Here is a 72089-nt window from a genome sequence, read left to right as displayed (position 1 = left end):
TTTACATGACATTTCTCACAAAGGAACAGTCATAAGGACAAATTCACATTCCAGTATCTGGGGGTGGCAGGAGAGTTTCACTGAAAAAGAATAGGGAAATTTGGGGGCAGATAGGACTGTTTATTTTTTGTTTGTTTTGTTTTGTTTTGTTTTTTTTTAGGACTGTTCTTTATTTTGGTTGTGTTGGTGGTTACATAATCCTATATGTTTGTCCAAACTCTCAGAACTGTACACTAGGACTTTCCTGGTGGCGCAGTGGTTAAGAATCTGCCTGCCAATGCAGGGACATGGGTTCGAGCCCTGGTCCAGGAAGATCCCACATGCCTTGGAGCAACTCAGCCAGTTCGCCACAACTACTGAGCCTTCATTCTAGAGCCCTCGTGCCACAACTACTGAAGCCCACACGCCTAGAGCCCATGCTCCACAACAAGAGAAGCCACTGCAATGAGAAGCCCGTGCACCGCAACAGAGAATGGCCCCGGGTTGGCCGCAACTAGAGAAAGCCTGTGCGCAGCAACAAAGACCCAATGCAGCCAATGAAAATAAATAAATAAATTTATTAAAAAGAGCTGAAATTGTTAGTGAATTAATTGGGTTAAATAAAATATAGTATAAATATTTCTTAAAAAAGAACTGTACACTAAAATATATGAAATTGGCTGCAGATAAATTATACTGAAGCTGGAAAAAAGGGAGAAATGACACGAAATTAGCGTAACTACATCTGTGTGCCAGCTCAACACACCAAGCTGGTCCTCACAGGCAGTTTAATTGCTTCCTCCTGAAGCAAGTGGAAGGAGCGCCTATGGCTATCCCCATAGGGCTTGTTCTGGGATCTCCAGGTCTCTGAAATTCTCTCCTTGTTTTCATTCATTAGCTTCTAAAAGCCCCAAGTAGTTCTTCTCTTTGACATCAATTTAGAAGGAACAGACTATATACAGAGCCTCTTCGGTAATTTATTTACTCACCTGAATGTGAACAACTGTTAGTACACATGCGGGCCTCCACAAAACCAAAGATTTTATGTGAGTCTGCGACCATCAACAGGGAAGACCCCCAAGATAAATATGATATTGAATGTAGTCAAATGATCACCCTTTCCTGACTTGTTTGATGAACCTTCTTTCGTTAGCTCTTCATGGTCACAATTCTGTGAATTATGCTGAGGTGTCACTAATATTGTCTATTTCACAAAGAAACCAAGCTTGGCAGAAGGTAAGTGACAGTGATAAGGGCACCTTTTGGTTAGTGCCACAGAGAGAACTTCTTCAACAGAATTTACACATTCTATCCTGGCAGAGTTTCAGACCAGATAAAAAGTCAGGATTTCCAGTACCTTTTTTCAAGAGACAGGTAAGTTTCTATATTCCATATACATTTTGAGTGAGAAGGCTAATATATGTAACACCAGTGATGAAACTGATACTATGAATTATTAGAGCTCAAAATAGAATGTCATAAACATTTTTCGGAAGGAAACTGAGAGTCAAATTACAAAATACTTCCATGAGCAGGAAGTTCAGGGATACTTATGAAACACTATGTTATATTTCTAAAGAGGATGGGCAAAGTCACGAGACAGACGATGTTCTGATTGAGTCGATGGTTATTTCATTTTGTTTACTATCTTCCCCTGTTACCCTAGGGGAAACTCACAAGAAAGGTTTGAATTGCCAGTTGTTTAGATTCCAGAAGGGTCCTTATGAGATTATGTAGATCTGTATCCCATTCACTGTTCTTTACTTCATAATCTCACCCTTTTCATGACATCTAGAAAAGTTGGCAGAGCAGTCATTCAGAGCATAGGTTGTGAAAGGAATTTAGATCTTGGATTTCCTTCACATTAGACGTGAACTTTAGGAAATAACTTCTCAAATTCTCAGTTTTATTACCTGCAAAGTATTGATAATAGTGCTAACTTTTAATGTGAGCATTCATTGAGACATATCTATAACTGAATATATAATTCTCTTACTAGAAATCATAGGACACAGCACATGCTGTAAATTGGTATAGGTTATTTTATCATGTTTGTCAGAAGTTTGTAAAAACAAATGCCTTTAGAGACTAGGAATGTATAGTGAAGTAGCAGCATGGCCAGAGAAAGATTTTGGAGAAAAGTAACTGCCAAAGAATAAATGTACTTCTAAAGGCTCCAAATTCCAATTAATTAGAAAATGAAAACATGGAGCTTGCCCCAGAACAGATGTTCAGGCTAGAATTAAACTCCTGGTCCATGATTTATCAATCCTTTATTTCTGTGATTCAGCTAAGGAATGAGAGTGAAATGAGTAAAAATGAGTTTTAAAGAAGAAAAATCCTTCAGATATGGAGCAGAAGGAAAATTAAGCAAGATAGACTGAATGTCCTTGAATTTTCATATGAAATGTCTGGTAGAAAGTGAGAAATCCTGGAGGGCACAGAAAAGGTTAAATGAACCTATGTGTGAGGAAAGGCAAATTGAGAAGTAAATGTACTGAACTTCAAACTCACCCACACCTTGAGGCCCTGCAAATCACCACCCACCTTTCCTAAGCCGAGATGGAGACCATCATTTCATCCTAATGATAACATAACAATTCATCAGGACTGTGCTAACACCCAAGCTGTGCTTCTAAAAAATGTATTATCTCATTTAGCTATTGTAATAATTGCTTTTGAAAGATCTTATTAACACCTTATTTTATAGACAGAGAAAATGAGGCTCAAAAATGTTATTTCAGGAATAATGTCTCCCAGGCATTAAATCGTGGGACTGCTTTTGCACGCGTATGTACCTCTTTCCAGAGTGCAAGCTCAAGCACTCAATGACACAGTTTCTCTTCAGAATTGCCTTTCTGGTTGTGCATGCCTCTTCCGCTGCTGTGCTAGTTTCCCACTATATCATACAGTTTATATATATATAAAATATATATTAGTTATAGATACATCTAATATATATTAGTTATATTAATTATATATACTATATGTGTATATATATTAGTTACTCCACTGTGCACCCACAAACATTGAGTTTGGTCTAGTGTATGCAATGAACAAATATTAATTTAGTTAAAATAAATTCAATTAAACTTCAGTTAAGAGCATGTGTCTTGGAAGTCACTCTGGCTGGGTCCAAAGCTTGACTCTGTCAGTTGATACTCATGTAAACTTGCTCAAAACACTTAACCTTTTATAGGTTTATTGAGAGGATGAAGCATGTTTAAACATATTAAACATAAATGTGTACTTGGAGTGAGCACTGTATAAATGTAAGCTATCGATGAACTCAAGTGATCTGATCTGGGAGACGTATTTATGGCAAATATGTGACCTTTGACAAATAATAACCTCTTTCTGCACCACAGTTTCTTCATTTGCACAAGTGGAAAGTTAGCCAAAGAAACTGTATGAATCTTTCAGCTTCAACAGTATGTAGCTATAAGATAATTTATTTACTAAGTTTTTTGTTCAAATTTATGCTTTTCGATCAGAGAATCATGAGAGTAATTTATTGCCATAATAAAAATGATAAAATAACAAGGTGTTTATATATTTAAATTTCAGTGCAAACTCTTTGCTGTTTAGCAGATGCTCCTTGCTTTCTCATTACTACAGAGAATTTTGAAATTCCTATGGAGAATAATACAGATGTGATGGATTTCATCCTGGTGGGTCTAACCAATGCCCCAGAACTTCAGATTCCCCTCTTTATTGTGTTCACCCTCATTTATCTCATCAGTGTTTTTGGAAACCTGGGGATGATCACGTTGATCCTGCTGGACTCCCGTCTCCACACCCCAATGTACTTTTTCATCGTTAATCTGTCTTTGGTAGACTTTGGCTACTCCTCAGCTGTCACACCTAAAGTAATGGCTGGGTTCCTTAGAGGAGACAAGGTCATCTCTTACAATGCATGTGCTGCTCAGATATACTTTTTTGCAGTCTTTGCTAGTGTGGAAAATTTCCTCTTAGCCTCAATGGCCTATGACCGCTATGCAGCAGTGTGCAAACCCCTACATTACACCAGCACCATGATGACAAGTGTGTGTGCACGTCTGGCCATAGGCTCTTATGTCTGTGGTTTCCTGAATGCTTCTGTCCATGTTGGGGGCACATTCAGCCTTTCTTTCTGTAAATCTCATATGGTCCATCACTTTTTCTGTGATATTCCAGCTGTCATGGATCTCTCTTGTTCTGATAAACACATTAGTGAGGCAATTCTTCTTTTAATTTCAAGTTTTAATGTCTTTTTCGCTCTTCTGGTAATATTGATTTCCTACCTTTTCATATTTATCACTATCTTGAAGATGCACTCAGCTAAGGGATATCAAAAAGGTTTGTCCACCTGTACTAGTCACCTCTCTGCAGTCTCCATCTTCTATGGGACAATTATCTTCATGTACTTACAGCCCAGCTCCAGTCATTCCATGGACACAGACAAAGTGGCATCTGTGTTCTATGCTATGGTCATCCCCATGCTGAACCCTATAGTCTACAGCCTGAGGAACAAAGAGGTTAAAAGTGCATTCAAGAAGGTCTTGGGGAAGGCAAAATTCTCTCTAGGATTTGGATTTTAATGTTGTATGATAATGCGCAATAATCTAGTTTCATTTCTCTCAGGTTATCCCATTCACTGTTTAGCCCTACAGTACATTTAATTCCTAAAATTATATCCACTCAAAAATCTGTTTTCTAGTAAAAATAAAATATATGTAGTACTTGAACTAAATGTGTCTCCAGTGAAGTATGAGATATTTGGGGTCCTGCTTCTTAAAAACCTTATGAATGGTCTTTGATTTATTCACTCAACACACAGGCATTTTCTCTACCATGTGCCAGTGCAAACATACATGTAAGTCAGTAGGACAAATAAGCCTATGAACAGAGATACATGTGGGCATTTGGGCATGTGGTCCCTTACACATGGCTATGGTCAATTTCAAGTGTAGGTAGTACAATAATTTAAGGTCATCTAAAGCTATTAGAATAAAAATTTATGTCTAATCTTATTTATTTCTTTAGTGGAATATCTGTTCTAAGAGTCTTAATTGGAGAAAAAGTTATGTAATTCTAAATGAATTCTGTGCTTTGTTGGTGCATTTCATTGAAAGACACATAAATATCACATTTAAATGAAGTTATATTTCTGTCTTGGCTGAGTCATTTTATGGAACCAAATGTTCACATTACAATTTTCAAAAGGATGAAAGAACTCAAATACAAGAAAAATGGAAGAAAATAAAAGTATTTTCAAGTTGTTATACATCAGCACAAACTTTCATAATGTTTAAAAAAATGCACTGAGAGTATCAATAACATTGAATATTGTTCTATCTGAAAATGCTCTGAAATGGTTAATGCTTCTCATTTGTTCATACTTGAGTTAGGTCATCTTTTTCACTCTCCAAGGCTTGTCCCCTACTGCATTCACACTGGTTTCCTTGCTATTTCTTGACAACTCCACATACATTTCTACCTTAGGACCTTTGTACTTGCTGCTCCCTCTGAATGGAATCTCCCTTACTTCACTCAGGGTGTCAAATATTATCCTACCACAGAGGCCTTCCCTGACCATCTTTATAAAATAGTCACTCTCTCCTACCCACATACACCAACTCCTCACCCTGAATTTTTCTTTATAGTCCTTATCACTCACCTACTGGTTTGTTAACTGTTTTTCCTAACTAGAATGTAATTTCCCTAAGAACAATGACTTTACCTCTCTTTCCTATCATGTGCTCCTCAGTATCTAAATGAGTATGTGTTTCATAGTAGATTTGCAATAAACAATTATCAAAAGTACCAATAAGTTTGAGTCTTTTTGTACCATATGTTAAATCTTTGAATCATTGATGGTTATATTACAGTTTACTCCCCTTAGTAAACTTGTAGATATACATCTAGAGCATTTTCAGAGTTACAGTTTATCTTCTGCTTTGCTGAAATCTTTTAATCTACATTCTAACTCAGTGCTTGCATGCCCCACTTTTGGCACAACGATTTCCTAGAAATCCTGTCAATGGGTAATGTCAGATCATCTCAATATGTCATGTAAAGTGGCAAGTAAACACCAAATAAATTCTATTGATAAATCATAAGTATATATTAATATGAGATTATATAAAAGTTTACTCTGATTTAATTTGGAAAATTACTTCATACATACTGATTATACACCTAACTGAAATGCATCAAAATGTCCGTATGGAATATAGACCAGAAAATATCTGTCAGTAATAAACATAACATGCATTCCATATCCTGGTGTAAAGAACAATCATTATGCATTTATTTGACTCTCAGGGAGCTCCATTCCATACTAAAGCTCTAATGGGAATGTGCACAAATGGCTCCTTTTTGTCTCTACTTAATTATTGACTTCAACATCTCAACATTTGTAAGGTCATGCTTGAATTTACTAAGATGACCATGCTTCTTGTGGGCAGTGTGTTATATCATAAGATCCACCTCTGTGTTTATAGTGATGCTTTTCTTGTTCACATTTAATTATTTAACTTTAGAATTATTTTAAAGTTAGAGCAAGTTGTTGTATAACAAAGGGAGTCCAACTCGAGGATGGAAGATACCTTAGAGGACTGGGGCGGGGAGGGTGGGGGGGACTCGAGGGGGAGACTCAAGGAAGGGAGGGAATATGGGGATATGTGTATAAAAACAGATGATTGAACCTGGTGTACCCCCCCCCCAAAAAATAAAAAAAAAAAAAAATAAATAAATAAAGCTCATTAAAAAAAATAAATAAAGTTAGAGCAAATTTCCAAAGATCATGTAGAATGTTCCCATGTGAACCTGTGTAGGTTGAATAGTGGCTCCCAAAATATCCACATTTGAGTCCTGGAACCTGTGAATGTTACCTTACGTAGCATAAAAAGGACTGTGCATTTGTGATTATGTTAAGAATTTAAGCCTGATCAATTACCTTGGATTATACATGTGGGTCCTAAAGGAAATCATATGTATCCTTGCAAGAAGTCAGAGAGAGATTGGACCACAGAGAGAAGAGGAGAAGGCAATGTGATCTTGGAGACAGAGATTTGAGTGATGCAGCCACAAGCCATGGAATGCCACCAGAAGATGGAAGGATGGATTTTATTCTACATCCTCCACAGGGATTAGGAGCCCTACCATCATCGCACTGATTTGGGCACAGTGAAACTGATTTTGGATCCCCGGCTTCTAGTACTGTGAGAGAATAAATTTCCGCGATTTTAAGCCACCAAGCTTTTGGTAACATGTAAGAGAAGACATAGGAAACAAATAAACCCTTGCCCAGATTCCCCTATGTTTTATATTATTAACTTATTAAAAAATTTAATAACAATTATATGCATTTGAGTGCAACATGATGTCTTGATATACCTACACACAGTGCAATGATTATTACAGTCAAGCTAATTAACATATCTCTCTTCTCACCTAATCACTTTTGGGTGTATGTATATTGTAGCACCATTCACAACAGCCAAGACATGGAAACCACCTAAGCATCTGTTGAAGGACGAATGGATAAAGAAATTGTGGGGGGAGGAGATCCAGGTGGCAGAGTAGGAGGATGCTGAGCTCACCTACCCCCACAAACACATAAAAAATACGTCTAAGTGTGGAGCAATTCTCACTGAAAACAAACTAGAGACTGATAGAAAGACTCTTATACAACCAAGGCTATAAAGAAAGATCTGCTGGGAGTGGGGCAGGAAGGGAAGAGAGGAATTAGCTCCGGACTTGCGCCCCTAGGAACGGACACAAAGAGGCAGGGAGATCCTCGATGGGGAGTGAGCAATTCCAAGCACATATTCAGCACCTAGGGCCCAACACTGGGAAGAGAAGTCCCCTTGGCTGGTTTGAAGACCAGTGGGACAGGCTAGGGAGCTGTAAGAAATGTAGAGTCCACTGGTGAAGAGCTCGCACACACTGGCATACCTCCTTTCTCCCCCTCCAAACAAGGAGGAAGAAGTAGACTGAGACTGGCTGGGACTCTGGCCAGTTTCCCTCAACCACCCTAGTGTGAGCCCAGACCCAGGCAAAGCACCCACTTGGCCTCTCTTGCTCCACTAGGGAGAAGACTGCTCTGCCAAGAAGAGTAAGCAGTAGCTGGGGACAGAGCCAGCTCGGACTGGGCACTCATTTGAATGGGGTGAGGCCAGACATTACTGGCGCTAGATAGAGGTCAGCACGGGCCCCTTCTCACACTGCGTGTCCGGTCTTTCCAGGCCGTAATGGACAGTATAGCCACTAAATGGGGAGAACTTGGATCACTGAATCACTGTACGGGTTCTCATAGAAAAACTAAATGAACAATATATGAGCAAGAAAAATCTCTATGGTTGAGTTATTTGAGTTTTGGAGTTTGCTTGTCCAACAGCTAGTATTATTTATACGAACAAATACATGGAGATTCCCATAAGACTGTCTGGGTGCTGTTGGTAGGAAGTGGAGGAATGTATGACAGGAAATACTGTGGAATGTCTAGAACGCAACTTAATTCCAGAAATATTTATTGGTTAATCCCTGCCCAGTTTGTAAAACATAATTAAAATGGCCTGTAGGAAAAACATTAGCACAGGAAAAATAAAAGCCCATTTTAACTAAATTTTCTGATCTAAGAAATCGCATTAAAATCCTCTGAGCTTTTCCTGGAGATAATAATTGTGTTAAATGAGTGCCGAATGAGCAAGAACTTTGCACAGTGCTGAACAGAGGTTAGTTGTTTAATAAATGTGTCCTTTCCCTTCTTTTCTTTTCCTTCCTCCTTCTGCCTCTTCCTTTTCTGTGTTGGCATCCTTCTCTGTTTATCCAAATACATTAGATACAGTAACATACCAATAAATTGCATATCATAGTATTAAATATTAATAAAATGTATTATATAAATAATTATATAATTTATATAAACATTAATATATTTAATATATACTTGTTATATCATATATATATATTTACACTAATGAGTGGTGCTCTACTATTTAATTGTGAGCTTTCTGAGGACAGAAGTGTTATCCCATCTAGGTTTGTATTCTTAGGATATAGTCCAGTGGTGGTCAAATTACCTAATAAGGGAAGGAAAATGAGAGGGACTGAGATGATTTCAATGTCTTGTGACAATGATACAGCAGTGTGTAAACCTCTACATTGTACCACCACTGTGACATACTTTTTTTGGTCATCTGGCCCCCATTGACTGCTAGGTCTGTGGGATGTCCTGAATGCTTCCATCCATAATGATTTGACCTTAAGTCTCTCCTTTTGTGTCCAATATGGTCCATCACATTTTCTGAGAAAGCAAGCAATCATGGCTCTCTCTTTCTCTCATGAACCTATTAGTGAGCTAGTTCTTGCTTTGTGGTGAGCTTCAAGATGATTTTTGTTTTTCTGGTTACCTTAATTTTCTATCTGTTCATAAACATCACCATTTTGAGTATATGCTTAGCCAAGAGATACCAGAACATCTTGTCCACCTGCACTGGCTACATTCCTGCAATCTCCATTCTATGGGACACTCATCTTGATGCACTTAGAGTTAATTTCTAGGAATTCTCTGGACACAGACAAGACAATATCGTCTGGTGTTAGTGTTTTAATTATTTAGGATCTAATTTAACCCTCTTAGATCTTCTTGGCACAGTGACTTATCTGTCAATACGCTTTATTTCCTGAAGTGATACCTTCATCTGTTCAAAATTATGTTTTCGGTTGAAGAGCAAACATGATAAACAGAAACGTAATAGTTTGATCATAAGAGCTTGCAGCAAGCTTAAGACATTTGGAGGCCTGCATTGAAAAGTCATTATTGAGACTTTCCTGGTGGTGCAGTGGGTAAGACTCTGCGCTCCCAGTGTAGGGGGTCCAGGTTCAATCCCTGGTCAGGGAACTTGATCCCATATGCATGCTGAAATTAAGAGTTCTCATGCCACAACTAAGGAGCCCATGTGCCACAACTAAGGAGCTGGTGGCTGCAACTAAAGAGCCCACCTACCGCAACTAAGACCCAGCACAACCACATAAATAAATAAATAAATAAATATTTTTAAAAGTCATTATTGATCACATTTGATTTATTGACTTGTTCAACGTGCATTTTCTCTACCACATGCCAATATAAACCCACATGCTAATAGGGCCCACACAAACCTGTGAAGAGAAGTAGCTGCTTGCAACCCTCCTGTGCACAAACACATAGCCATAGAAAATTTGTCAGTGAGGTAAATAAAATGTGGCTGCTTTGTGATAAACATTAAATCAATTGGGATATCAGAATATAAAGTTATGCTGACTCAATTATTTATTTATTTTTAATTTTAAGCTCTTTATTGGAATATAATTGCTTTACATTGTTGTGCCAGTTTTTGAGGTATACCAAAATGAATCACCTGTATTTATACATATATCTCCATATCCCCTCCCTCCTGCGACTCCCTCCCACCCTCCCTATCCTCGCCCTCTAAGTCATGACCCATCATCGAGTTGATCTCCCTATGTTATGCAGCAACTTCCTACCAGCTATCTATTTTACATTTGGTAGTGTATATATGTCAATGCTACTCTTTCACTTAATCCCACTTATTTATTTAATTGAAAAATTGTCCAGTGCAGAAGAAAGGTTTCTTCATTTTTCCATTTAAGGTATCTTTTTTTATTGGCACATTTTATGGAAAGCTACACAAGCATAGCACTTAAATAAGTTAATATTTCCAACTTGACTGAGTCATTTTGTAGAAACAGCATGTTCACAGGATAATTTTTCGAAAAGATAAAATGACCAGAGTAGAAGAAAACTGGAGAGATAATGGTGTTTTTTACATTCATTTGTATATGACTGCCAATGCCTCACACTGAGTGAAAATAAGGTACTGAGACTACAAAAATGAATTCAGTTTCTGCCTGTAATTGCTCTGAATTGTCCTTCATTCATTTATGCTTTAGTTAATTCGCACTGACTGTTATCACTCTTCCACTTCTGTCCACATTGTTCACGCTGATTTCCTTGTTATTCTTTGACAGCCCCAAGCAGGCCCCCACACAGGACCTTTGTACCTGCTGTTCCCTTACTTCCTTCAGGTCTCTCTTTAAATACAGGTATGTCTCTCCTTATGAAGTGGCCTCTTCCCTCCTCATGGACTCTTCCTCCTCACCCTACTTTATTGCACATAGTTCTTATTAACACCCATCTATTTTTGTTTACTCACCTGTTCATCTAAATCTACTGGCTAGAATGTAAACTCCCTGAGAGCTATAGTTTCATCTGCTCCGTTCACAACTCTATTCTTAGTACCTATTAGTGTCTCGCTCAAGATTCTCTTGCGAAATGAATGAACTTATTCATACTAGTACAAATATATCAATATGCTGAATCTTTGAAACCACTGATAATTATATCATCAATAGGTAATCCTTCTAAATATAATTTAGAGCATATCAAGAGACATGAGTAGTTTTCTATTTTGCTGAATATTTTTATCTACAATATCACTCAGTGCTTGCACTCCAACTTCTGGATGCGATGAACTTTCGGAATCCAAAGCATCCAATAGATCATCTGAAATCATCTTATACTTTTTCCTTAGGAATTATGTCTCATTAAGTGGCAAGTAACATCAAATAAATTCTATGAATAAATCATAAAAAGACATAAAAATAAGAAACTATTAAAAGTTTCATATTTGGTTCAATTTGGAAAATTACTTCATACATTGAATGTATAGTTAACTCCAATAATTCTAAACATCCATATTGAATGTAAACATTACCTATATTCAGTAAACTGATATGAAATACAATAATTATCATTCGATTTTTGTCCAGCAGTGATCTGTAATAACACACGGGTATGTGCACCTGTGTCTTCTCTTTCTACCCATATATAATTAGAGGCACTCAACGTCTCAAGATTTATAGAACTGTGCTTGAATGCCTCACGGTGGTTATGCTGATACTAGTGGAATAAATATCAGTTTATCCCACTAGTATCATATAATAGTGGGATACTAGTGAACATTCCCTCCGGCACTTAAGTCTATGGGAAGAGGAACGTTTCTCCTGCTAGAATCATTTTATTACTATTATTTTAAATACTTTTTAAATTTTAGAATATTCTAAATTAAAAAAAAATTTACAGAGGTATTGCTGACAGTTCCCACATATCCCTGACCCGATTTCCCCTGCTGTTAATATCTTTACCATGGTACCTTTGTCAAACTAAGACGTCAATGTTGGTGTGACTATTATCTAAACTTCAGATTTTACTTGGATTTTATAATCTTTTCCACTAACATTTTTTTCTCTTCCAGGACACAATTCAGGAACAACACTGAGTTGACGTCTCATGACTCCTTAGTTTCCTCTAGTCTATGACAGTTTCTCAGTCTTTCCTCATTTTTTGTACTCCTGAAGTTTTGGGGAGTACTAGTCAGATATTTTGTAAAGTCTTTCAATTTGCATTTTTTTGTGTCATTGTTAGATGAGGGTTATGGGTCTTAAGTGATGAATAAGAAGGTCCCTTTTCATTGTCTTATATCAGGGGCTACATGTAAACAACATGACTTGACACTGTGATACTAACTTCAATCACTTGCCCAAGATAATTTTGCCATGTTGTCCAGTGTAAAGCAACTTTCTCCCTTTTCTATTTTTTTTTTCTTGTAAGCAACTCACTAAGTCTACTTGATCCTCCAAGTTGTGGGGGACTAAGATTATGCTCAATAAATTATTTAGACTGCTTCTGAAGGGAAAAGTTTTCTCTTCTCCACCACTATGTATTTACTCAGTCACTTGTTTATATAATCATAGGGACACATATTTATTGTATACTTTGGATTATAATTCAATATTATGATTTTTTTCTCTCAAATTGTTCCAAGTTTGATCATTGGGAACTCTTTAATTTTTCTCCTATTTCCTTTTGACATGTCCCCTATCCTTCTACCTTTGAACACTTATTTATGTTAGAGTATTACAAGATACTCAGTTTCGTCTTGCATTTAGCCTGCTCAGCCCTCTGATTCTCTGCTCAAAGAATTAATTACTTATTTCTCCAAAGAGCTCTGCTTCAGTCTATTAGAGAATAATATTCAGAAAAAAGGTTCTAGGAGCTGGGTAGCTTTGTTGCTACTGGGGTGCTACTTCTAGGTGCTCTTGGAAGGTAAAACTAGGAAATTTACATGTATTCCAACAAAAGTGTACACCCAAATTTACGTTTCTTTCTATAGCTATCCATCTATATCTACATCAAAGTAAATATGAGTTCATACTGCTGTCTCTGACTCTGATTTGGTTCTTTCCAGCCTTCCCACTTACTTACCTGTGACTTTTCCTCTCTATTCCTAGGGGGGTTAATCATGAAATTGGATTTTGTCAAATAATTTTTCTGTAGCAATTGATATGATCACACTATTTTCTTTATTAGCATAATGAATCCAGCAATGTGGATTACATTGACTGATATTTAAATGTTGGATCAGCCTTGCATACATGGAATAAATCCCACTTAGTCATGGTATATAATTCTTTTTATACATTGCTGGATTTAGCTTGGTAATGTTTTGCTGAGGATTTTTGCATCTCTGTTCATGAGAATTATTGGTCTGTAGCTTTCCTTAGCTATAATGCATTTTTTCTGGTGTTAGTATTAGGGTACTTTCTATACTTATCTTGTTTTTTTTCTTTTTTCTTTTTGACACTTGCATGTAAAAGAACTATTATAAACTTGTATTTAAATATTGTTCAATTAGGAAACCAGAGAACAGATCCAAAAATACTTCTCATTCAGGGCTTTTATTTCTATTTTCTTTCCCAGATAATTGAGTTGGAATTCCTTTGCTGGAACAAAGTTGACCCAACACCAAGGGCAAAGTGTAAGTAGGCCAAGATAATGTGAGTAAGGAGAAACAAAAAAGCATGTCTGTTCCCCCCATATTTACTATATAAAATCTATAATATAAGATTCTTGACATTTAGCATATTACATCAAGAAGTCTGGTCACAGCCCCTTTGGGAGTTAAAGTCCAAGACAAGACAACTCAGGACATTGAGCAAAAGTGGTCGTGGTAATCTGCCTTTTCTGATAAGGTTTCCTCCTCCGTCACCACCCCTGCCTATCATGTAGCTGTGCTGGTATGTGGAGGAGAGTGGTGATCTTGGTGTACACGGTAGAAATCAACTCTGGCTAACGTAAGCAGAAATGGAGTTTATTGGAAGAATAATGGCGTGCTCACAAAACCAAGAAGAATGTTGGAAGATTAGGCTAAGAAAATCAGTGTTAAACAAAGGAAGCCAGAAGGCAGGAACCACAGGCAAGATAAAAACCCTGGACTATTTTGGTTAAGACAATTCCTCTGGCACATCCATCACCTCTGCCCCTGGACTCTACAGCCCCTGGACAAAACTACCTTTGTCCACCATCAACACAACTGAAGGACCTTTGCTAATGTCACATGCCGCAAGACCCACTATTAATAAATTCTAACTGTCCTAACTTCTCGTGTTATCTGGTGCATCCTTGTGAATGAGATGAGTTCTTTTGCTGTTGGCTGAGCTGTGAGCGTGGTAATTATAATGACAATAATGACAGCTCTCATCTATATAGTCCTAGAACATTGACATTATTCTTAGTGCTTTACATGTCAACTCACTTACTCCTCACAACAACTCCATGAATAGATACTATTATCATTCCCATTTTACTTATGAGCAAACTGAGACTTAGGGACATTAAATAACTTGCCCAAGTTCCAGGAAGTTTGGACAGAACCAGGATTTGCACTCATGCCATCCTCTAGAGTCTTCTGTAGAGGGACTCTTGAACATGGTATTGTATAGCTTTCCACCATGTTTCACATATTGGAGAATTATCAAAACTAGGAAGAGTTAGGGTAAAGGACTTCCAGAAAAATGTCATATGTTGGCTCCTGGTGGATATGTTATAATTTCCACATAGAAATATATCTGAATTTTTAGTTGTTGTTGAGTCTCAGAATCATTCAGCTTTGTCTATAACCCGGAGGGAAAATCAAGTATGCTACTGATGAATCCTTGCTTTCCAATTTCTTTTGTTACCTTAAGCAACTCATGTTTTGATTCTCCTCTGTCTTATATCTCAGTTTGTTAATTATTCACATATCCTCCCAACCCCACAACTATATGTTAGGGTCTTCGAAATTAACTCATGGTGAATTTCAAGGCCCCTAAAGGATAAATGATTTCTTTTAGACGTAAATGGACACTTTCAGAAATGAATGGAGGGTTTTTCATAAAAAAATTAAGACTTTGTTGTTGTTTTTTTATAGTGTGTGATGAGTTTAATATGTATCAGGCTGTTTTAAGAACTTTATAAGTATTAACATATATGCTCCTCATAACACCCATAAAAAGTAGGCGCTATCATCATCTCCATTTTATAAATGAGGGAACTGAAGTACAGAGAGGTCATGTAGTCTGTAACCTTCTTGATGTGAATTTAGGAAGTCATATTGCTGTGGGGTAACAGAGTTTAATTAATGTACCAGCATAGTATTCATTATCCCTCTCATGATTCCATACGATTCTTTTTTTTTTTAAAGCTCTTTATTGGAATATAATTGCTTTACACTCTTGTGCCAGCTTTTGAGGTACACCAAACTGAATCAGCTGTATTTATACATACATCCCCATATTCCCTCCCTCCCGCGTCTCCCTCCCACCCTCCGTATCCCAGCCCTCTAAGTCATCACCCATCATCGAGTTTATCTCTCTATGTGATGCAACAACTTCCCACTAGCATATGATTCTATCAGGAAAGTTAATGCCAAATCTCTTCTGAAGATGTCTGCAGTCTCAAAAGAAATCACACCAAGTGATGTAGATACATCATGTTATGCCTTCACAAATGATTATAGGTCTCTACAGACAGTTTAATTGCTTTTTCTCTAGGTGACTGGAGTGAGAGACTGTGGCTTCTCTCTTGGGTACCTCGTCCCCTGACAACTTCATGTATGCATAAATCCGTCTGGTTCCCATTCATTGGCCTCAAACATCCCAACATGACTCTGTTTGACATCATTTTAGAGGGACCAATCTGCATGTAAGGGCTTTTATCCTTTTATTGATCTTAATGTAATATTTCACTGGCATATTACTCTGAGCCTATAACAATGATCAGGGATAAAACCCCAAGCTAAAATGTCCAGGGTAAGTATGATGATTCCTTCTTGACATTGCTCAGTACTTTCTAGGGTGCATGCAAAGATGTCCTCCTATTTGTTCTCACAGCAGCATCCCTGTGTGACAGGTTTGAGAATATTTTATAATCTTCATCTAATGATTATCTTTTCCTTGTGTCTCCCTGCCTCTAGAGAACTTTAATCTTTGTGACCAGACATTAAGAAAAGAACCTCAATAAGACCTTTTATTTCTTTTTGAGTGGGATTAGCAATTTGAAGAGCAGAAGTTGTGTCACCTTCCTTGATGAGCAGAGTAAATTTCTAGCTCTGTTTTATGGTTTGTTTATATTGTGTATTATAATATTACAAGATGTGCTACATACACCTACAAAGGCAATGTCTTCCCATAGATTTTTTTGGAGCTGACTATCCCAACTTTTAATCCTGTCATGTTTCCAAGCTGTTTAGCTGGAGTCCAGATGTTTCAACAACCTCCAAGAATTAGGAAATGATTTTTCTCAAATGATAGAGGATAATATTTTTCTCATCACTTAAAATCCCTGTGCTTAGGACAGTACTTAGAAAATGATGGGCACTCAGTAAATGTCTGTTGTGGCAACGAGTGAACAAATAAATGAATAAGCAAGGAAATGAACAAATCACTAAATGAACTGTTTATTGAACACGTTATGGAGTACATGGTCCTGTGTTACCAAGGCAGTCTCACATGTAACTTTGCACAAAATTTTCAGAGGCTCTAGATCAAAGATTTTAGACTTTTTTGAACAAGAAATCCACAGGAAAAAAAGTATGATTTGCATTGTCACCCAGCACACCCACCCTCCTACACATATAGTAACATGGAGCCCTACTTATTTTTATTTGAAGTGCACCTTTACTTTCTGTGCTTTTCTGTCTTCTATCTATTAGTTTCAGGTGTACAACATAATGATTTGATATTTGAATACATTGTAAAATGACCACCAGAACAAGTCTAGTTAACATCTGTCACCATACAGAGTTACAAAAAATTTTTTCTTCTTGTGATGAGGGCTTTTAAAGCCACTCTCTTAGCAAGTTTCAAATATGCGATGTAGTATTACTAACTACAGTCACCATGCTGTACATTACATCCCCATGACTTATTTTGTAACTGTACGTTAGCACCCTTTAACCCTCTTCACCCATTTTACCCACCCTCCACCCCCCCACCTCTGACAAATACCCTTTCGTTCTCTGTATTCATCTTGTGATTTAAATATATTTCACCGTGTAAGATTGACCCTTGAACAACGTGAGGGTTAGGGGCACTGAACCTCAGTGCGGCAGAAAATTTGTATATAACGTTACAGTTGCCTCTCCATATCCGTGGTTCCATACCTACAAATTCAACCAACCACGGACTGTGTAGTACTGTAGTAAGTATTTACTGAAACAGGTCTTCATCATAGTGGACCTGTGCAGCTTAAACCCGTGCTGTTCAAGGGTCAACTGTATATTCTCAGGGGAATTTTAAGAAAGCTATCGGCATTAACTGCATTGAATACAATATAAAATATGTTGGGTAAGAGTATATATGTATATTTATTTTTTTATAAATCATGGAACTTTACTCCATCTAATCAGTGACAATAAAGGAGGGAAGAGAAGCACAGAAAACTGGGCCAAAGAGAAATTCAGAAGTAGGATGAGAATAGGCAAGTTCAAACATATCAATAATCACAATATGCAAGAATGATGTATCATCAATCAAGGGGAACTTGTGAGATTGAAATAAAACAAAAAAAAACAAAATCCAGCTCTGTACTGGTCACAAGCCATACAACTTAAGCTAAGGACATGAAAAGGCTGAAAGAAAGCATGGAAAAATAAATGCCAGGTAAATATTATTACAAATAAGCTGGACGAATTATGTTAAAATCAGATGAAAAGGATTTAAATACAAAAAGCATTAAGACGGAAAGAGAAGGCCAGATCATCATAACAAAATGTCCACATCTTCAAAAAGCTATGGCAATTCTAAACTTGAATGCACCTAATAAAGTAGCCTTGAAATTTATAAAGCAAAACTTGACAAAAACCAAAATGAGACAGTAACTTAGTATAATAGTAGGAAATTTCAAATTACTGCTCTCAATTATGGATACAGCCAACAGAACAAAATCAACCATTAAAGATTTTTTTAAATTAATTTATTTTTGGCTGTGTTGGGTCTTTGTTGCTGCACGCAGGCTTTCGCTAGTTGTGGCAAGCCGGGGCTACTTGGGTAAGAGTATATTAATGGAGAACACACTCTTATGCAAATATCAGTGAAATGCCTGAACATTCTGTCCCCCTTAGATCCTTCATCTAGAGTTTCATAGCAGTTATCACTGGAAATGTTGCTTAATCTCTCATTGGGAATTACTCTTTACAGAGCTAGCTTTATAAAGTAGTAGCAATCATTTCTTCACTAGCTCATTCATCCAACAAAAATTAACTGACTATGTGAAATGAGCCATGACTGTGTTAGGTGCATAGACGTAAAGATAAGTTGCGTAAGGCTTTTCCAAGTTTCAATCCAGTAGAGAATGGATGTATAAATATATAACTACAACAAAATTTCCCCAATAATTGTTAAGTAATTATTATATTCATCTTGTCATCATGAAATAAAATGACCTTTAGGGAATTTTGAAATCATGTTCAAACTATTAAGTAAAAAAGCTGAAATTTAAACATGGTGTCTGGTCCTAAAATCAAACTCTTTTTTAACTGCCTCACATTGATTTACAAATTATGGAATTATATAATCATTTAGTGCTGAGTTATATACTGAGTACATTGCATAATATGGGAAAAAATTAAGGCAGAATAATACATTGTTTATATTATGCATTGTTTATATTATTATTCAGGCTTGGATTCAGACTTTAAAGATTTGAATCTATATGGACTAAGACAACAGTGCCTGGTGTGAAAAGCAATAAGGTTACCATCATGTGGCTGATATTATCGTTATAGGGTTAAAAAGACATGTCCTACAGGGCACATTTACTATCAAACTGAAAAGATAAAACTTCAACATCCTTTAATATTTACACCTTAGCTCCTGCCATCTCTCAGCTTCCATATCTTCATCCGAACTCAGATTTCCTTTTCTTAACTTTCCCAGTGTCTCATTCTGGGCCTCAGTTCTTACCAGGTGTGACATAAACAATAGCTTGGCTTAAAATGCTTATACTAAAAAATGGTGACAAATGAATGAATTTAGAATATATTTTGAAGGTAAAGATAACAGTGTGTGCTCATAGACAACATGTAGAGTGTGAAGGAAAGAGAGCTAAGGCTGAATAATTCTGGCATTAAGAGGTTGTTTGTTGAAGACTTTATCAGATTGGATTAGATATTTAGTCTGGATTCTGAAAATTGGGAAGGCTATTTTATAAATACAGTTGGGTGAAATAATCAGTACAAACCTTCCATAGATGCCTCTCGCAGAAGTCTTGCCATGAAAGATAGCATCTCAAAGTTTGTATCTGATATTATCCCTAAATCTCAGCCTCCATTTTCTTTGTTGTTAATACCTGCAAAAATAGTATGTTTGATTATACAGTCTTGAATTTAAGTTATCAGGTCACTCACGCACGTCAGTTTCTTTAGTACTGTGGTTCCAATAATTTTGTTGAGCTTCTTTTGTTATTTTTTGACAATCTTATATAATACTGTGACTACTATTCATAATAATATTTATTTAATAGTAGTAATGCTTGTGACTTATTACATGCTAACTATGTATTTAGGAAGTATTCGAAGTGATTTAAACATATCAACTTATTAAATTCCCCCAACAGCCTTGTGAGCTACTATTATTATCATCTCTGTTTTAAACTGAGGCACAGAGAGGTTGTGAGTTGCCTAAGGTTGCCCAGCTAGTAAGTGGCAAGGCCAGGATTTGAATGCAGACAGGTCACTCCAAAGACCATGTTGTTTATCACCACAATCTGCTTCCTTTGTAAATACCGGTGTTGGTCTCCAAACACCTTTTAAAATTGCTGTAAGACTCTTGTAACGTACTAAAAATAGGAAACAATGCCCACTTAATTTTGTCAGATGAAGAAATTAAAACTTAGCAACATTTATGTTGCTTTTCCAAAGGGATAAAATTAGAACGACCATCTCCCTCAATTCTGCACTGCCTCCCTCAAGAGGAAGAAGCCAGGCATAGGCTGTACAGTATAGAGTTTGTTTGAATGGTCACAATTTTGAGATTTTTACACTTTTGTGGGCATATCGTTTAATGCGGGGGGTGGAAGGCAATTTTCTCTGAGGAGTAAAAGGAAAACTATCCTTTCTTAGACCTCAGCTGAAGCCCAATGGCTTGGGTAATAATCTCATTCTTTACGGTGTTCACATCCAGAAGGGCAGTGATGTATCTTTTTTTTTCTCAGGTAATTACCTAAAAGAATATCTGGGAAGATTAAATGAGATACTGTTTGTTCTTCTCAGACTACCTGGCATATGGTAAGTGCTCAGTTCATGTGAGTGCTATCTCACTCAGGAATGACAGTGATAAAACTGGAAGTAAGTTGCAGAGGAAGCACAAACTTTCAACCCTAATAAAAATAAGCAATAGATATTTTGAAGGTAACTGAGCGGTCATTTGGAATCTCTGAGTGGGGTCAGGAACTGATGAATATGGTGCATACTCTTACAAATGGCAAGATGGAGGTCAGAACCTGCCAGTCTCAGGGTTACGGGGAACCCTACATTGGTAATGGGGTCAAGGTGTGCTCGTGTCATTCAGGTGACAGAATGTGCAGTGAGTCATTTTCCAGGCATTAGTAATTCATCCATTTTGCTTTCTTTGTGTTGACAGGTGAGACACCACTTCAAAATGGCATTCCTGTACTGATGAACCCAGTGACAGGGCAAGAATAGAGATGCAGATGTAGAGAACAGACTTGAGGACACGAGGTGGGGGAGGGGGGACAAAGGGGAAGCTGGGACGAAGTTAGAGAGTAGCACTGACATATATACATTACCAAATGTAGAATGGATAGCTCATGGGAAGTTCCTGCATAACATAGGGAGATAAACTCCATGAGGGTTGATGACTTAGAGGGCCAGGATAGGGAGGGTGGGAGGGAGTCGTGGGAGGGAGGGGATATGAGGATATATGTATAAATACAGCTGATTCACTTTGGTGTACCTCAAAAGCTGGTACAAGAGTGTAAAGCAATTATATTCCAATGAAGAGCTTTAAAAAAATAAAAATAAAAACAAAATGGTATTCCCAGAGAACAGCACTGAGGTACATGAATTTATACTCTTGGGACTGACTGACACCCCAGAGCTGCAAGTCTCCCTCTTCATAATATTCACTTTCCTATATCTCATCACTCTCATTGGAAATCTTGGGATGATCACATTGATTCTCTTGGACTCTCGTCTCCATAATCCCATGTATTTTTTCCTCAGTCACCTCTCTCTGGCGGATTGTGTTTACTCCTCAGCTGTTACTCCCAAGGTGATGGTTGGGTTTCTCACTGGAGATAAAGTCATCTCCTATGGGGGATGTGCTGCTCAGATGTTCTTCTTTGTGGCTTTTGCTAGTGCAGACTGTTTTCTACTCGCAGTCATGGCTTATGATCGACATGCAGCAGTGTGTAAACCCTTACATTACACCACCACTGTGACCACCACTGTGTGTGCTCAGATGGCCATAGGCTGCTATGTCTGGGGCTTTGCTGAATCTGCCATCCACACTGGATTCACCTTCTGCCTCTCCTTCTGCCATTCCAATGTGGTCCATCACTTCTTCTGTGATATTCCCCCAATCCTGGCTCTTTCCTGCTCTGATATCCACGTAAATGAGATTGTGCTCTTTACCTTAGCAGCTTTCAATGTCCTTTTTGCCCTTATAGTTATCCTGACCTCCTATCTGTTCATATTCATTGCCATACTGAGAATGCACTCAGCAGAGGGACGGAAGAAAGCCTTTTCCACCTGTACTTCTCACCTCACTGCTGTCACCATATTCTACGGAACTGTGATCTTCATGTACTTACAACCCAGTTCTAGTCATTCGATGGACAGTGACCAAGTGGCATCTGTATTCTACACAATAATAGTCCCCATGTTGAACCCTATCGTCTATAGTCTAAGGAATAAAGAGGTTAGTAATGCTTTCAGCAGAGCCATTGAGAAGATGAAGGTTCTGTTCAGCACATAGATCTAATTAGAGAGATCAGGCAACCTGTATAGCTAATCAGTTATCTATTGCTTTGTAACAAACTACCACAAAACCGAGTGGCTTAAAACCACAGTTTCTTATTTCTCATAATTCTGTGGTTACTGTGCTGCTTTCACATGAACTCACTCATGAGGTTGTATATCTTCTGCACGGTCAGCTGGGCTGAAAGCTTAAAGATGGTCTTACACTTCTGGGTGTTGATTCTGGCTACTGTGTACCTCTTCTCCACATGGTCTTTGATCCTCCAGAGGCTGGACAAGCTTTCTTTCATAATATTTTCAGGCCAGCATCCTCACAGTGTGAAAGTAAAACTAAAAGGCTTCTTGAAGTCTAGACTCCCAACCCACAACATTTTTTTTTTTTACCATATTATACTAATCAGTGCATGTCAAAAAGCTGGTCAGGATTCATGCATGAAGAAAAATATTCCACCTCTTGAGGAAAAGAGCTGCAAAGGACTTCTGCCCATAGTTTATCTACCACAGTTGAAATTAGGTTAAATTGCTTAACAAAGAGAGCCAAAATATAGTGGATTTTAAAAGAGAGCAATTTGTTTCTCAAATAGCGGTAGCTAATGCAGTAGGGTGAAAATGAACTATTTAGACAGCTGGTGTGTCTTGGTCATTCTGGGGCCAAGTTCATTCAATATTGTCTCTTTTTACCATCCCCTAGAGCATTGAAAGTCTGTCCTCATCATAACTATTATTATCTGGAGGAAAGGAGAAAGAGATAAGTTAGAGAAAAAATTCTTTTCAAGAAAGTGATGTAGTACACATTACTTCTGAATAACATTCCGTTGGCAAAAATTCAGCAATATGACCACAAAAACTAGCTGCAAAACCAATGTTGAAATTTAATCCCTAGCTGAGTGCAATATGCTTAGCTGAAATCCCAATATTCTGCAAGAAAATAATAATAATAGTAATAAAAGAGTGAGTTTTCAAGGAAGACCAGAAGTATGACCCTGAACTGTCCCTGAATCTGAACTGCTAGTCTTGTCCCTGAATCTGAACTGCTAGTCTTGTCTCCAAAACTGTCTCTAGCTTGTATCATTTTTCCCCTGGTGGAGCCTCTTTTCCTAGCCCTTGCATTGCTTCTTTTTTTAAAAAACAAAAACAAAAAAACCCTTTCTTGACCACTTCATCTGAAATAGATTTCCTAAGTAATCTCCTACTCAGCCTTGTCTTCTTCATGGAATTTAAATAAATCTCTGAAGTTATATTCTATGTTTAATTGCTTATTTTCTGTTTCTTCAAAATCATAGATAGGATTATATTCTTCCAAGTTGGCCAAAGTATTTTTAATGTGTTTGAAATATTGAGATGATATAATTTGTAGATTATTTCATGTGGGGTTTGAAAAAAATAGTAGCCTAGGTGCTTAACTCTCATTATGTGAGATGTGGAAGACTATGATAGTAGGACATTTGGGGTGAGACAAGACCATAGATTTTATTTTGAGCATATAGAGCTCAAAATGTCTCTTGAATATCACTGGTAAAAGATTAGCACTGAAATAGAGCTATATGTTTGAAAGTTATCAGCATGCAGATGGTATTTAAGCCCTGAGAATGAATGAGATCTGTAAGAGGACGTTGAGGGAAGGGGAATGGTTTAAGGGCTAAGGATTGGGTAACTGTCTCAATAAAAGGTCAGAGAGAGGAGTTGCCAGCAAAGGTGAGTGATGTCCTGTAAACCAAGTGATGAGAAGTGTTTCAACAGGGAATATCTGTGTCAAAGTTTAAGTAATATCAAGATTAAGAGTTGACCATGAGCTTTAGTGATATGAAGTTGATGAATGACTTTAAGTAGTTTTAGTCCAAAAATGGTGGGGGGTAAATTTTTTTAAATATATACTCTGTGATCTAGTCCTTAATTCCTCATTGCTTTACATAGTTACTAAATGTTTTCCTAACCTGTATAATAAACATGTGTTGTGCTTTTCTTAGAGCAGCTAGAAAGATATGGCTTTGACATCCTCAACTTTGGAAAGAAAGCAGGTACCTGAAGATCAGTTGTATTGAATAATTACTCTGCAACAATTTAAGTTCTGGGCTTTACTTTCTCATCATTGTTTCTGAATATAAGATTATCATGTAATTAGTTCTTTGGGAGAATGAAGAGAAGGTGTGATTTATGTTACTTTTGGGGAAAGCAGTGTAGAGACAGGAAAATAAAATGCTTAAGAAGTGGTGTGATGCTTGAGGTGATGAGATAAAGGCAGCGATTTGGAACAAGAATTGAGAGAAAATTAGAAAATTTAAATAAACACAGTATATACTCAAAAATATCTGCAACGGCACTGAGCTTCCTGTCACTTGTTGCTACTGAATTTAACAGCTAGAAGAAACACTGGAGTGGGGGAGGGATAAATTAGAAGTTTGGGATTGACATATACACACTAATAATCAACAAAGACCTACTGTATAGCACAGGGAGCTATACTCAATATTCTGTAATAACCTAAATGGGAAAGGAATCTGAAAAGGAACAGATATATATGAATCCCAATCTTCCAATTTATTCCCCCTCTTACCCTCTCCTCCTGGTAACCATAAGTTTATTTTTTACATCTCTAACTGTATTTCGGTTTTGCAGATAAGTTCATTTGTAGCCTTTTTTTCACACTATATGTAAAATAGATAACTAATAAGGATCTACTGTATAGCACAGGGAACTCTACTCAATACTCTCTAATGGCCTGTATGGGAAAAGAATCTAAAAAGTAGGTGGATATATGTATTTTTTATAACAGATTCACTTTGCTGTACACCTGCAACTAACACAACATTGTAAATCAACTATACTCCAATATAAAATAAAAATTAAAAAAAAACTGATTTGAAATGACTGCTTCAGTTTTTTTAAAATTTATTACTTTTTTGGGGGTACAGCAAGTTCAATCATCTGTTTTTATACACATATCCCCGTATTCCCTCCCCTCCTTGACTCCCCACCCCAGAGTCCCCCCCCCCCTCCGCCCCAGTCCTCTAAGGCATCTTCCATCCTCGAGTTGGACTCCCTTTGTTATACAACAACTTCCCATTGACTATCTCACTGCTTCAGTTTTAACCCAGGAACCCCAAAGCATACCATCTCTGGATGCTAATAAAAGCATGTGCCCCATGTTCCATCATTCCCTCTGTCTGCACTCTGAATGGCCTCCCTCGGTGACTGCTGGAGGCATGCTGTATACTTCTTCCATGACCTGTGAGTAATAAACTCCTCTCCTTCAGTTTCTCTCTTGCGTGGTCTGTTGTTGAACTGCAGCTCACTACCTGGCACCCTTTGCTCCACCTAGCAAATGTGGATTTAACAATGTCATAACAACCAGAAGGGCCCAGGGCAGGAGATGATCCATGTTTTAGCTCAAGCAGTGCAGCTGTGAGTGAATTCAAACTTCCTCCACTTTTTTGTTTTTTCAGGCCCACAAGGATAATGCTCCCCCACATTGGGGTGCTTCACTCAGTTCACTAATTCACATGTTGAGCTCTTCCTCAAACACCTTCACAGACCCACTCGGAAATAATGTTTAACCACATATCTGGACATCCCCTGTCTTAGTCAAGTTGACACATAAAATGAACCATCACAGAGTGGTGATTTTCATTTTGTTATTTTCTGTCCATCTTGTAGCTATTTTTCCCCCTTTTACTCTCCTCATGCCTTTCTCTATGTTTTGTTGATTTTGTTTTTTAGTGATATGCTTTGATTCCTTTCTCATTTTCCTTTGTGTATCTTCTAATGGTACTTCTTTGAGATCATCATGAGGCTTGCATAAAACACCTTACAGTTACAACAGTCTATTTTAAACCGATAACAGCTTAAATTTCTATTGCATACAAAAACTCTAATCTTTTATACCTCCCCTCCCCTTTATGTTATAGATGTCACAAACTATATCATTTTATCTTTTTTATCCTTTAATATAGTTTTACGGTTATAGGTATTTTTATCTATTTATCCTTTAAATGCGATACTAGAATCCAAAGTGATTTATAAACCGCAATTACAGTTTGCTGGATTCTGTATTTGTCTGTGTATTAATCTTGCCAGTGAGCTTTATATTTTCACATGCTTTTGGGTTGCCGTCTAGTGTCCTTTCATTTCTTTTTTTTTTTATTTATTTATTTATTTATTTATTTTTTGGGGGGGTACACCAGGTTCAATCATCCGTTTTTATACACATATCCCCATCTTCCCTCCCTTCCTTGACGCCCCCCCCAAGCCCCCCCCACCCTCCCCGCCCCAGTCCTCAAAGGCATCTTCCATCCTCGAGTTGGACTCCCTTTGTTATACAATAACTTCCCACTGACTATTTTACAGTTGGTAGTATATATATGTCTGTGTTACTCTCTCGCTTCATCTCAGTTTCCCCTTCACCCCCCGCCCCCTCCCATACCTCGAGTTCTCCAGCCCATTCTCTGTATCTGCATCCTTGTTCTGGTCACTGAGTCCAACAGTACCATTTTTAGATTCCGTATATGTGAGTTAGCATACAATATTTGTCCTTCTCTTTCTGACTTACTTCACTCTGTATGACAGACTGTAGTTCTATCCACCTCATTACATATAGCTCCATCTCATCCCTTTTTATAGCTGAGTAATATTCCATTGTATATATTTGCCACATCTTCTGTATCCATTCATTTGTTGATGGGCATTTAGGTTGCTTCCATGTCCTGGCTATTGTAAATAGTGCTGCAATAAACATTATGGTACAAGTTTCTTTTGGGATTATGGTTTTCTTTGGGTATATGCCCAGTAGTGGGATTACTGGATCATATGGTAGTTCTATGTGTAGTTTTTTAAGGAACCTCCAAATTGTTTTCCATAGTGGCTGTACCAATTTACAGTCCCACCAACAGTGCAGGAGAGTTCCTTTTTCTCCACACCCTCTCCAACATTTGTTGTTTCCAGATTTTGTGATGATGGCCATTCTGACTGGTGTGAGGTGATACCTCATTGTGGCTTTGACTTGCATTTCTCTGATGATGAGTGATGTGGAGCATCTTCTCATGTGTTTGTTGGCCATCTGTATGTCTTCTTTGGAGAAATGTCTATTTAGGTCTTCTGCCCATTTGTGGATTGGGTTATTTGCTTTTTTGGTATTAAGCTTCATGAGCTGCTTGTATATTTTGGAGGTTAATCCTTTGTCCGTTGTTTCATAGGCAATTATTTTTTCGCATTCTGAGGGTTGCCTTTTAGTCTTGTTTATGGTTTCTTTTGCTGTGCAAAAGCTTTTAAGTTTCATGAGGTCCCATTCATTTATTCTTGATTTTATTTCCATGATTCTAGGAGGTGGGTCCAAGAGGATGGCGCTTTGATGGATGTCATATAGTGTTCTGCCTATGTTTTCCTCCAGGAGTTTGATAGTGTCTGGCCTTACATGTAGGTCTTTAATCCATTTGGAGTTTACTTTTGTGTATGGTGTTAGGAAGTGTTCTAATTTCATTCTTTTGCATGTTGCTGCCCAGTTCTCCCAGCACCACTTATGGAAGAGGCTGTCTTTTTTCCATTGTATATTCTTGCCTCCTTTGTCAAAGATAAGCTGCCCATATGTGTTTGGGCTTACTTCTGAGTTCTCTATTCTATTCCATTGATCTTCCTTTCTATTTTTGTGCCAGTACCATACTGTCTTGATCACTATGGCCTTGTAGTATAGTTTGAAGTCAGGAAGCCTGATTCCACCAACTCCATTTTTACTTCTCAAGATTGCTTTGGCTATTCGGGGTCTTTTGCGTTTCCATACAAATCGTAAGATTTCTTGCTCTAGTTCTGTGAAAAATGCCGTTGGTAATTTGATCGGGATTGCATTGAATCTGTAAATTGCTTTGGGTAGTACAGACATTTTCACGATGTTGATTCTTCCAATCCAGGAACATGGTATGTCCCTCCATCTGTTTGTGTCATCTTTGATTTCTTTCATCAATGTCTTAAAGTTTTCTGCATACAGATCTTTTGCCTCCTTAGGCAGGTTTATTCCTAGGTATTTGATTCTTTTGGTTGCAATGGTGAATGGGAGAGTTTCCTTAATTTCTCTTTCTGCTCTTCTGTTGTTCTTGTATAGGAATGCAAGAGATTTCTGTGCATTAATTTTGTATCCTGCTACTTTACTAAACTCATCAATGAGTGCTAGCAGTTTTCTGGTAGAGTCTTTAGGGTTTTCTATATATAATATCATGTCGTCTGCAAAGAGTGACAATTTGACTTCTTCTTTTCCAATTTGGATTCCTTTGATTTCTTTTTCTTCTCTGATTGCTGTGGCTAACACTTCCAAAACTATGTTGAATAACAGTGGTGAGAGTGGACACCCTTGTCTTGTTCCTGTTCTTAGAGGGAATTCTTCCAGTTTTTCTCCATTGAGAACAATGTTGGCTTTTGGTTTGTCATATATGGCTTTTATTATGTTGAGGTAATTTCCTTCTATGCCCATTTTCTGGAGAGCTTTTATCATAAATGGATGTTGAACTTTGTCAAAAGCTTTTTCTGCATCTATTGAAATGATCATATGGTTTTTATCCTTCAATTTGTTGATATGATGTATCACATTGATTGATTTGCGTATATTGAAGAATCCTTGCATCCCAGGGATAAACCCCACTTGATCATGGTGTATGATTTTTTTAATGTGCTGTTGAAATCTGTTAGCTAGTATTTTGTTGAGGATTTTTGCATCTATATTCATCAGTGATATTGGTCTATAGTTTTCTTTTTTTGTGACATCTTTGCCTGGTTTTGGTATCAGGGTGATGGTAGCCTCGTAGAATGAGTTTGGGAGTGCTCCGCCTTCTGCAATATTTTGGAAGAGTTTGAGAAGGATAGGTGTTAACTCTTCTCGAAATGTTTGATAGAATTCGCCCGTGAACCCATCTGGTCCTGGGCTTTTGTGTGTTGGGAGATTTTTAATCACTGCCTCAATTTCCGTACTTGTGATTGGTCTGTTCATGGTTTCTATTTCTTCCTGGTTCAGTCTTGAAAGATTGTATTTTTCTAAGAATGTATCCATTTCTTCCAGGTTATCCAATTGATTGGCATATAGTTGCTTGTAGTAGTCTCTCATGATGTTTTGTATTTCTGAGGTGTCCGTTGTGACTTCTCCTTTTTCATTTCTAATTCTGTTGATTTGCATCTTCTCCCTTTTTTTCTTGATGAGTCTGGCTAATGGTTTATCAATTTTGTTAATCTTCTCAAAGAACCAGCTTTTAGTTTTATTTATTTTTCTTATGGTTTCTTTCCTTTCTTTTTCATTTATTTCTGCTCTGATCTTTATGATTTCTTTTCTTCTGCTCACTTTAGGGTTTCTTTGTTCTTCTTTCTCTAGTTGTTTTAGGTGTAAGGTTAGGTTGTTTATTCGATCATTTTCTTGTTTCTTAAGGTAGGACTGTATTGCTATAAACTTCCCCCTTAGAACTGCTTTTGCTGCATCCCACAGATTTTGGGTTGTTGTGTTTTCGTTGTCATTTGTTTCTAGATATTTTTTGATTTCCTCTTTGATTTCTTTAGTGATTCCTTGGTTGTTTAGGAGTGAATTGTTTAGCCTCCATGTGTTTGTCTTTTTTGCAGTTTTTTTCCTGTAATTGATATCTAGTCTCATGGCGTTGTGGTCTGAGAAGATGCTTGATATGATTTCAATTTTCTTGAATTTGCTGAGGTTTGATTTGTGACCCAAGATGTGATCTATCCTGGAAAATGTTCCGTGTGCACTTGAGAAGAACGTGTATTCTGTCGTTTTTGGATGGAATGTCCTATAAATATCAATTAAGTCGAGATGGTCTAATGTGTCATTTAAAGCTTGTGTGTCTTTATTTATTTTCTGTTTGGATGATCTGTCCATTGATGTAAGTGGGGTGTTCAAGTCTCCCACTATTATTGTGTTCCTGTCGATGTCCCCTTTTATAGCTGTTAGCATTTGCCTTATGTATTGAGGTGCTCCTATATTGGGGGCATAGATATTTACCATTGTGATATGTTCTTCTTGGATGGATCCCTTGATCATTATGTAGTGTCCTTCCTTGTCTCTTTTAATAGTCTTTACTTTGAAGTCTAATTTGTCTGATATGAGTATTGCTACTCCAGCTTTCTTTTGACTTCCATTTGCATGGCATATCTTTTTCCATCCCTTTCCTTTCAGTCTATATGTATCCCTTGGTCTGAAGTGGGTTTCTTGTAGGCAGCATATAGAAGGGTCTTGTTTTTGGATCCATTCAGCCAGTCTGTGTCTTTTGGTTGGAGCATTTAATCCATTTACATTTAAGGTGATTATTGACATGTGTGTTCCAATTACCATTTTCTTAATTGTTTTGAGTTTGTATTTGTAGGTGTTTTCCTTTTCTTGTGTTTCCTACTTAGAGAAGTTCCTTTAGCACTTGTTGTAAGGCTGGTTTGGTGGTGCTGAATTCTCTTAACTTTGGCTTGTCTGGAAAGCTTTTGATTTCTCCCTCAAATCTGAATGAGATTCTTGCTGGGTAGAGTATTCTTGGCTGTAGGTTTCTCTCTTTCAGGACTTTCAGGATATCCTGCCATTCCCTTCTGGCCTGCAGAGTTTCTGTAGAGAGGTCAGCTGTTATCCTGATGGGTTTTCCCTTATATGTTGTTTGTTGCTTTTCTCTTGCTGCTTTTCATATTTTTTCTTTGTGTTTAGTTGTCGTTAGTTTGATTAATATGTGTCTCGGTGTATTTCTCCTTGGGTTTATTCTGTATGGGACTCTCTGTGCTTCTTGGCCTTGGTTAATTATTTCCTTTCCCATGTTGGGGAAGTTTTCCACTATAACCTCTTCAAATATTTTCTCAGACCCTTTCTTGTTTTCTTCTTCTTCTGGGATGCCTATAATTCGAATGTTGGTACGCTTAATGTTATCAGTGAGGTCTCTGAGACTGTCTTCTAATCTTTTTATTATTTTTTCTTTTTCCTGCTCTGTGGCAGTTATTTCCCCCATTCTATCTTCCAACTCACTTATTCGTTCTTCTGCCTCAGTCATTCTGCTGGTTATAGCATCTAGAGTATTTTTAATTTCAGTTATTTTGTTATCCATTGCTGTTTGTTTTTCTGAGTTCTTATGAACTGTTTCTTGTACTTTCTCTATTTTGTTATCAAGATTTTGTATCATTTTTACTATCATTACTCTAAATTCTTTTTCAGGCATTTTTCCTATTTCCTCCTCATTTATTTGGTCTTGTGGGTTTTTTTCTTGCTCCTTTGCCTGCATGGTGTTTCTTTGTTTCCTCATGGTTGTCCAAACTTTTGGGGTTGTTTGTCCTTGGGTTTTTTTGCGTTATTCTGTGACCAGCAGAGGTTCCTTTATTGTTCGTCTGTAAGCGTCGGTGTGTGGGGAGGGAGAGGGTACAACAGTGGCTCCTTCTCCTGGGAGGGAGTGAGCAGTGGCGCACTGATGTCTCAGTCAGGCTTGGAGGTGCCTGTTGCAGAGGGCGCCGGTGGCTCAGGCGTAAACAGAAAGTCTTAGAGTTGGGCCTCTCTCGGGGGTTTTTTTCTTTTCTTTTTTTTTTTTTTTCTCTCTCGGCAGCCTCCCTGCTGCTGGCGTTGCAAGGGGTTTTAATCTAGCCCCACCCGAGTGCCTGAGGGTACTTGTTATCCCTGAGCGCCTTAGGTGGCCCGCAGGGCGTCTCTCCACTGCCTGTTGCAGAGGCGCGGAAAGAGAGAGAGAGGCTATGCACGTGGCTCCTCCCAGCCGCCAGTGAGCCTGCAGCCTCCAGCCGCCATCATGGCCGGGCAGCTCTCAGGAACGGGCACTCCTCTCCGCGGGCCTCCTCCCTCCTGTCCTCTCGGTCCGTCACCCTACCGGCAACAATGTTTCCCACACTGAACCAGCTCTCCTGTTCCCACACTCCCGCTCCTGGACCCTCCGTTCAGCCGCGGATCGATGTCTTGGTCCGGGAACGCTGAGCTGCGCTGCGGACCCTCCGAATGTTTCTCACTCCCTCCCGTCTGCCACAGCTCCGCCGCTTCACCCTCTTTGAGCCCTCGTAGATGCCTCCCTACCGGCTATGTCGGGCTCCCCGCAGTCCCATCCGGTGTCCGAGGCCGTCTGCTGGTGTTCAGCTGGTTCTCTGTGAGAATTACTGCGTCCTTCCGTGCATTCCCAATGCGTCTGTGGGGAGGGATGCACTCCACGGCTCTCTACTTCGCCGCCATCTTTTCCTCCAAAATGGTGTCCTTTCATTTCAATGTGGACTTCCTTTAGCGTTTCTTGATAGGCAGGTCTAGTGATGATGAACCTTCTTGGCTTTTTTTTTTTTATTGAACTGTAATTGACATACATATTATATTAGTTTCAGGTGTACAGCATAGTGATTTGACATTTGTATACACTACGAGATGATGACAGTAATAAGTAGAGTTATCATCTGCCACCGTTTAAAGTTATTACAGTATTATTGACTATTTCCCTATTCTATATATTACATCCCGATAACATTTATTTTACAACTAGATGTTGTACCTCTCAATTCCTTTTTCATATTTTGCACATCCCCCACCCTCTCTTCCTTGGCAACCATGTTTTTTCTCTGTATCTATGAATCTCTTTCCACTCTATTCATGTATTTGTTTTTAGATTCCACAATAATTGAAACAAGGTATTTGTCGTTCTCTGTCTGACTTACTTCACTTATCATACCCTCCAGGCCCATCCACATTGTCACAAATGGCAAGATTCCACTTGTTTTTATGGCTGAGTAATATAAATTGTATACACGTACCACATCTTCTTTACCCATTCATCTATCCGTGGACACTTTGGTTGTTTCCATATCTTGACCATTGTAAATAATGCTGCAATGAACATAGGGATGCATATATCTTTTCGAATATGTTTTTGTTTTCTTTGGGTAAGTTTTCAGAAGTGGCATTGCTGAATTGTATTGTAGTTCTACTTTCAGTTTTCTAAGGAAATTCCATGTTATTTTCTATAGTGGCTGCACCAATTTAAGTTCCCACTAACAGTGCAGGAGTGTTCCTTTATCTCCACATCCTCATCAACACTCATTTGTTGTCTTTTTGATAATAGCCATTCTGATAGGTGTTAGGTGACATCTCTGTGGTTTTGATTTACATTTCCCTGATGATTAGTGATGTTGAGCATTTTTTCATATGCCTGTTGGCCATCTATATATCTTCTTTGGGAAAACGTCTGTTCAGGTTCTCTGCCCATTTTTTTTTTTTTTTGATGTTGAGTTGTATGAGTTCTTTGTATATATTAGATACCAACCCCTTATTGGATATATCATTTGTAAATATCTTCTTCCATTCACTAGGTGGCTTTTTCTGTTTTGTTGATAGTTTCCTTTGCTGTGTAAAATCTTTTTAGATTGATATAGTCTCATTTGTTTATTTTTGATTTGGCCTCCCTTGCCTGAGTAGACATATCCAAAAAAAAATTAATAAGACCAATGTCAAAGGGCTTACTGCCTGTGTTTTCTTCTAGATGTTTTATGGTTTCAGGTCTTACACTTAATAAAATTTTAGTGTTGGAATTATTTCAGATTTACACAAAAATTTCAAAGATAGTATTGAGAATTCCTGTATACCACTCACCCAGTTTGCTCAAGAACTTTACAAGTAAAGTTTTATTATCTTATGTTACTGTGGTTCATTTTTCAAAACGAAGAATCCAACGTCAGTACTTTGTTGTTAACTAAAAAGTCTAGAGTTTATTCAAATCTCACTAGTTTTTCTACTAATTTAATATTTCTTTATTTCAGGATCCAATCTTGAACATCACAGAAACATCACATAAAACTAGTTCTTTTTAAGGCTATGTGGGTAGTAGTATGTTACCAACAGTGTATAATTTGCATAGCCACTAATTAAGATAAAAGAGAAAGGTATGGGGGTATGGAAGAAATAAATGAAGTAGGCTAGGGAGTCATAGCTAGAAAAAACTGGGATGTGGTGACTAGAATATGGGAGAAAATTAATAAGAAACCTCCAGGTTGTTGAATGAATTGCATTGCTAAGAAATCTATGCCTTCATTTAAAAAGTATTTGACTGGACATTAAACTGCCTCTGAAAATTCCAAATTGTATGGATGGAAGTAAGCTGCAAAACTATATTCCTCAAGGAGAAAAGACATTGCATCACTATCTTGGAAGTCATGACAAAAAAATAATGGATTTTCTTAAGCAATGTGCAAAAGATTGAACCACATGCTAAGAAAAATAATAAAAATAGAGTTCTAAACCAAGATACAAATCAAGATCTAATGAAGAATTATCTATCATTCTCAGGGTTGGGGGGGTAGTGTTTGTGATTCAACTCAGCAAAATTTCAGAATTGGCTAACATGTGTTCCATTACTCTCTTTTATGAATTAGGGTTTTTTCCCTTATTATCTTAACACTGCTTCCACATATGTATTGGATGCATATATGGGATGAGGTAAGTTTTTTTTTTTTAGTTTATAAGTTGTTGGATCAGAAGAAATCACATCTGGACTGGATGGAGATGACCAAGTTATCTCTTAGATACACTGATAATTGAGCTTCTATAGTGATTAGCTGGAAACTTAAGTTGTCCCCACCAGGAATTTTGATTGGAACTGTCGTGAGTCTTTGTCTTCTCAAAATTCAAAATTCTGAGTCCAGCCCTCTGGCATCTCACCCCATTGCCTTCAAAATATGACTATGTCTTGTGAGTGAGGTTGTCCTTGTCTTGAGACAGAGTCCCCTCCTCTAGCAGTTAGTTTTTTCCTTTGTCTAAAAAGACTTCAGGGCATTTTACTCTACCTTTTAGAAGAAGTTGGCCCATTCTTCAGCCTCAACTCAATCCCAAACACAAAGACTATCAGTAATGTATGAAGATTCTTTCAGGAACACTCAACTCTGCTATAGACAGCACTAAGGGTTGGCAGTGACATGAAGGAATTGAGATCATCATATATTACCAGTGGGAATGCAAAATGATGTCTCACTTTTAAAAACAGGGTGGCAGTATCTTATAAAGCTAAGCATAAACTTACTGTATCACTCAACAATTCCACTTAAAGATGTTTACTCAAGTGACATGCAAACCTATGCAAATGTTTATAGCAGATTTAATTGTAATCAACAAAAACTAGAAATAAACAATGTGGTTAGATCCATGTAATAAAACACCACTTGATAAACAAAGAACAAGCTACTGATGCAGGCAACAAATGGATGAATGTCATATACATTACGTGAAATGAAAATAACCAGACTCATAAAGCTACATACTGCGTGGTTTCATTTACATGACATTTCTTGCAAAGGGAAGTTATAAGGACAAATATAGTCTCTGGGGGGCAGGGATGCCAGGAAGGTTTCTTTGCAAAAGAACACAGGAAAATTTGGGGGACAGATAGGAGTGTTCTTTATTTTGATTGTATTGGTGATTACATTATTATATACATTTGTCCAAACTCTCAGAACTGTATACTAAAATGCATAAAATTTACTGTAAATAAAATACACTAAAACTGAAGAAAAAGGAAGAAATTATAGCAAAATAATGTAAATAGGTCTCTGTGCTAGCTCAACAAACCAAGTTGCATCTTCACATGCAATTTAATTGCTTCTTCCTGAAGTAAGTGAAGTAAAGACCTGTATTTTTTCTCATGGGGGCTTACTCCCTTGAGATCTCCAGCTCTCTAAAATTCCTTCCTGGTTCCCATTCATTAGCTTCTAAAATCCCCATATAGTTCTTCTCTTTGACATCATTTTAGAAGTGACAGACTATATACAGAGCCCTCTCAGTAATCTATTTACTCATCTGAATGTGAATAATTGTTAGTCTACATGCTGATCATTCACCAAACTGAGGATTATCTGTGAGTTTGCAACCACTGACAGGAAAAATCCCCAGTAGTGAAGTTAATGTTATCAGTGATTTGGGCTCAAAATAGAATGTCATAAACATTTTTCTGAAACAACTGGGATCAAGCCCAATTACATAATGCTTCCCTTAGTAGGAAGTTCAGTGATACTTATGACACACCTTGCTATGTTCCTAAAGAGGATGGACAAAAACATTAGATGATGCTCTGGCTGAGTAGGTAGCAATTCCATTCTATCTACTATCTTCCCCTATTACCATAGGGGAGGCTCACAGGAAAAGTTTGAACTGACAGTTGTTTAGATTCCAGAAAGGTCCTCATGGGATTATGTAGATCTGTATCCCATTCACTATTCTTTACCCCATAATTTCCCCATCTCATGACATCTATAAAAGCTAACAAAACAGTCATTCACAGCATAGTAAAATCAATCATATATACCTTTGAATCTTGAATGTACTTCATATTAGACACATAATTTAGGAAGTAACTTAACTCCTCAAATTCTCAGTTTTCTTATCTGTAAAATATTGGTAATATCACTAATGTTTAATGGAAAGGTTAAGTGAAATATATCTCTATCTTTATATACAGTTCTCTTAGTGGTCATAGAACATAGAATATGCTATTAAAAAGTTATGTTATCATGTTTGTCAGAAATTTGTAAACAGAAATGCCTTTAGAGACTAGGAATGTAAAGTGAAGTGGCCAGCAGGAAGATTGCAGAGAAAAGTAGCTACCAGACAATGGATGTCCTGCCAAAGGACCTCCTACACTGTTGGTGGGAATGTAAACTGCTATAGCCACTATGGAGAACAGTGTGGGGATTCCTTAAAAAACTAGAAATAGAGCTACCATATGATCCAGCAAACCCACTTCTGGGCATAGATTCAGAGAAAACCATGGTTTGAAAGGATACATGCACCCCAAAGTTCATAGCATCACTATTTATAATAGCCAAGACATGGAAGCAACCTAAATGTCCATCAACAGATGAATGGATAAAGAAGATGTGGTACATATTATAAACAATGGAAAATTACTTAGCCATTAAAAAGAATGAAATAATGCCATTTACAGCAACATGAATGGACCTGGAGTTTATCATACTAAGTGAAATAGGTAAGACAGAGAAAGACAAATATCATACGATATTGCTTATGCGTGAAATCTTAAAAATGATACAAATGAACTTATTTACAAAACAGAAATAGGCTCACAGACTTCGGAAACAAACTTATGGATACCAAAGGGGAAAGTGTGTGTGTGTTGGGGGGAGCCAAGGGATTAATTGGAAGTTTGGAGTTGACATATACACACTACTATACTTAAAATATATAAGCAACAAGGACCTACTGTATAGCACAGAGAAGTCTGCTCAATATTCTGTAATAGCCTAAATATGAAAAGAATTTGAAAAAGAATAGCTATATATATATATATATATATGTATAACTAAATCACTTTGCTGTACACCTGAAACTAATACAACATTGTAAATCAACTATAGTCCAATATAAAATGAAAATTTTTAAAAAATAGGCAATTGACTTTTCAAACTCTTCCCAATGCTGACTGGATATCCACATGGGCTTTTACTATTCTCTACCAAAAACTAGTTTTACTTTATATCCTAAACACTGGAATATAGCTGCATCTGACACAAATGTGAAAGACATGTATAACTAGGTAATACTCCTTGTATATTTCAATAAATCTTTCTAAACCAGAAAATAAATTAAATTAAAAGCACAAGTGTAGCATTAAAAATTAAAAATATGGAGCTTGCCAAAGGACAGACGTGCATGCTAGAATTAAACTCCTGGTCCATGACTTTTCAACGCTTATCTCTGTGACTTAGCTACAGAATGAGAGTAAATTGAGTAAGAATGAATTTTAGAGAAGAAACTCCAAATATGAATCAAAAGGAAAATTAAGTAAGATAGACTGAATATCCCTGGATTTTCACATGAAATGGCTGGTATAGAGTGAGAAATCTTGGAGAACACAGAAAAGCCTAAATGAACCTAATGTGTGAGGAAAGGCAAATTGAGAAGTGAATGTACTGTACCTCAAACTGACCCACACCTTGAGAATGCAAATCACCACCCACCTTTCCTAAACCAAGATGGAGACCATCATTTCATCCTAATGATAACATAGCAATTCATCAGGATTGTGTTTTTTAAAAAATGTATTATCTCATTTAACTATTATAATAATCCAATTTGAGATGTTCCGTTACCATCTTTATTTTGTAGATAGAGAAAGCAAAGCTTTAAGAAATTATTTTAGGACTAATGTCTCCCAGATAGTGTAAGGTGGGGCTGCTTTTTGGATGCATATGTATCTCTTTCCAGAGCCCAAGTTCTGCCTTGATCCAGTGCTTGACTCTGTCAGTTGATACTCATGTAAAGGTCCACAAAACACTTAACCTTGAGAGGATTAAGCATTTTTAAACATATTAAAGGAAAATGTGTATTTGGAATGAGCACTGTGTAAATGTAAGCTGTTAGTAGACTCAGGTGATCTGATTCAGGAGATGTATTAATGGCAAATATGTGACCTTAGGCAAATCATAACCTTTTTCTGCACCTTAGTTCATTCATTTGCACAAGTGGGAAGCTGGCAAAGGGAACTGTATGAATCTTTCAGCTTCAACAGTATGTAACTATGAGATTATTTCTAAGTTTTTTGGTTCAAATCTGTGCTTTAGATCAGAGAATCATGAGGAATAATTTATTGCCATAATATTATGGTAAAATAAAGAGGGTGTTTTTATATTTACATTTAAACAAAATCTCTTTGCTGTTTGCCAAATATTCCTTGCTTTCTCATTACTACAGAGAATTTAGAAATTCCCATGAAGAATGGTACAGATGTGATGGGTTTCATCCTGGTGGGTCTAACCAATTCCCCAGAACTTCAGATTCCCCTCTTTATTGTGTTCATCCTCATTTACCTCATCAGTGTTTTTGGAAACCTGGGGATGATCACGCTGATTCTGCTGGACTCCCATCTCCACACCCCGATGTACTTTTTCATCATTAATCTACCTTTGGTAGACTTTGGCTACTCCTCAGCTGTCACACCTAAAGTGATGGTTGGGTTCCTTAGAGGAGACAAGGTCATCTCTTACAATGCATGTGCTGCTCAGATGTTCTTTTTTGCAGTCTTTGCCACTGTGGAAAATTTCCTCTTAGCCTCAATGGCCTATGATTGCTATGCAGCAGTGTATAACGCCCTACATTACACCAGCACCATGACGACAAGTGTGTGTGCACGTCTGGCCATAGGCTCCTATGTCTGTGGTCTCTTGAATGCCTCCATCCATGTTGGGGACACTCTCAGTCTTTCTTTCTGTAAGTCCAATATGGTCCATCATTTCTTCTGAGATGTTCCAGCTGTCATGGATCTCTCCTGCTCTGGTAAACACATTAGTGAAGTTGTCTTGTTTTTATGGCATGATTTGCTGCCTTTTTTGCTCTTCTAGTTATACTGATTTGCTACCTTTTCACATTATCACCATCTTGAAGATGCACTCAGCTAAGCGTTACCAGAAATGTTTGTTCACATGTGCTAATCACCTCTCTGCAGTCTCCATCTTCTATGGAACAATTATCTTCATGTACTTAGAACCTAGCTCCAGTCATTCCATGGACACAGACAAAGTGGCATCTGTCTGTGTTCAGTGTCATCCCTATGCTGAACCCTATAGTCTACAGCGTGAGGAACAAGGAGGTCAATAGTGCATTCAAGAAAGTTTGGCAGGAGGTAAAATTATTTCTAGGATTTGGATTTTAATATTGTATTATGCATAATATAGTTTTATTTCTCTCAGGTCATTCCATTCTCTTTTTTAGCCCTATGATTCATTTAACTTCTAAAGTTATGTCCTTACCACTTCAAAAATATGTTGTTTTAGGGATAATAAAATATGTCCAGAAATGTAATACTTGAACTAGAATGCCTCAAGGAAAGAATATGGTGTTTCGGGTCCTGCTTCTCAAAAACCTTACTCATGTCATTTGATTTATTCACTTGTTATACAGACATTTTTTCTACCAAATGCAAATATGCATGTAAGTCACTGGGACAAACAAGGCTATGAACAGAAACACATACGTGTGCTCTGTGTGGATATGTGGTCACATACAAATGACAGTGGTATAAATGTAAATGATAAATAAAGTGTAGGTAGTTTTTAATAAAATAATTTAAGTTATTTGGGTTAGAATATAAATTTATATCTAATCTTTATTTATTTAGTTGAGTAACTCTTCTAAGAGTCAATTAGAGAAATATCATGTAGTTCTAAATGACAGTATGTGCTTTATTGGCACACATTATTGAAAGACACATAAATATCACATTTAAATGGAGTTATGTTTCTGTCTTGACTGAGTCATTTTGTAGAACCAAACGTTCACAGTAAATTTTTTGAAAGGACGAAAGTACTAGAATAGAATAAAAAATGGAGAAAAATGAAAGCATTTTCAATTCTTCATATATGATTTTTGAACCAGGCACTCTTTTAGGCATTAGGGTTAGAGCTGTGAAAAAAGGAGATAAAGTCATTAATACTCTCATGGGGGAAATCATGCCATTCTAACTGGGGGAAAATACAAGTGAACATACAAATTATATAATGTGTTAATAAGGGCTATGTAAAATAAAGCACAGTGATAAACAAGGGTGCATGAAAAGGAGGAATTTTATGAAGGTGGTAAGGGAAGGTATCTATGATGTGGTATCATTTAATCAAGCACACAATGAAACGAGGGGACATCCTAGGCAGAGGAAACAGATAGTAAAATGTCCTGCAATAAAATTATGTCGAATTGTCATAAAGTAGAAAGAAAATCAGAGTTTATACAGCTAGCTGAATGACGAAAGGAAAGATAACGAAGGATGTAGCTCAACTAAAGTACAAATGAATGAATTGCAATAACCATTTAAAAGTATTTAAGGACAGAGCAACATGTAACATTGTTGTCATTCTCATATTTATTTAACACAATGTAAAGAGTTGGTGGTCAAACGTGCATAAATTGAAAACACACTTTATTTTCTCTCTTCTACTCTGCCTTTTTTTTTTGATTAATTGCCGGAGCCTGCCGGCAAAATCGATCAGGTCCTTAGGCAAACACGACGCGGCTAAGAAAGACAGACAGACAGACACATAAAAGATGGGGTCGAGAGGGCCAGAAGCTCATAGGCAACTGACAAACTTCTTTATTTTACAGTGGCTTTTTATACAGATTAAATCAGAGGAGTCATTGACAACAAGGCTAACAGAAAAATGATTCTTACTTTAGAGAACAATGTGTTTTTCCCATAACCATCTACCGTAGCGAGCATAAGACCTCCTGTTGATTGTTTCTAGATGTACTAGCGAGATCACAGACCTATGGGCGCACATAGTGCAGCCCAGGGGATCACATGCTGTTTGTTTAAGCACTTACTCAAAGGTCAGGGGTGGCGGGACAGAGAGCTATGCTTGCCTAGGCAAGCCCTTACAGTAAGGCAGCTCCCAGGGCTATGTCCTGGAGACCAAGGCCCTTGTTGGGGGCAACTACGGAAACCAGGACCCCTGTTCAGGGCAGCTCCCCGCAATTAATGGAGGATGTTCATACACTTCTTTATATTCTTTTTTCCCTCAGATCTTTATTGAAGTATAATTATTTTACAATGTTGCACAGTTTCTACTGTACAACAAAGTGAATCGGCTGTATTTATACATATATCCCCGTATCCCCTCCCTCTTGAGCCGCCCTCCCCTCCTCCCTAACCCAGCCCTCTAGGTCATCACCGGTCATCAAGTTGATCTCCCTATGTTACTAATCTACCATTTTTATTTTATTTTATTTTATTTTTTGGGGGGGGTACACCAAGTTCAATCATCTGTTTTTATACACATATCCCCATATTCCCTCCCTCCCTCAACTCCCCCCCACCCTCCCTCGAGTCCCCCCTACCCTCCCCGTCCCAGTCCTCTAAGGCATCTTCCATCCTCGAGTTGGACTCCCTTTGTTATACAACAACTTCCCACTGGCTATTTAACAGTTGATACTATATATATGTCTGTGCTACTCTCTCGCTTCGTCTCAGCTTGAGAACATGCTGTTTTGAACAAACGAATCAGTGCCAACATAAATGATAATTCTATGAAAATGCTATGTTTATAGACAAAATGTGCCAACAAAAAATTGCTTTAGCAAGGTAGAGCGAGAGCAGGAAAATGGCACCCGCCAGCGCCTCTGGTGGACACTTTAAGATTAGCAAATGAATTTCCACCAAGTAGAGTCTGGGAGCTTTTAGAACTGCTGTTTCTACCCTGGACCCTGGGGTGAAGGAATCCGTGCATGAGCCCTTTGAGAGCAGTTTCTCAGTTTGCCACAGCCCTTTGGAGCTCACAGATTTGAGCCCCGTTTGTTGTCAAAGCCAGATGCTTTGGGGGCTCATTTCGCAGGTGCAGGTCTGAAAAGGCCAGGTGCCCAATGTGGTGTACAAACCCTTTGTTCCTCAGAGAGAAGCTCCAGAGTGATGAGTTCCCTCCCAATGTGGGTTGCTCTGCCAGGGGTGAGGTTTATGTCTTATCCTCTCCTACCCACCTTCGATGTGACCCTGCTATTGTCTAATGTAGTGCTAATCATCTGTTCTCAGATCTTTTCCAGAGGGAATTGTAGCATGTGTAGGTGTAGATTCAGTGTGTCCATGGTAGGAAGTGAGGTCAGGATCTTCCTATGCAGCCGTCTAGGAACACAAAAACGGCTACTTGTACCTGATTTTAGGTGGGAGGAATTCAGTTTTTCACCTTTGAAAATTATGTTAGCTGTGGGTTTTGCATAAATGCACTTTGTCAGGTTAAGTTCACATCTATTACAACTTTTCTTAGTGCTTTTTGGCATGAAGGCATGTAATATTTTGTCAAATCTTTTTTTGAATCAATGAGATGGTTATGTTTTCCCTTCATTATATTGAAGTGGTTTATTTCACCTATTAATTTTCATGTATTGAACCATTCTTGCATTCCTGGGATAAATCCTACTTAGTCATGGTTTATAATCTTTTTAATATGTTCATTGATTTAGTTTGCTAACATTTTGTTAACTATTGTTGCATCTATATTCATTAAAGATATTGGTCTATAGTGGTTTTGTTTGTTTATTTTTTCCTGGTGATGTTTTTGACTCATTTTGCTATCATGGTAATGCTGCCATCATAGAATGATTAAGGAAGAGTTCTCTTCTGTACTATCTTTTGGAAGAGTTTGAGAAACACTGATATTTATTGTTTTTTAAATACTTTTGGAATTCACCAGTGAAGCCATGTTTTTGGGTTTTTGCTTTTGTTGCTGTTGAAATTTCTCATTGATTCAGTCTCTTCTTGTTATATGACTGCTTGGTATATTTTGATATTTTGACACAATGTTTGTAATTTTGGTTTTTCTAAGAGTTTGAGCATTTCCTCTGGTTTACCTATAGCTGTACAGTTGTTAATAGTATTGTATTATAATTTTTTAAATTTCTGTAAGTCTGGTAGTAATGTCTCTTTTTATTTCTCATTTTAGTAATTTGAGTCCTTGTTCTTTTTTTTCATGGTCAGCCTACAAAGGTTTGTCATTTTTGTTGATTTTTTAAAAGAATCAACTTTGTGTCTGTTGTCTTCTCTGTCGTTTTTGTTGTCTATTTCACTTATCTCCACTCTAATCTGTATTATTTCCTTCCTTCTTTAAACTTTGGTTTTAGTGAGTACACTTTTCCCTTAAGGTGTAAAGTTAGGTTATTAATTTGAGATCTTTCCTCATTTTTAAAATAGACACTCACAGCTGTAAGGATCTCTATGAGCACTGTTTTTGGTAACTACTCAGTATTTGATATGTAGTGTTTTCATTTTTATTTGTCTTAATGTATTTTCTATTTCTCTTCTGTTTTCTTCCTTAATCCATTGGTTGTTTAAAGGCTGTCTTTTTTTAAAATTCAAACATATGTGAATTTTCTTAAAATATTCTTTCTGTCCTTTTCTTTCTCTTTGCTCTCATTTTGGCATTACCTTTATGTATATCTTGGCATTATTGATGGTGTCCGACAGGAAAGCAGATTGTTTCCCTTCCCAGCATTTTGTAGTTGCTTGCTGTGGGTTGCAGTTTTTTGTATAACAAGATTTCTAGATTGTTATTTAAAGAGTGTATGCTTTGTTATATGAGGTCCAATAAGTCTCTGTTCCTTTGGCCTGAGGTCAATTACTGACTTGACCAATATTTCCCTAAACTCTAATATTGTCACCATTTTCACAAATCAGTATTTGTTTTGTTACTGTAAACTTTTGACTATTTCCCAAGGTTCTCACTAAATTGATTCTGAAAGTTTATTCTTGCTTTTCTGATGTTTCTGTGGAATTCCCTAACCTGCCATTTTTCCTGCCTCTTATAAGAAGACCGGCTATTGCATTTAGGACACACTGAATAATCCAGGCTAATCTCCCCCATGAATACAATCAACTTAATTACAATTGCAAAGTCTTTTTCACTTAAGATAACTATATTAGTCAGCTTGGAATTCTATAACAAAATTTCACAGATTGGGTGGCTTAACATAAATTTCTTCTCTCACAGTTCTGGAGGATGGAAATTGCAAGACCAAGATGCTGGACAGTTCCGTTCCTGCTGAGGACTCTCTTCCTGGCTTGCAGATGGCCACCTTTTCCCTGTGTCTTCACATGGTGGAGAGAGAGCACTCTGATGTCTCTTTGTCAACTTTTTTTTTTAAAGCTATTTATTGGCATATAATTGCTTTACACTCTTGTACTGGCTTTTGAGGTACACCAAAGTCAATCAGCTGTATTTATACATATATCCCCATATCTCCTCCCTCCCGTGATTCCCTCCCGCTTTCCCTGTCCTGGCCCTCTAAGGAATCACCCATCATCAAGTTGATCTCCCTTTGTTATACAGCAACTTCCAACTAGCTATCTATTTTACAGTTGGTAGAGTATATATGTCTATGCTACTCTCTCACTTCGTCCCAGCTTCCCCTTCACCCCCTACCTGCCAACCCCGTGTCCTCCAGTCCATTCTCTGCATCTGCATCCTTATTCTTGCCATCACTGTGTTCATCAGTACCATTTGTTTTTTAGATTCCGTATATATAGGTTAACATACAGTATTTGTTTTTCTCTTTCTGGCTTACTTCACTCTGTATGACAGACTCTAGGTCTATCTGCCTCATTACAAATAACTCAATTTCATTTTTTTTATGGCTGAGGAATATTCCATTGTATATATATGCCACATCTTCTGTATCCATTCATCTGTTGATGGGCATTTAGGTTGCTTCCATGTCCTGGCTGTTGTAAATAGTGCTGCAATGAACATTGTGGTACATGTTTCATTTTGGATTATGGTTTTCTCTGGGTATATGCCCAGTAGTGGGATTACTGGATCATATGGTAGTTCTACTTTTAGTTTTTTAAGGAATCTCCATGCTGTTCTCCATAGTGGCTGTACCAACTTACAGTCCCACCAACAGGGCAGGAGAGTTCCCTTTTCTCCACACCTTCTCCAACATTTATTGTTTCTAGATTTTTTGATGATGGCCATTTTGACCAGTGTGAGGTGATACCTCATTGTGTCTCTGACTTGCATTTCTCTAATGATGAGTGATATTGAGCATCTTTTCATGTGTTTGTTGGCCATCTGTATGTCTTCTTTGGAGAAATGTCGATTTAGGTCTTCTGCCCATTTGTGGATTGGGTTATTTGCTTTTTTGTTATTAAGCTGCATGAGCTGCTTGTATATTTTGGAGATTAATCCTTTGTACGTTTCTTCATTGGCAAGTATTTTCTCCCATTCTGAGGGTTGTCTTCTTGTCTTGTTTATGGTTTCTTTCTCTGTGCAAAAGCTTTTAAGTTTCATTAGGTCCCATTTGTTTATCCCTGATTTTATTTCCATGATTCTAGGAGGTGGATCAAAAAGGATCTTGCTTTGATGGATGTCATTGAGCGTTCTGCCTCTGTTTTCCTATAGGAGTTTTATAGTGTCTGGGCTTACATTAGGTCTTTAATCCACTTTGAGTTTATTTTTGTGTATGGTGTTAGGAAGTGTTCTCATTTTCATTCTTTTACATGCAGCTGTCCAATTTTCCCAGAAGCACTTATTGGAGAGGCTTTCTGTTCTGCATTGTATATTCTTGCCTCCTTTGTCAAAGATAAGCTGCCCATATGTGCATAGATTTTTGTTCCATTGATCTTCCTTTCTGTTTTTGTGCCAGTACCATACTGTCTTGATCACTGTGGCCTTGTAGTATAGTTTGAAGTCAGGAAGCCTAATTCTATCAGCTCTTTCTTTCCTTCTCAAGATTGCTTTGGCTATTCAGGGTCTTTTGTGTTTCTATACAAATAGTAAGATTTCCTGTTCTACTTCTGTGAAAAATGCCATTGGTAATTTGATAGGGATTGCATTGAATTGGTAAATTGCTTTGGGTAGGATAGTCATTTTCACAATGTTGATTCTCCCAATCAAAGAACATGTATGTTTCTTGATCTGTTTGTATCATCTTTGATTTCTTTCATCAGTGTCTTATAGTTTTCTGCACACAGGTCTTTTGCCTCCTTAGGCAGGTTTTTTCCTAGGTATTTTATTCTTTTTGTTGCAGTGGTAAATGGGAGAGTTTCCTTAATTTTGCTTGCTGATTTTTTGTTGTTAGTGTATAGGGATGCAAAAGATTTCTGCACATTAACTTTGAATCCTGCTACTTTACTGAATTCATTTATTAGTGCTAGCAGTTTTCTGGTAGAATCTCTAGGGTTTCCTATGTATAATATCATGTCATCTGCAAAGAGTGACAATTTTACTTCTTCTTTTCCAATTTGTATTCCTTTTATTTCATTTTCTTCTCTGATTGCTGTGCCTAAAACTTCCAAAATATGTTGAATAATAGTGGTGAGAATGGATACTCTTGTCTTGTTCCTATTCTAAGGGGGAATGCTTTCAGTTTTTCCCCATTTAGAATGATGTTGACTTTTGGTTTCTCATACATGGCTTTTATTATGTTGAGGTAATTTCCTTCTATGCCCATTTTCTGAGAGAGTTTTTATCATAAGTGGATATTGAATTTTGTCAAAAGCTTTTTCTGCATCTATTGAGATGATCCTATGGATTTTATCCTTCAATTTGTTGATATGATGTATCACATTGATTGATTTGTGTATATTGAAGAATCCTTGCATCCCAGGGATAAACCCCACTTGATCATGGTGTCTGATTTTTTTAATGTGCTGTTGGATTCTGTTAGCTAGTATTTTGTTGAAGATTTTTGCATCTATATTCATCAGTGATATTGGTCTGTAGTTTTCTTTTTTTGTGATATCTTTGCCTGGTTTTGGTATCTGGGTGATGGTGCCTCATAGAATGAGTTTGGGAGTGTTCCTCCTTCTGCTATATTTTGGAAGAGTTTGAGAAGGATAGGTGTTAGCTCTTCTCGAAATGTTTGATAGAATTCGCCTATGAATCCATCTGGCCCTGGGCTTTTGTTTGTTGGGAGGTTTTTAATCACAGTCTCAATTTCAGTGCTTGTGATTGGTCTGTTCATATTTTCTATCTTTTCTTGGTTCAGTCTTGGAGGATTGTATTTTTCTAAGAATTTATCCATTTCTTCTAGGTTATCCAATTTATTGGCATAGAGTTGCTTGTAGTAGTCTCTTATGATCTTTTGTATTTCTGTGGTGTCAGTTGTTACTTCTCTTTCATTTCTAATTCTGTTGATTTGCATCTTCTCACTTTTTATCCTAATGAGTCTGGCTAATGGTTTATCAATTTTGTTTATCTTCTCAAAGAACCAGCTTTTAGTTTTATTGATTTTTGCTATTGTTTCCTTCATTTCTTTTTCATTTATTTCTGATCTGATCTTTATGATTTCTTTCCTTCTGCTCGCTTTGGGGTTTCTTTCTTCTTCTTTCTCTAATTGTTTTAGGTGTAAGTTTAGGTTATTTATTCAATATTTTTCTTGTTTCTTGAGGTAGGACATTATTACTATAAAATTCCTTCCTAGAACAGCTTTTGCTGCATCCCGTAGGTTTTGGGTTGTTGTGTTTTCATTGTCATTTGTTTCTAGATATTTTTTGATTTCCTCTTTGATTTCTTCAGTGATTTCTTGGTTGTTTAATAGCGTATTGTTTAGCCTCCATGTGTTTGTATTTTTTACTATTTTTTTCAGGTAATTGATACCTAATCTCATGGCCTTGTGGTCAGAGAAGATGCTTGATATGATTTCAATTTTCTTGAATTTACCAAGGCTTGATTTGTGACCCCAGATGTGATCTCTCCTGGAGAATGTTCCCTATACACTTGAGAAGAAAGTGTATTCTGTCGTTTTTGGGTGGAATATCCTATAAATATCAATTAAATCAAGATGGTCTAATGTGTCATTTAAAGCTTGCGTATCCTTATTTATTTTCTGCTTGGATGATTTGTCCATTGATGTAAGTGGGGTGTTCAAGTCTCCTACTATTATTATGTTACCGCTGATGTCCCCTTTTATGACTGTTGGCATTTTCCTTATGTATTGAGGTGCTCCTATGTTGGGTGCATTGATATTTACAATTGTTATATGTTCTTCTTGGATTGATCCCTTGATCATTATGGGGTGTCCTTCCTTGTCTCTTGTAATAGTCTTTACTTTCAAGTCTAATTTGTCTGATATGAGTATTGCTACTCCAGCTTTCTTTTGACTTCCATTTGCATGGAATATCTTTTTCCATCCCTTTCCTTTCAGTCTATATGTGTCCCTTGGTCTGAAGTGGGTTTCTTGTAAGCAGCACATAGAAGGGTCTTGTTTTTGGATCCATTCAGCCAGTCTGTGTCTTTTGGTTGGAGCATTTAATCCATTTACATTTAAGGTGATTATTGACATGTGTGTTCCTATTATCATTTTCCTAATTGCTTTGGGTTTTTTTCTTTTTTTTGTAGGTCTTTTCCTTGTTGTGTTTCCTACGTAGAAAAGTTCCTTAAGCAATTGTTGTAACACTGATTTGATGGTGCTGAATTCTTCACTTCTGCTTGTCCGTAAATCTTTTGATTTCTCTGTCAAATCTGAATGAGATTCTTGCTGTGTAGAGTACTCTTGGCTGTAAGTTTTCCTCTTTCAGGACTTTCAGTATATCCTGCCATTCCCTTCTGGCCTGCAGAATTTCTGCAGAAAGATCAGCTGTTATCCTTATGGGTTTTCCCTTCGATGCTATTTGTTGCTTTTCTCTGCTGCTTTTAATATTTTTTCTTTGTGTTTAATTTTTGTTAGTTTGATTAGTATGTGCCTCGGTGTATTTCCCATTAGGTTTATTCTGCATGAGACTCTCTGAGCTTCTTGGACTTGATTAAATATTTCCTTTCCCATGTTGTGGAAGTTTTCCTCTATAACCTCTTCAAATATTTTCTCAGACACTTTCTTTTTTTCTTCTTTTTCTGGGATTCCTATGATTCAAATGTTGGTGAGCTTAATGTTGTCATCAAGGTCTCTGAGACTGTTTTCCATTGCTTTTATTCTTTTTCCTCTTTCCTACTCTGTGGCAGTTATTTCCCCCATTCTATCTTCCAACTCACTTATTCATTCTTCTGCCTCAGTTATTCTGCTGTTTATACCATGTAGAGTATTTTAAACTTTGGTTATTTTGCTGTTCATTACTGCTTGTTTGCTCTTTAGTTTTCTGAGTCCTTATTAACTGTTTCTTGTATTTCTCTATTTTGTTGTTGAGATTTTGGATCATATTTAGTATCATTACTCTGAATTCTTTTTCAGGCAACTTTCCTATTTCCTCTTCTTTTATTTGGTCTTGATTTTTTTCTCCTGCTCCTTTTGCCTGCATGGTGTTTCTTTGTTTTCTCATTTTTCTAATTTATAAGATTTGCTGTTTCCTTTCCCAATGCTGCCTAATAGTAATTCCTCTTGTTTCTGCCCTCTGTCCCCTGTGGTGGGGTTTGTCCCATGTCTTGAGTAGGCTTCCTGGTGGGGGGGTCTGGTGTCTGCTTTCCAGTGTGTGGCTCTGTGTCTTTTCTCTCTGATGAGCAGGGTCATGTCAGGGGGTGTGTTTTAGGGTATCTGTGAGGTTAATATGGCTTTAGGTAGTCTGTGTGCTGATAGGTGGGCTTGTATTCTTGTCTTGTTTGTAATTTGGTGTGAGGTGTCCAGCACTGGCAGCTGCAGACAGTCGGACGAAGTTGACTCTTAGAGTCTGATACAGGTCTCTGTGAGAGTTCTCTGCACTTAATCTTCCCTGTCTAAGGACTCCCTAGTAGTCTAGCATCCTGGATTCAGTGCTCCCTCCCCAGAGCCTCCTACTTGACTTCTGATGGAGCAGTCCAGACTTCAGAGGTTGCTTGTCCCAGCAATAAATGGGTTTAAAGAAGACTGTCCAAGTCCCAGACTAACAGCAGAGTGTTAAGTCAAACAAATACTAAATTAAGGAAACACATACATGTACAAGACGCACAAATACTGAATCCAATAAAACATAAGGCACTAGAAAGACCTGACAGAAGAACCCCAGTATGCAATCAGACAGTCAAAGAGAAAACCAACAGAAATTCAAAACCAAAACAAACAAACAAACAAACAAACAAAAAACAAAAAAACCACCCACACAAACAGAAATCCAGGCAAATTTTGAAAGTTAGGATCAAGTATAATAAAGAGCAAAAGGACCACTAGACAGACTGAAGGTTCTCAGAAAGATATCAGACAATTATACTTAGACCTAAGATAAAGACAAAACCTAATAATGAAAACCAAAGTAGTGTGTCATCTGGAGACTAAAGCAAGGAAACAGAGCAGACCGATGATATTGCTTATAAGTATATTAAGATAAAATAAACTAAAAAAGAATAGAAAATAGGGCAACAGAAGAGCATAGTGTGACTGGAAACATGAGAAGAAAAAGAAAAGAGAGAAAAAAATAGAAATGTGTACAAGATAGAGAAGGAAAGAAGGTAGGAGAGATAAAGTTAGTACTACAGAAAACTTGTCTAGAATTAGAGATGTATAAAAAGTTTAAAAATAAAAATAGAAGAAATAATAGAATAAAAGAATAAAAAAGTATGTTATAATACATGTAGGTCCCTTAGGACTAAGATCATAATTAATCAAAAAAAAAAAAAAAAACCCACACACAAACATATAACCAGGGAAATTTTGAAAGCTAGAATCAAATATAATAAAGAGCAAAAGTACAATCAGACAGACTGAAGATTCCCAAAACAAAATCAGGCAATTATAATCAGAACTAAGATAAAGACCAAAGCTAATAATAAAAGCCAAAGCAGTGTGTCATCTGGAGAATAAAGCAAGGAAACAGAGCCAAGTGATAATATTGATTATACGTACAGTAAGATAAAAGAAACTAAAAAAGGATAGAAGATAGGGCAACAGAAGAGCGTAGTGTGACTGGAAACATGAAAAGAAAAAGAAAAAAATGGAAATGTATAAAAGATAGAAAAGAAAAGAAGGTAGGAGAGATATAATTAGCACTACAAAAAACTTAGCTAGAAATAGAAATATATAAAAAGGTTAAAAATAAAAATAGAATAAAAAATATGTTATAATACATGTAGATCCCTTTGGACTAAGATCGCAATTAATTAAAAAAAAAAAAACTAGAACTGACCCCAGAATGGACCAGATCAATAAAATTAATAATAATATTTCTGTTTTCTTGGGGTCTCAGCTGTAAGTGTCTTTCTACCTGCCTTGGGCTTTTTGTATTACTCTGCGACCAGCAGAGCTTCCTTTATTGTTCGTCTGTGAGCGTTGGTGTATGGGGAGAGAGAGGGTACGATAGTGGCTCTTTCCCCTTGGAATGAATGAGCAATGGGACCCTTCCTGGATCACAGTGGCTCAGTCAGCCATGGCGGTGCCTGTTGCAGAGGGACGCTGGTGGCTCAGGTGTAAACAGAATGTCTCCAGAGCTGGGCCATTCTGCGGACTTTTGGCTCTTGGGTGCAGGCACTCTAGGCCAGCCCTGCCCCAGGGGCCTTTGTTATCCCTGAGTGCATTAGCCAAGCCCAGAGGGGTCCTTCCTTTGTCCATCTCAGGCACTGTGAGAGAGAGAGAGAGAGGCTACACCAATGGCTCCTCCCCACTGCTTGTGAGTCAGCAGTATCGAGCCACCACCATGGCTGCCCAGTTTTCCATGGTAGGTATTCTCTGCTGTGGATTTCTTCCCTCCTGCCCTCTCAGTCCATCTCCCCACTGTCAGCAATGTTTCTCACCCTGAACCAGTTCTCCAGTTCCCACGTTCCAGTTCCCAGACCCCCTGTTCAGCTGTGAACTGATGTCTCAGTCCGGACAGGCTGAGCCGTGGTGCGGACCCTCCAAGTGTTTCTCACTCTTTCCCATCTGCCACAGATCAGCCACTTCACCCTCTTTGAATGGTCCCAAATGCTTCCCTTCTGACCCATGGAAATTCCCCATTGGAGAAAGGGTTCCCCCATCATATAAGGGACATTTCCCTGAATTCGGCAATCTACCCTCTTCTTTCTCTTTTTATGAGGCACCAGCCCTACTGAATTTGGACCCTCTTTTTATAACCATTTATAACCTATTTATCTCCTTATAGTCCCTGTCTCCAAAACAGTCACTTTGGGGGTTATGACATCAGCAAGTGAATTTTGGAGAGTGGAGTACACAACTCAGTCCATAGCAGTAATCATTTAAAGGTTCAATATATTAGGAACTTATAACTTTGGAGCCATTATTCAGCTTCTCACAGGTTTGTTTCTGACTATGCCACTTCACGTCCATTACACAATTTCTCTTGGGAAGGAGAGGGCCTCTCAACATGCTATAACTGCATATTGAGATTGGGGAAATTCTGTAGTGTCAAGACGCAGATCTAGATATTCTGGAAGGCCTAGATTTCTGGTTCCCTTTGGCTGCTAAAAAACAGGAGCTTCCTCATCATTTTTCATCCTCTGAGTTTCTATATCCTCAAGGGAATATGAGAGATTAGAGAGATATAGAGACCAGGGAAGTACTGACAGCCATTCAGTGACAGCGTGATCTGGTACAATTAACTGGTTACTGAAAGAAAACAGTTAATGAAAGCTTCACCTTTCATAGCTGTAACTGCTGGAAAATGATCCCTCCTTGGTCTCCCTGGCAGAGGAGACCCCCAGAGTGTTGTCCATATGCTTCAACCCACTGAGAAATGACACATATATCAGTTCTTTCCAAGGTGCATTTTCTAGAACTAATAAATGTCTCTGCTGAGCTGCAATAGGGTAGTCATGTATGTGGGAAGAAGAGGGAGTGTTTGACCATGAATATATTTGTGAAACATGCCATATCAGTTTTGATGAATAATAAAATACTAATATTTAACCTTATGGAACACCTGATATGTGCTGGAAATTGCATTCATCTTTGTATACAGTATATGTCATCCAATGATCTTAATGATTCTGTGAGGATTACATGATATTGTATTCCTTCATACAGATAAGAAGCTAAAGATCAGAGGGGTGAAATAGCTTACTTGAATTGAGGGTTAAGCCATTTCAATGCACAAAATAAATTTGTGACCACTAAACTTGCTGCACTGAGCAAGGTGGGTGTTTCTTTGGGAGTGTGTCTCCAGAGGCAAATGTAAAGACAAAGGGATGAGTCTGTTTCTTATCCTGGAGAAAAACATTCCTAGGCCAAAAACTGCAGTGGTAAAGGCAAATGGGTTTTGTTTTTAATTGATTTTTCTGAGAAGATTTTTGGGGACATCTTTGTGAAAAAGCAAGAAAAGAAGTGAGATAGCAGTTTTAAAAAATATTAAAATGCCAAGTGCTGGGAAAGATGGGAACCAACCGGAATGCATTGCAAGTGAGAACCAAAGAGTAGAGCAAATTCAGAAAATAGTTTGGCAGTTTCTCGAATTAGGCATATATTTATCTCATGATTAAGCAATTCTTCTCATGGGTTTTTACCCAAATGAAATCAGAACCTATGTTTACAGAAAAAAAACCTTTAGGAAAATGTCTAGATCAGCTTTATTCATAATTGCCAAACACTAGAATTAACATCAGGTTCTTCAACTGAATATAATATCCATAGCTTGGAATACTACTCCAAACAATTCCACTCACAGTAAAGTTAACAGCACTGATGGATCTGAACTGCATTATAGTTAGTGAAAGGAGCAAGACTCAAAGGCCAAATATGCTATAGTTCTAGTTAAGGACATTCTTGCAAAGGCAAAGTCTGTACACAAAATATTTACGTGGTCTCCAGGGCCAGTGGGTAGGAGAAGGAGTGGGCCACAAAGAACCTCAGGCTTTGTTAACACAACGGAAATGTCCTATATCTTGATTGTGGTAGCACTTACATAACCATATATGAGGGTGAGGTTATGTAAAATTGTCTGCACTCCAATTATATTAAAACTTCTGTTGCCCGCACTGCCTTATCAATGTTTTTCGTTCAAGGCTACAGTCTCCCCAGTCACTGCTGTGCAGGTGTGAACGTGTTACATCAGTTCTTTTTTTTTTTTAAGTGATTTTTTTAAGCTCTTTATAGGAATATAATTGCTTTACACTCGTACCAGTTTTTCAGGTACACCAAAATGATTCAGCTGTATTTAGACATATATCCCCATATCCCCTCCCTCCTGTGACTCCCTACCACCCTCCCTGTCCTGGCCCTCTAAGGCATCACCCATCATTGATTTGATCTCCCTTTGTTATACAGCAACTTCTCACTAACCATCAGTTCACTTTTAACTGCAGTGTGAGCAAAAATGGATGCCCCACTTATGATTTACACAAAAGAAGAGCAGCGTGCAGTGATTCATTTTTCATGGTCTGAGGCTGTGCATATCTGTACACTTCTGCCCACACTGTCAACACTCTGAAAAAACTTCGTTTTGAGGTGTTAAAGCATCCTCCCTATAGTCCTGATTTTGCTCCACTGGACTTTCACCTGTTTGGTCCCCTGAAAGCAGCCCTACGAGGATGAAGATTCACCTCTGATGAAGAAGTGAAGACAATGGTGCATTCGTGGCTCACAGCTCAGCCTAAAACATTTTTTTATTGAGGCAATGTGAAAGCTTGTTGACAGATGGACAAAGTGTATTGAAAAGCAAGGAGATTATGAAGAAAAATGTTGTATTTGTCTTTTCTAAAAGTTAATTAAAATAAATTCTATAGCCAGAGCATGGATAATTTTTGACTCAGCCCTAGCACTTTTAGATACAACTCATATGAAAATTGGCCTAGGAAAATAAATGCTCATGTAGAGGCATGAATTTTTATTAAAAACAATAATAAACAAAGAATCATCATAAAAATACACCCAAAGAACTCAAAATGGAATTTTAGTTCTCCGACCAGGGATTAAACCCAGGCCCTCAGCAGTGAGAGTGCAGAGTCCTAACTACTGGACCACTAGGAAATTCCCAAGTGAAATAAAATTTTTGAAAACTAAACTTATATATGTTACTTACAATGTCAAATATTTATATTAAGAATGTATTCCCAGACCCTCAAATAATTGTTTTAAATTCTACTATAACAATAGACCTATCTTATGTATGTCTTAATTTCTCCTTCTGTTGATGTGTAGGTGTCATGAGTTTCTCATGAATGATATATACGTACTCATATGCTAATACGTGCATATAAATGTATGTGTTCAGGGGGGAGTGTGGGTGAATATGCTTATTAAGAAGAATTTTAAAATAAATATCCCGTGTTCACAGGTGATTCTTTTTTAACCTATTATTCCTTTTTTTTTTTGAGATTTTTGCTTTGTAGACGTAATCAGCAGATAGAGAAATTACTATAAGAATTTAGAAATGTGTGGGCTAGACAGGTTAGTATCTTCCTCAGATAAATTTGAGGTGGGTAAAGTTGCCGTATTGTAGATTTAATGTAATTAAAATACAAATCCTATAGAAGTCTTTGCCTTCCCTGCAGCCTTTTTAAAGGCACTCTTGACCTCTTTGTTCCTCAGGCTGTAGACCAATGGGTTCAGCATGGGGATGACCATAGTATAGAACACAGAGGCCGCTTTGTCTGTGTCTATGGAATGGCTGGAGCTGGGCTGCATGTACATAAAGATGACTGTCCCATAGAAGATGGAGACGGCAGTGAGGTGGGAAGCACAGGTGGAAAAGGCCTTCTGGCGTCCTTCAGATGAGCACATCTTCAGAATGGTGGCAAATATAAACAGGTAAGAGATCAAGATGACCAGGATAGCAAAAAGGGCATTGAAACCCACCACAAAGACAATAACCATCTCACTAATGTGGTTATCTGAGCATGAGAGAGCCAGGAGAGGAGGAGCATCGCAGAAGAAGTGATGAACCACACTGGACCTACAGAAGGAGAGCCTGAAAATGTTCCCAGTGTGGATGGAGGCATTCAGGAAACCACAGAAGTAGCAGCCAATGACCAGACGTGCACACACATTAGTTGTCATGGTGGTGGTGTAATGCAGGGGGTTAGACACTGCTGCGTAGCGGTCATAAGCCATTGCGGCCAAAAGGAAACTTTCTACAGTGATAAAGGCTACAAAGAAGAAGAATTGGGTGACACAAGCATTGTAGGAGACGATCTTGTCTCCTGTGAGGAATCCTGCCATTACTTTGGGAGTGACAGCTGAGGAATAACCAAAGTCCACCAGAGAGAGGTGACTGAGGAAAAAGTACATGGGAGTGTGGAGACGAGAGTCCAGCAGGATCAATGCAATCATCCCCAGGTTCCCAACCAGAGTGATGAGGTAGATGAGAGAGAAGATGATGAAAAGTGGGATCTGCAGTTCCGGGTCATCAGATAAACCAACAAGAACGAACTCAGTCACCTCTGTAGCGTTTTCCATGGAGATCAGTTGGGAATTATGTGGTTGCCCTGTAGCAAAGGGGAAAAACAGAATCAGAATAATAAATGGAGAGAAGACTCTACTGAAATCAATCAGCATGTTTCCTCTGTGCCTTATTTCAGAATTTCAATAACTTGTTTCCAGGAGTTTTTAGATCTGAAGCATGACCATGACAATAACATGCAATTTGGAATTATTGATAAATAATAGAACAATCCTGGTAAAAGGATTTGGAGGTAATGCCTCCAATCTCCTAACTTTATAGAAAAGTAACATAAAAAGAAGAGAAAGGATTTAAGCAATATCATCAGAGTAGTTGCTAACCAGAGCAGCTCAGACAGCCAAGTCGAAGTTTACAAAACAATCACAGATTATTCTTTGCATTAAACTAGAATAGTTTAATAAAATTAATGTGAAATTGAATTAATTTTACTTCAACTGACATGTTTTGTCTTTTTCGTTGTGTCAGAACAGTTGTACATGGTAGTAAAAGAAAGTTAAATAAAACATGTCCTAAAACTACAATGAAATATCACCTCACACCTGTTAAAATCTCTATCATCAAAAAGTCTACAAATAACAAATGCATCCGGAGAGGATGTGGGGAAAAGGGAACCCTCCTACTCTGTTAGTAGGAATGTAAATTGGTACAACCACTATGGAGAGCAGTATGAAAGTTCCTTAAAAACTAACTCTACAGTTACCATATGATCCAGCAATCCCATACCTGAAAAAAAAAAAACAAACTCTAATTTGTAAAGATACATGCACCCCAATGTTCAGCAGCACTATTTACAATAGCCAAGACCTGGAAGCGACCCAAGTGCCCCTCAACAGACAAATGGATAAAGAAGATATGGCACATAAATACAATGGAATATTACTCAACCATAAAGAAGAATGAAATTCTGCCATTTGCAGCAACATGGATGGACCTAAATATTATGCTTAGTGAAATAATACAGAGAAAGACAAATACCGTATGAAATTACTTGTATGTGGACTCTAAAAAAATAATAAAAATGAATGTATATAGCAAAACAGAAACAGATTCACAGACAGAGAAAACAAACCAGTGGGGTTACCAAAGGGGAGAGCAAAGGAGAGAGGGGCAAATTAAGGGTATGGGATTAGGAGATATAAAATACTATGCATAAAATAGATAAACAATAAGGATACACTGTATAGCACAGTGGATTATAGCCATTATCTTGCAATAACTTTTAGTATACTATAGTCTATAAAAATACTGAATCACTATAGTGTACACCTGAAACTAATATTAGAATATTGTAAACCAACTATACTTCAGTTAAATGGGAAAACAAATTAACATACGAGGAATAAAGCATCTATAAAATAACAGTTTTTAACTTTTATTACATTAATACAGTTTTTAACTTTTGCATTCGGATGTCCCTGATCTGGAGCTATTTTAGAGCCAAGTTAAAAGATGCAAATCCCATTCTAGCATGTACAGAATCAATGAACTTTGGTAGAGTGTGACATTATTCAGCCATCATCTTTCCCACCAGACTGGGCTGATGATGCGAACTGGAACTAAGTAAGTGGTCAGATACTATGATTTGGACAGAGAGTTTGTCCTGTCTGGTGTTAGAGAGGTGGATAATATAAGATGGAGCATCCAGATCAAGTGTAAAATCAAAGGTTTGATAACATCACTCATGACATTTGCTTTCTTCTCAAACACCTACTCTCCTATCATTCATATCCCCTCCTTAAGTTTTTCACATATTTCTCTGTGTAAATGTTGGCCATTCCAGTTGTGCCCAGTAAGAGTACATTTATTTTCTGAGTCAACTTGGGTTTTAACTAATGTGTTAATATTAGGCCTCAGTTTCCCCATATATTAAATGGAAATAATAATATTGTCTGGCATTTAATAAAGTGTTCAATATGTATTAATTCTTGGAAAAGCCTACATAAAATCTGATTATGGAATTTCCACTTATTTTTCTATATCAGGAATCTTTCCAAAATGGAATCTGAAGGTGTTACCTATTTTAAAATTTTAGCTAAATAGTTTAGAGATTAAAAATTCTTTAAAGATTAATTCCTACTATAGCAACTAGATATTTGATCCAGTGATGCATTTTATTCAATAATTTTTATTGTTTCTATTATAAGCAAAAACACTGCCATATATGTTGGAAATAAAAAGAAGGACAGCAATTTCTATTTTGGAAATGGAGGCAGATATAAAACAAAATGAAAAGGAAAATAGATAGCATGTGTGGAAATGTTTTCAAAAGCTGAGTGGGAGATCAGTAAGGTTAGAACTAGATGGTAAAATTTTAAATACGGTGGTCTGAGAGAGACTCATCCATGAAATTACACTTTTGAGCAAATACTTAAAGGGAGCAGGGGAGCAGGTGTTGAGTATATTTGGAGGAAGGGCATTCCAGGCAGAGGAAACAGAAATACATGGTACTGTGGTTTGAGCATGCCAAGATTATCCTGGGCACAGCAAGAACACCAACAAGGCTGCAGTGGGAAGAAAAGGCCAGGTCAGAGAGATATAGTGGGGTGAATCTATAATGACCTCACACACTACTTTAAGTTATCAGGCTTTATTCTAAGTAAGATTGGAAAGTATTATAGGATTTGAACCAAAGGGTGACATAATCTAACTTCTTTTTTAAAGGGTTCATCTAGTAGATCTGTTGATAATTGTATTTAGTAGGATAAAAATGAAAAGTGTTAGAAAAATCAGCAGGCCATTATAATATAAAAGATGATGATTGCTTGGACCAAGAAGGTAGCGAGTGAGATAATGAGAAATTGTCCAATTTTGGATATATTTCAAAAGTAAAACTGACTGAATTTCCTGATGTATTGAAAAGGGGGCAGGAGAGAAAGTGGGGTCAATGATGACTCTAATTTTGTATAGAGACACACAGATGAGTGTAAAAGAAGCAGGTACTTGGGAACAGGGGAAAAGGAGATCATTTCATTGAGCTCAAAATCCCTTTTGGCCATGTGAGTAGAAGTGCTGCAGAAACAACTGGATACACAATCAGGAATTTAGAGGAGAGAACTGGCTGCCTCAAGCTATATTAATTTGAACTATGTTGGCAACTTCTAATGGTTCAACATACGTATAAAATCCACAAGACTAAATAACACCACCAAAGGAAAGAGTTTCAAAGGGAAGGCAAAAATTAGAGTATTCTAGTGTTACAAGTTCAAAAAGATAAGAAGATTTGGTGGGAAGGGGAATGTGAAAGAGAAACTTGCTACCAGTTGAGGTGGCTACCAGGGAGGCACTATCCCAGCACACAGACAGATTCCAGGTAGACCAAACAGGTAAAGGGAACTTCAGGAGAAGCATTAAGTATATATTGGGTTATGTGGATGACCAACTATAAATTTAATGGAATGATTTCAGAAGTTGGACAGGAATGGAGCTGAGGTCAGTAAAGGGGAGATACAGAGATGTGTGGACATTATTTTGCAGGACTTGAGGGCTGATAAGACAGTCCTCAGCTTCATGCTGAGTGACAGCAATAAATGCAATGAGTCCTATGGGTGTCAAGGTGAGGATAGGGGTTGGAAAGGCGATTAGGCAGGTGAGGGTCACGACAGAAGCATGGAGAGTTCTGGGCAGAGTTCACTCCTGCTATTAGTTCACTCCTGCTATTAGGTATGAGGGCCACTTGTACAGAGCAGGGTGACTAGAATACCCTCCTGGTTCTTAAAAACTGCTGACATGAATGAATAACACAAAAACAGATTTCTTAAATTTTGGGAAGGAAAACCCAACAATGTTCTTGGAATTATTTGAAAACTTTTTTACCAACTTTCTCCTCCACATGTGAAATCTGAGGTTTTAATTCAACATCTTCCTGGAAAGAAAAGAGTGTGAAAACTTGTTTTAGTCAATTGAAAAGAAATTAAAAACCTACATCGGTTCTTTGAGGCATTTATTGATCTCTCATCATTTTCTTTGCTCTATAGATGGAAACTTCTCATAGAATGGCCCACCATATAGTTTGTGCCCAGCACAAACTAAAAACTCAGTTGTCTTGACAAAATGCTCTCTGCTCTCATGTATTCTTCAAAAAAATAACACAAGTTCCAAAGATTCTTTGAAGTCTTCCCCAGCTTCTTACTCTTCAGATACAATTATGTCACTCTAATGAGTAGAATTTATCACTTCGTTACTCAAAAAATTTTTTAACTTTATATGACATTATTTTGTAGAGTAGAAGTCATGGTTGATAATGACATAGGCTGTGATAGATATGCTTTATTGAGCATTTGCTAGGCTCCTGTCACCAAGCTACAGACTGTGCTACTTTACCTCAGTTAATCCTCACACCTCCTGTGAGATATTATCTTCAATTCATGGGTATGGAAACCGAAGATAATTCACATTTAGTTACCTGCTTAAGTCTAAGGAAAGCAGCACAGCTGGGATTTGAGGCCAAATTATTCTGAATCTAAACCTTAGCTCTTTATCATGAAAAAAATACTCCTTCAAACTTTATACGCTTAACCTAAACTGGGCACAACAAAGTAACTCATTTAGTTGACTGATTGAGTAATTACATCGGTCACTGGAAGCTAATGTGGATAGTTAAAAGGTACAAATTGGGAATCAAGTATACTTACGTTTGTGTGACTTAGTGCATACAACTTACCTTTCTGGATCTTAGTTGAAAACCAGGGACTGAATCCACAAATGTTTACAATCCACCCCAACCCATCAAACATTCCTCAACTTGCTAAAAAATATCATGATGCTTCAGTAACACCAACCAATAAGCCACATAAAGTGCTTAATGCTGTCCATTTCTTCAGTCTCTCTATCAGCACTAAGTCAGTCCTTAGGGTGCAGAATTCAGTGTGCTGAGTTCCAGGTCTACGGTGATGAACAAGGCACATTCCCTGACCTCAGGATGCTTAGTGCACTGAGACAGATATGAAAACTGATGAGTATTATGTACTCTTCTTATTCTTCATCCCCAAGAGAGAGCATTATTTTCTCATTTTCTCAGAAATGTTTGATGGTAGTCTTCTTATTTACACTCTAGTCTATCCATGAGTTCATGTAATAGTTAACAAATTAGGTGCCCAATTCTAGATAATCTTTAGGGGCAGAATTAGAACTTTAAATTATATCTATCTAAGCACATAATTACTTACGTCTTGTGTAATTTTACACATCTCCATTAAAGTGCATTTTATAACTGATTTATAAACCTGATTTTCCCCTCATTAGTATTTTCCATTCCTTCTCTCCCTCTGTTTAAATATTTTATTAGCTCCCAGATTACAGTATAATTTTATAATGATACCCAATTTGGTCCTCTCAAGAACTCTGAAATTAGTCAAAATAGCTAATATTATCACATTCTCTGAAAGAGAAAACAGGTTGAAATAGTTTAAATAATTTGTTCAAAGTTGAACAAGTTTATACTTGGCAGAGACTTAAGATCTTTTTGTAATTTTCCTCTATGTTACATTATAAATATACATGTTCTAACAGGATCTCTACATTGTTTAGACATTCAATTCGCAGTTACATGAAACAGAAGAAATCTTCAAAACATTCCAGCCCAAATTCTGAATAAAAAGGAGAAACCCATTCCTTGATGCATTTTTCTGATTACCTGTATATCCATGCAAATTTATGCAGACAGTAGATTTCATCTAGTATATTTATAGGTGTACCTTAATCTCTGAACAATTCAACATACAAGTCCATCATCTTCATATGTGAGTGAATCTTAAATCAGAAATTCAGGCTGTGAAAAAAAAACACCACCCTGTTGTGATGTGGTTCTTTAGTGCAGCCAAAATGCTTAAAGTTCTCCAGAGACAGAAAGGAAGTGAAGGAAAAAATGTTGTTGGCCTTGGAATCAGCTAAAAAACTTTTGCTCCTGGATCTGCTTTTCCAGCTCTTTGTAGATACATCACTTTACTTCTTTGAGCCTTGATATCTTCATCTGTCATATGGAGATAACAGAAAGTCCCAACAACATCCTCCCTGAACAGGATCATCTTTTCTTATGCAAAGGAAATAAGAAAATCCTAAAGTACTTCACAGCTGGTATGGGGTGATCATCACTGTTATTTGGGGTTGTTTTTCCTGGATAATGACATTGTTCTCAGAAATATCACAGTTTGAGGGAAGGTCGATGTGCTACTAGATAACTATTAACAAATTGAAAGAAAAATAAATGGCCTAAGTAACTCTGATTCTTGGGCTGTGCTCTCTAATAGGAGGCCAGATGGAGTTATGTGGGGACTGGAAAAGTTGAAACATGGGAACCAGGAGGCAGTTATGCAGCCATGGAACTCTCAGGGAACGAATACTCTATGAGGGCTCCAAAACTCTTTATGTCACTTCACTAGGGAACAAGTCATTAAAGTGTCCATGGGGACCCAGCTCTGCTAGATGAGGGAGACCATGGGTGTATTCACACTATTTGCAGCAATGCTCTTTGATGATGCACAAATCCAGCCACAGCACGACCTCCCGGGCTGCGGTTTAGCATAAACATCAGGGAATAGAGGCAAGTACTCTGACACTAAACATGACAAGTGGACCCCAGGAATTAGTTCTTCACTTAATTTACCTTAAATATTTGTACCAGCAAGAAGAAATATCATTTTTTTAAATTTTTATTGTAGAATAGTTGATTTACAATGTTGTGTTAGTTTCAGGTGTACAGCAAAGTGAATCAGCCATGCATATATACATACATATATCCACTCTTTTTTAATATTCTTTTCCCATACAGGCCATTATGGAGAATTGAGTAGAATTCCCTGTGCTATACAGTAGTTTCTTCAATTCATTTAACTGTCTATTGATCCCGGATATGTTTCAACCCTAATGATGAACCGTGAGAATACAGACTCATATAAAATAAACACCATTCTTGCATTCATGGCGCTTAAGTTTAATGGAGAAATAAACACTCTAAGAAGCATATAATTACATGTAGAGCAAAATGCTGTGTGTGTGTTTATGTGTAGAATAAGCATGTACTTATACATAGAAAATGAGAGAGAAAAGAAGAAACCGACTTTACATTGGCTGATCAGAATGTTTTCTCAGGAAAGTTAACATTTCAGCCAGACCTAAAATGATAAAGAATCAATGCAAGGGAAGGTCATTGCAAGCAAAGTTAAAAGTAGGTAGTAGAGGTCCCATATTTCAAGGTAGTCAGCAGAATCTAAAAGAAGACAGTGTGGCTGCAGCATAGCTGACAAGACCTCTTCCTTGGCGGTTTCCATTTTAGCATCCTCCCAGAACAAAACCAGAGTAAAACAAAACAGTGACACCCATTCCCAGTACCAAAACTATCATCAGGGTATTGGTCTGGATCATGGGACTAGAATAGGTGGGTTATAAGCACAGCTCAAATACTGTCTTGCCAGAAGCAATCACAATTAGCTTCAGACTGGAAAAATTTGCCCACAATTTGAGACAATAAGTCAAGATGGCAGAGTAAAAGGGTGTGCAATTCACACCCCCTCACAGACACATCAAAAATACGTCTATAAATGGGAAGGAAATCCAAAAAGGAGGGGAGATATGCATACGTAGAGCTGATTGACTTTGCTGTACAGTAGAAACTAACACAACATTGTAAAGCAACTATACTCCAATAATAAATATATATATACATGTGGAGCAATTCTCACTGAAAACTAAGGGAAGACTGGCAGAAAGGCTTTTGTAAAGCAAGGTTGTAAGGAAGGTCCACACGGAATCAGGAAGGAAGGGAAGAGAAATGATCAGGTTGGGACCTGTGCCCCTGGGAAGGGACACAGAAGGGGGGATTACAAGGGCAAAGATCCTCCCTGGGGACTGAGTGGTTGGAGCCACATATTAGGCACCCCAGCTCGGGGACTCTACATCAGGAAGATGAGTCCCCTTAGCTGATTAGAAAAGCAGTGGACTAATAGGAGGCCTGCAAGACAGCTAAACTCTGCTAGCAAGAAGCGTGCACACACTTGCTTACTCCTGAAACAAGGTAGAAAAAACCTCACAGGATTCTGGCTGGGTTCCCGTGACCACTGCAGTGCACGCTCCAGCCTGACCCAAGCACCTACTACACCCTCCTTGCTTCAAGATGCAGGTCCACCCCCGTGCAGGGGCTACTGCTCAGCTGTGAGATACTGTGCCAGCCTGGAACCAGAGCAGCAGCTGAATGGGGTGGGGGCCGCCATTACTCGTGCTTGTGGAGGCAGAACATCAAAAGCAGTCCAGGACCTGGACTGTGGCCGGGACACCACATGATAAGTGCCTGTATCTGCTCCACTTGCTCCAGCAGTGCTCCCCTTGGACAAGGGTACCTGTGCTGGGCAGAGGGAGAGCATCCATATATAGGGAACAGAGCCAGAGCAGACTGAACCCTCAGGGATTTTGCTCCAGCAACTTGTGACCCGACCCCATTCCAGTAGGGCCATGTTGACCACTGAGCAGAGGAGAAGCTCCAGCTCACACCTGGCTCTGGATTTGTCCCCTCCACCTGCAACCCCACCTCCTATCGAAGAGGCAGCTGTCAGCATGCACTGGGAAAGGATGTTACTCATGCTCAGATCGGACACAGCTCTTTCACCAAAGCCAGTGAGCACATGCAGGCTGTACAGGGATGCTCCCACTCAGGGACATCCCTTCAAGATTGGACTTAGTAACTGTTTCAATTAACTTCACAGAGACAGAGAAAGTTAAGCAAATGAGAAGGCAGAGGAATTTGTTTAAATTGAAAGAACAAAAGAAAACCACTGAAGAAACAACCAATGAAACAGAAATAATTTACCAGATAAAGAGTTCAAAGCATTAGTAAAAAGAATACTAACTGAATTAGAGAAAACAATAGATGGGCACAGTGAGAATTGTAACAAGGAACTAGAAAACATAAAAAAGAAAAATTCAGAACTGAAAAACACAACAACTGAAATGAGAAACACACTAGAAAAAATTAACAGAAGACTGGGTAACACTGAAGTGATCTAGAAAGATAGAATAATGGGTATAATCCCCTATGCTGTACAATATATCCTGATTGCTTATCTATTTCATACATAGTAGTTTATATCTCTTAATCCCATAAATCTAATCTGCACCTCTTCCCTTCCCTCTCCCCTTTGGTAACCATTAGTTTGTTTTCTACATATGTGAGTCTATTTCTGTTTTGCATATACCTTCATTGGTATTATTTTTAAGTTCCAAATGTAAGTGATACCACACAGTATTTGTCTTCTCTGTATTATTACACTAAGCACAACATTCTTTAGGTCCATCCATTTTGATGCAAATGACAGAATTTCATGCTTTTTTATGGGCGAGTAATATTCCATTGTGTGTATATGTGTGTTTATGTGTGTGTATGTACTGCTTTTTCTTTATCCATTCATCTATTGATGGGCACTTGTGTTGCTTCCATGTCTTGGTTATTGTGAATAATGCTGCTACTCATATATCTTTTCAAATTAGTGTTTTAATTTTTTCCAGATATACACCCAGAAGAGGAATTGCTGGATCATATAGTAGTTCCATTTTTAGTTTTTTGAGGATCCTCTATACTGTTCTCCATAGAGGTTGCAGCAATTCACATTCCCACCAACAGTGTACAAAGATTCACTTTTCTCTACATCCTCTCCAACATTTTTAATTTGTAGACTTTTTGATGATAGCCATTTTGACAGGTGTGAGGTGATATCTCATGGTTGTTTTGATTTACATTTCTCTAATAATTATCAATGTTGAGCATCTTTTTATGTGCCAGTTAGCCTTCTGTATATGTTCTTTGGAAGAATGTCTCTTCAGGTCTTCTGCTCAATTTTTGTCTGTTCTTAGATTTTATTTATTTATTTTATAGATTTGTTTATTGTATAGCTTTTACCTACTGAGCATCTTGTTTTTATATTCTACTATTAAAACAATCTATTCATATAGCACAATCTCATAAGCATTGCCTCAATTTTCTAAGACACATACGGAACATTGAAATGATAAATACTAGAAACTATTGATATGCATGTTCTCTTTCTATATTTTCATTTTTTATAGATATATTTTCCTTCTGAATACTTGCCATGAGCACAAAAATTTCAATGAAAACTACATTTTTTCTTAAATCCCTTCTTTTTTGTAGGACAAAGTTTAGTGATGTATTTCCAAACTGATGACTGCATTCTTATATTTCATAGTAGAGCCTCTATTTTTAAAATTTTTATTGGAATATAGTTGATTTACAATGTTGTGTTAGTTTCAGGTGTACAGCAAAGTTATACATACGTATATATCCACTCTTTGGTTTCTGCCCATATTTTGATTCAGTTGTTTATTCTTTTGATAATAGGTAGTATGAGCTGTTTGTATGAGGGTGCGCTAAAAATTATCCACACTCCAGTTGTATTAAAACATCTGTAAATTCTACAGCCAGAGTGCGGATAATTTTTGACTCACGTATATTTTAGATATTAATTCTTTGTTGGTTACATCACTGACAAATATTTTCTCCAGTTCCATAGGTTGTCTTTTCCTTATGTCAATGGTTTCCTTTGCTGTGCAAAAGTATTTTTTTTAACTTGAAAGCTATTTGTTTTGAATTACCAGACTCTTTTTTGAATAAAGTTAAAGCTTCAATATTTTCTTATTTAAACATAATAAAAAGTGAGCCCTTTGATACAATCTGTTTTTTAATTAATTTATTTATGTATTGGCTGTGTTGGGTCTTCGTTGCTGCATGCGGGCTTTCTCTAGTTGCCGAGAGCGAGGTTCACAGGCTTCTCATTGCAGTGGCTTCTCTTGTTGTGGAGCATGGGCTCTAGGCACTCAGGCTCAGTAGCTGCGGCTTGCAGGCTCTAGAGCGCAGGCTCTGTAGTCATGGTGCACAGGCTTAGTTGCTCTGTGGCATGTGGGATCTTCCGGGACAAGGAATCAAACTGGTGTCTCCTGCATTGGCAGGCAGGTTCTTAACCACTGCGCCAAGGAATTCCCCAATCTGTTTTATATTTAGGATTTTAAAGTGATATTTGGGAACCAAAGTAATATTTTAACAAAAATTCTAATTTGTATGAACAAAGAAGTTGTGGCTTAGAGTTTTAATAATAAATTAAAAGATACACAATTTCATTTTTTATGCATCAAAAGATAAATATTCTTTTTTATTGAAATATGGTTGATTTACAAAATTGTGTCAGTTTTAGGTGTAAAGAAAGTGATTTGCTTGTAAATATATATGTATATACTTTATATTCTTTTTTAAAATTTTCTATTATAGTTTATTATAAGATATTGAATACTGTTCCCTGTTCCGTACAGTAATCCTTCTTGTTTTTAAATATGGTAGTGTGCAACTGTTAATCTCATACTCCCAATTTATCTCTCCCCCTCTTCCCCACTGGTAATCATAAGTTTGTTTTCTATGTCTGTGAGTCGGTTTCTATTTTGTAAATAAGTTCACCTGTACTATTTTTTAGATTTCACATATAAGTGATATCATACAGTATTTATCTTTCTCTGTCTGACTTACCTCACTTAGTATGATAATCTCTAGGTCCATCCATGTTGCTGCAAATAGCATTATTTATTCCTTTTTAAGGCTGAGTAATATTATACCTATATATTGTTATATATACTGTATATAAATATATACACACACACACTCGTGCATTTGACCAAATGCTTAAAACTATACACAGAAGTGTAGATTTTACTATTTGTAAATTATGCATTTAGAAAATTTTAAAAGGAAAGAACAAGTAATATGAAAATATGCATGCACACTCATATATGCAACTAGATTCCCATAGGCTGTTTGGTTGTTTCTCCCCTGGGAAGGTGGGTTGAGGAGCTGTAGATGCTCCCATGGGGGCATCCCCAGAGAGCTCCATATCTCTATAACTCTCTCCTGGGGTTCCCTTGCATTAGCCTCTGCATTGCCAACAACCCTGAACATGACGTCACTTTAGAGGGATCTGACTGCATGTCCCTTGATCATCATATGTTCAACTGAATGCAATCACTGTCATTACATACATGTCTTCCTCCTACCTGAGGAATTTCGATGAGCCTACAGCCATGGCCAAGGAAATCATCCCAAGGTAAAAATTATATTGAGTGCCTTTAAAATGGTAATTCCTTACTGAATTATTTTCTAGAACAGACATTCCCTTATTTGCTATTTACAGACACAATTTTGTAAATTGTGTGGGAGAAGTAACTTTACTATATTTCTCTTATAAATAAGCAGAAAGTGACTCCTTCAAAGGCACAGTAAGAATGAATAATGGATTTGAAATTTGAACCCAGGTTCCTTGGTCCTTGGAAGTGTTTTTCCTCCATATTTCCCTGCTTTAGAGAACTTGGAACCTTTTGATGGATACCTAAAACGTAGCTCCCCTCTCATTATTTAGGCACTATTTCATGGCTGAGTTTCTCATTTCATACTCCCTATTCAGGATTGACTGTCCTTTCTCTTGAAGGATCAAGGTAAGCTATTACACCCCATAGATACTATTAATGAAAAATGTAATGCATGCAAAACAGCGGGGAAGCTATACGTACTATGAGTTGTAAGAGCACAGAAATAGATGTTTTGAATATTTTCTGTAATAGTAAGTTGAGGCTGGACTATAAACGTCAAGACCTCGATTATCAAGGAGTTTAGTGATACTTAAGAATTCTGCTGCTTCCTGAACAAAAAGAAATTAAAAAATAAGATAATTGATACTCTGATTGTGTAGGTGGTAATTTCATTTTATACATCATCACCTGGTCTCCCATTGGAGGTAAAAAACAAAAGCATGTGTATGAAGTGATCGTTCTTAAACTGCAAAGGGAACCAAATAAATTAGCAAGATCAAACTGCAGTTTAACCTTTCCCCCATAATCTCATCCTTGTTCGTACAGGCACCTTTAAATATGCTGACAATGAAGTGGCTAAAAACACATAGATTTTTGATTAGGTTGAAACTGAATTTCAATCTTGAATCCTGAGCGTTCTTCATAGAATATAATTGTAGGATATCACATAATTTCTCAAGTCTCTAATTCCTCTAATGGTAAAATAAAAATAATAACACCATCCACGGTACACACATACATGCACACACACACACACACATACACATTTATATGTATGCTCTTAGCATTAAATCAAGATAATTTTGAAGTACATATTATTAATGAAATAATACACGTGGTATTTACACATTTCCATTTCACTACAATTTATTTTCTGTTTGTCACTTTTTAAATTTACTTCTCATTGCTACAGTACCTCTCATGATTCCCAAATGGCATTGATGGAGAACAAGACAGAAGTGAAACAGTTCATCCTCCTTGGACTCACCGGTGCCCCAGAAATGCAGATCCTCCTCTTTGTCATGTTCACTCTCATCTACCTCATCAATGTGGTTGGAAACCTGGGGATGATCATATTAATCCTCTTGGACTCTCATCTCCACACTCCCATGTACTTTTTCCTCAGCCACCTTTCTCTGGTGGACATTGGTTACTCTTCAGCTGTCACTCCCAAAGCCATTGCTGGGTTACTTATAGGAGACAAGGTTATCTCATACAATGTGTGTGCTGCTCAGATGTTCTTTTTTGTAGCCTTTGCCACTGTGGAAAATTACCTCTTGGCCTCAATGGCCTATGATCGCTACACAGCTGTGTGCACACCCCTACATTACACCACCACCATGATGACAACTGTGTGTGCACGTCTCGCCATAGGGTCCTATATCTGTGGTTTTCTGAACTCCTCCTTCCATGTTGGGGACATATTCAGTCTTTCTTTCTGCAAGTACAATAAGGTCCATCATTTTTTCTGTGATGTTCCAGCTGTCTTGGCTCTCTCTTGCTCTGAAAAACACACTAGCGAAGTGATTCTTGTTTTTATATCAAGCTTTAATGTCTTTTTTGCTTTTCTGGTTATACTGATTTCCTACCTGTTCATATTTATAAACATCTTGAAGATGCACTCAGCTCAGGGGCACCAAAAGTCTTTGTCCACCTGTGCCTCCCATCTCACTGCCGTCTCCATCTTCTATGGGACAGTCATCTTCACGTACTTACAGCCCAGCTCCAGCCATTCCATGGACACAGACAAAATGGCATCTGTGTTCTACTCTGTGATCACCCCCATGTTGAACCCTATGGTCTACAGCCTGAGGAACAAGGAGGTCAAGAGTGCATTCAAGAAGGTCATTAAGAAGGCACATTTTTCTATAGGATTTTGACACTGCAGTATGCACAATAACCTTGTTTAATTCCTCTCAGATTTTCCCCATGCAGTGACTTACTTTTTAAGCTCCACAGTGCATTTAAATTTTTGAGGTGGCATACTTATCTCTTCAAAAGTCTGTTATCTAGTAAAAAAGGAAAATATATTTAGAAATATAATACCTGGATGAGAATAGCTAGGGGAAGCATCAGAAAATTTAGGACTGCTTGTCAAACCTTATTGATGATATTTGATTTATTCACCCATCCCACTTACATTTTGCCTACAACATGCCAATGCAAACATACATGTTAAACAGGGGCATGACCAAGCGCATAAACAAAGGAACAGATAGTAGCTCATGTGGGCACATAACACATTGGAGAGGGAAATTTGTCAGAGGTAAAAGGATTGTGTCTAGCGTAAAAAAGAACTGAATAACGCCATTTGCAGCAACATGGATGGACTCAGAGATTGTCATACTGAGTGAAGTAAGTCAGAGAGAGAGAGACAAGTATCATATGATATAGTTTATATATGTAATCAACAAAATGGTATGAATGAACTTATTTGCAAAACAGAAATAGAGTCACAGATGTAGAAAATAAATTTATGGTTACTGGGGGGGAGGGAGGATAAATTGGGAGATTGGGATTGACATATATACATTACTATACATAAAATAGGTAATTAATAAGACCTACTGTATAGCACAGGGAACTCTACTCAATACTTTGTAATGACTATATGGGAAAAGAATCTAAAAAGAATGGATATATGTATATGTATAACTGATTCACTTTGTTGTACAGCAGAAACTAACACAACATTGTAAATTAA

At 37.5% G+C, this 72089-nt stretch overlaps 4 protein-coding genes and 1 pseudogene across 4 annotated transcripts; 4 read left to right on the top strand and 1 right to left on the bottom strand.

Moving 5' to 3' along the window:
* Nucleotides 1–3614: 3614 nt before the first annotated feature.
* On the top strand, nucleotides 3615–4559 carry LOC130849426 (olfactory receptor 5B2-like). Its single transcript, XM_057728311.1, has one exon. The coding sequence runs from the start codon at nucleotides 3615–3617 to the stop codon at nucleotides 4557–4559; it is 945 nt and encodes a 314-aa protein (XP_057584294.1).
* A 16837-nt stretch (nucleotides 4560–21396) lies between these two features.
* LOC130849432 (olfactory receptor 5B2-like) lies at nucleotides 21397–22344 on the top strand. The gene has a single exon (XM_057728315.1). It carries the CDS (start codon nucleotides 21397–21399, stop codon nucleotides 22342–22344), a length of 948 nt encoding a protein of 315 aa, XP_057584298.1.
* A 16697-nt stretch (nucleotides 22345–39041) lies between these two features.
* LOC130848700 (olfactory receptor 5B2-like) lies at nucleotides 39042–39982 on the top strand (annotated as a pseudogene).
* A 16103-nt stretch (nucleotides 39983–56085) lies between these two features.
* LOC130849431 (olfactory receptor 5B12-like) lies at nucleotides 56086–57033 on the bottom strand. The gene has a single exon (XM_057728314.1). It carries the CDS (start codon nucleotides 57028–57030, stop codon nucleotides 56086–56088), a length of 945 nt encoding a protein of 314 aa, XP_057584297.1. The 5' UTR covers nucleotides 57031–57033.
* A 13284-nt stretch (nucleotides 57034–70317) lies between these two features.
* On the top strand, nucleotides 70318–71265 carry LOC130849390 (olfactory receptor 5B2-like). The gene has a single exon (XM_057728233.1). The coding sequence runs from the start codon at nucleotides 70318–70320 to the stop codon at nucleotides 71263–71265; it is 948 nt and encodes a 315-aa protein (XP_057584216.1).
* Nucleotides 71266–72089: the final 824 nt, after the last annotated feature.

This window comes from Hippopotamus amphibius, chromosome 3 (genome assembly GCF_030028045.1).
Source record: "Hippopotamus amphibius kiboko isolate mHipAmp2 chromosome 3, mHipAmp2.hap2, whole genome shotgun sequence".
NCBI lineage: Eukaryota > Metazoa > Chordata > Mammalia > Artiodactyla > Hippopotamidae > Hippopotamus > Hippopotamus amphibius.
The sequence above is the reverse complement of the archived record's forward strand: the minus strand, read 5'-3'. Positions and strand labels throughout refer to the sequence as shown.

Coding starts and splice junctions, on each gene's coding strand:
- LOC130849426 (XM_057728311.1), top strand. CDS start 3,615: ATGGAGAATAATACAGATGTGATGGATTTCATCCTGGTGGGTCTAACC.
- LOC130849432 (XM_057728315.1), top strand. CDS start 21,397: ATGGTATTCCCAGAGAACAGCACTGAGGTACATGAATTTATACTCTTG.
- LOC130849431 (XM_057728314.1), bottom strand. CDS start 57,030: ATGGAAAACGCTACAGAGGTGACTGAGTTCGTTCTTGTTGGTTTATCT.
- LOC130849390 (XM_057728233.1), top strand. CDS start 70,318: ATGGCATTGATGGAGAACAAGACAGAAGTGAAACAGTTCATCCTCCTT.